Here is a 72,089-nt window from a genome sequence, read left to right on the forward strand (position 1 = left end):
TCAGAAGCAAATGATTCATGCTTCTTATTATATTAATGCACAGAGAAAGCAATAAAGAGTCCAAGAAGCCATAATATAGTCACAACACCATAACTTTCTCTCATTACCCAGAAGTCAATGCATCATTACTCCTGATGTGTATTGATCCAGGCCAACAGCACTGGAGCTTATCTTCACGATCAATCATATTCTTTAAGTCACAGAACTGTCATAACCACATAGCACATTCACCTATGGAGCCAGAGTGGACTCTGTAAACACTATACATTTTGTCCTGTGGTGATCCAGCTGAGAGTGGAGAAAAACAAGGCTGTTGTCTATAGCCAGAAATTTTCCACATACTGTGCTAAGTATCTCACAATTTCTCTATCATTTCTTCTTCGCAACCCTCTAAGTGCATCAGTATAAGCATTTTACAGATGATCACACTGTGGCCCTGTGGTGGTTGGAAACAGAATGCCCTCCTCCAAAGTCTTATACATTTGCATGGTTAGTCCCCAGTGGTATTGTTTGGAAAAATTAGGAGTTGTATCCTAGGAGTAGGTGTCTCCTTCTTAGACGAGGTGTGTCATTGATGTTTCAAAAACCCATGCCAGTCAAGTTTCTCTCTCTATCTCTGTCTCTCTCTGTCTCTGTCTCTCTGTCTCCCTGTCTGTCTCTATTCCTCCCTCCCTCCCTTCTTCTCTTCCTCTATCCCTCTCTACCTCGCTACCCCTCTCCTGTCTCCCCCTTAAACTCACAGCTCACTTAATTCCAGAGCTCTCCAAGTCCCCTTTAGGTTGGTCATCTCAGGCAACTCAAGGGTCCACATGCAAATGGTTTTGAAAAGTGAAACACAGATATTGACATGGGTCAAGGTCTGCACAGACATTGATAATATTCAGGTGTTTATGCTGGGGGAGAGGCTATACAATGAAAGTAAACATGACCCGTCTGCTCTGTTCTTTCTAAGCTGATTCATGTACTTGGGCTCATGGCCTTATACTCAGCCACCTGAAGGGACAAGCTGTTGCTAACCTAGTCTCATTACCCTCCCTCCACCTCTACTCTTCATTTCCGTGTGTTCATAGCTCTCCTATTCACCAAATAAAACTAGGTCACTTGGAGCGTCTCCATGCCTCATTTCTAAGCTTGCTTCTTCTATGACTGATCTTTCCTTGATCTATTTCCTGTCCTCCAGAATTCATGGATGGGTCAAATAACAGAAATCAGCTTGATCTTGTTCCACCCTACCCTAGCTCTGATCTTTTTAAGGACTCTGATCCCATGGTTACTAATGTTAAACGGCTCTTCTAGATCTTCACATATGTTGAACCTTTTGCAGTCTACTGACCTGGTTTCTCGTCCACTGTCCTGAAGTCACCACCATGCTCTTTAAGTCTTGCTATGTGGCTCTTTGCTATGAACTTGTCATTCTACCCCTGGAGTCTGCTATGTCCTACCCCTCATTTGGTCTTTTTCCACCGTGCTGGGCTACTTTTCATCCTTCCTGTAAAGTCTGTGTAACTGGCCTTCCCCTAATCCTCCCACTCTCGGTCCATAATATTCTTCTTGAGTACTATGCACCTAGCATTTCCTCTTGTATTTATGCCCAGTAGCAAATTGTCTTCCTCAGAGCATAAGCTTCTGTTGCAGGCTTTCATATTGGACATGGTGTTTCTGGTGAATGCAAGCAGTTGTGAATATGCCTTACCAAATATATGAAATGAAAACACTCAGTGCTTGTCTACCATGCTGAAGACCCTGGAGGAACGCTTTTTAAAAGGCCCCCAATTTGGAAACATTTCTAATAAAACATAATGCCCTGAGAGCAACTTCCACACCTGACCTTTTGTGATGAACCATATCACACAGGCACTGAAAATACGTTTGGGATTTGTATATAAGGTCTCGATGAAATCTTATGAAACAATGAATTTCATGTTTAGATGTGGGTTCCATTCCCAGTATAGCTCATTATGCATATTTAAATATTAATAGGTCCAAACTAAACTGAAATACTTCTGGTCCTAAGCAAGTCAAATAAGAAATACTCAACCTATAGTGTCTTTTAGGATTTGGTGTGGATTTACTGTTTCATAAAAACACACCTGTATGCAAGATGTTTTATGCTATCATAGGGATTTATTGTGAATAACCCAGTGTGCTGTGACTTGACAGGATTATTCACGTAAAATTCTCACATGAGTTTGAGCTCAATTGTTCAACAATAACAATAACAACAATAATAAATAATAATAATGACATCAATACAATTTTATATTACCTCAGCTTCTTGATTCAATATAAGGTGTTCCATTATGTAAATAGAAGAGAGGATATATCATTGATGACTTTAGAAATCCTCATGAACAAAATGAACATTATTTACACCACTTTTAACTACCTTTTTACTCTCTCTCTCTCTCTCTTTCTCTCTCTCCATTTCTTCCTCCTCCTTCTCCCTCCCTCATTCTTTTGATCTTTTTATTTTCTTTTATCACCTCTACAGTTTTTTTCTTTTGGTTTTTGTGAGATAGGCTTTACCTGTGTAGCTCTGGCTACCTGGAGTTCACTCTGTAGACCAAGCTGACCTTGAATTCAGTGACCCATCTGCCTCTGCCTCCTGAGGGCTGTGAGTAAAGATATGTGCCTCCACTTCCCGGCTTAAAAATATTTTTTACAGAGTATTTTAAATTCACTTTTATATTCCATTATTCATGTTGCATTTATATCGTTCACCCTCTTCCTTTTTCTCCTTCTTCCAACCCCCCTGTCCTACCCTGCTCGCTCTCTCTCTCTCTCTCTCTCTCTCTCTCTCTCTCTCTCTCTCTCTCTCTTTCTCTCTTTCTCTCTTTCTCTCTCTCTCAAATTCATGGCCCTTAAAAATTATTGTTACATATACACTAATGAAAAAATACACAGATACAACCTGTTTTGTTCATTTGTTGTTGTTCCTATGTGCACAATTTTAGCAATCATAACACCTGCTGACCAAAGTAGAAGAGGGAGATATCCCATGACCTCACTACTAGATGAAGAGGTATAGGCAACTGATGATTGTTGAGAAAGGGAAAAAAATAGTCTTCCCCAGGAGATAAACACCTGAATTGCTTGTCCAGTAACAACTGGTCAACCCCTTTGAAAGTTTAAGTGATAGTGCCTTTCTTTGTTATATTCATACAGTTAATATTTATTAATTCTTCCAAAATTGCATACATTTTTTATCATATTACCCTTCCAACTCATCCCAGATCCACCCTCACCTTCCTATCCGCTCAACTTTGGATTTTCATCTTTTTCAAAAACTTATCAAGTCCAATTTGTGTTATCCAACTACTCCTGGAAATGGGGCATGCCCCAAAGTGTGTTCAACTTACCAGAGGTCATACAATTAAAGAAGACTGACTCTCCCTCTCCCAGCAGTCATGAAATGCCAATGGCTCCTCAGCTAGTGGTGAGATTCCATGCCCAAATCCCCCATCCTTCACTATACAGTGATTTTTGTCTGGTTCCAGCTTGCACAAATCATCTATATATTCTCTGAATCATTGAGTTCATATGTGTCGCTGCTCTGTTGTATATAGAAAACCCTGTTCCCCTGAAATTATTTACTCTTACATAATTTCAAAGGTGGGTTAGTTCCATTGGATATTCCTTACCCAATATAGGGGCAAAGGGAAAGAGCATTCCCTAGTCCCCACCAGTCTCTAAGGCTAACTTAGTTAAGGTCTCTTTTAATGTTCCATTCATTCTTTCTTTGTGTCCTAAACTTTGGGGTCAGTATGCACAATGCAATCTCCAATCTGCCCCAGTGAATTTTGCTACATCCTGATTTACCTTGGACACAAATGACAGTTCATTATCTGACTCTGTCATATGAGAAAATCCTTGTATACCTGGGTAAGATATCCTCCAGCAATTCCTTTGCTGTCTTAGTTGGGAATGCCTCTGTACATCCAAAGAAAATATCCACAAAGACTAGCAGATACTTGTAGCTATACCTTCCTAACTTGACCTCTGTAAAATCAATTTGCCACCAGCCTTTTGATTTAATTTAGGTGGTTGAAAATCTCAAGACTGGCTATCACACAATCATCAAATCCCCCACTGGTCAATGATGGCAATGAGTCCTCATTATCAACAAATTAGCAGGAGCAATCCAGAACTCAAGGAGCCCAGGATCAGCCTCCAAAGCAAATAGTAGAAGGGGAAAGGAAGGGACTGAGGTAGCAGAATAAACTCCATTTTGTTTTTAAGACTCCATTCTTAGTTAACTTGCCCTTAGAGAAGCATGGCCCCCACCCTTGAGGTCTGAGAAAAAATCACAAAATGTCCCTGGAAATTGCAAAATAGACATAGCAACTGCAGCTAGCTAGTAACAACAGAATGGGGGAGAGAAAAAAAACAGCAGTTTCCAGGTTAAGATGCTCCTTTTTGATGTATGCACCCTCCTAAACAGGTGTAGTAAACCAATTAGCTTAAAGGCCAGCATTCCTTTACCCTCTCATGTAACACCAAGGTTTAGAAACCCCTGCTTGTGCTTTTTTCCTTTATAAACCCCCTTCCCATAGACCCCGGGGCACCTCTCCTATCCTCTTGCATCAGGAAGGTTTATGACCTTAGCTTCAGCCTGAATAAAGACTCTCATGTGCTTGCATCAGAGTTGTGGTTCCCAGTGGTCTCTTTGGGGTTTTCATGATCTGGGCACAATATTAGTTTGATCTATTTACCTAAAAATGCCATAACTTAATTTTTAACAGGCGAAACATATACCATAATGTAAATGTACAACATTTTCATTATCCATTCATCAGTTGATGGCCTTTTAGGCTGTTTCCATTACCTGGATATTGAGAATATGACAGTAATAACATGGAAAAGCAAGTATCTCTGTAGGAAGATAGAGTCCTTTAAGATACATGCTTAAGAGTGCTACAGCTGCATTGTATGATAGATATGTTCCAGCCTTTTGAAGAACCTCCACACTGACTTCCTTAGCGGTTGCTCAAATTTGTACTCCTACCAGCAGTGAGTAACTGTCCTCCCCACACCTTCAGCAGAATCTGCTGTATTTTTTTTTTCTTAATCTTGGCCATTCTGATTGGGGCCAGATAAAATCTCAGAGTGGTTTTAATTTACACTTACCTGATATAAAGGATGTTGAACATTTTAAAAAATGTTTACCAACTATTTGTATTTAGTCTTTTGTGAACTCTCTGTTTAGTTCCATATGCAATTTTTAAATTAGGTTGTTTTCTTTATCTTTAGTGTTCTGAGTTTTTAATATATTCTAGGTACTAAACCTCCATCAGACATGTAGGATGCTTATTCACTCAATGATGGTGTCTTGTGCTACTCATAGCCTGTTCAGAAATCCCTTTCCTGTGCCCATAAACTCAAGTATATACCCTACTCTCTTTCTGGTCAGATTAAGAATATCATGTCACACATTGAAGCTCTTGATACATTTGGAGTTGAGTTTTGTTCAGGATTAGAGATCAGAAATAGTTTCATTCTTTGACATCTATCTATGCAGCTTAACTAACACCATTTGATGAGATTATTTCTTTTCTTTAGTGCATATTTATGGCTTTTTGAAAATCAGGAGGCTATGAGAGTGTAGGTTTACATGTGGGTCATCAATTCTATTGATCAATGTGTCTGGGTCATCAATTCTATTCTGTTAATCAATGTGTCATTTTTGATGCTAGTTCCATGCTGTTTTTGTTTTTATGCTCCGTGGTATAACCTGAAATCAAGGATTGGATACCTCCAGAAGTTAAAATTTACATTCCACAAAAACTGGAAAATCCATCTACTAAGATTGAGATGAAGTTTTTTTTAAATAGACCCATAAAAATCAATGAAATAGAATCATTATTTAAAATCTCCCAACTCAACCCCCCCCCCCCAGGATTCTGTGGATAAAGTGTAGAGTTCTAACAGATCATCAAACAAGAAGTTGCTCAGAATTTTCTGAAACACAGAAAAGAGTACATGAAGACTCCACCCCCACTGTCTGAAGCTACCATCACTGATCCCTCTGCATCCCCAGAGACAACATAATTTATTAATTCCTAGGCCTCTTCCTGGATGACATGTGCACATGCAAAATGGTGTCTCCTCTAATGTCTTTCCTGACAACTTAGATTACATTGGAATAGCCATTTTCTTCTTCAAATATTAGAATACTTTGTACTTTCCCAGCCTCTATGCCTGACCCCAACCAAGCATAGCTCCTTAGTCTCTGCCTGCTAAACATTACTTCCCCATCCTCTTGCTCATCTGCTGGGACTTCCATGTTTTTGCTTCTGAGAGAAATCTCTTTGCATTATTTCCCTGTTTGATTTGTGAGTCAGCACCTGATACTGGCTTTGACTGTGGGTTTCTGACTTTTCTCTTCCTCACCTGCTTGCCCTGGGTTTAATGGGTAGTCAGGCCTTCTACATACTCAGCTGACTTCTCTCAGTGGTAAATGCTTCTTAGTCACTTCACCTAGAAATAAGACCCAGAGCACAAAGGCTGGTTTCAGCTGAGTTATGCTTCCGTGAAAATCAAATGTGAAGCCCCTACTCCCTGACCTGAAAGTATTTGAAAATTAGAACTTTGAAAGAAAATTTGGGTTAGGTGAGGTCCTAAGACTAATAAAAGTAAGGGTGTGTTGCTTAATCTACCCAGTCCACTCTATTAGATAGTGTGAGCAGCAAGGATGAGGACAAGTATTTGAATGCACTTAGAAATTATTCTGGTTTCATAAAGTGGTGGTAGTATCTGCCACCTCTCATCAGAGAAGTTTCTTTGTCGCAAACAGAGATCATTATAGGAAGCCACAACTGATCAAACTGCAGAGACAAAATGACTCTGAGATGTCCTGCCTGCTGAGCTGAGACATCTGCAAAACAATCCCTACATCCAATGTTCTAGGAAAAAAGTGCAGATATAAGGGCAGAAAAATTGTAAGAGCCAAAGGACCAGGAATACCCTGCTGTGATATGTCTTCTAAATATGACAGGGAAGCTATAGCCATGAAATGTCAACCATATAGCTTCCTAAATAAGGCCTGAAGAATGATACCACCAGTTGAGAGACCAATATGGATGGATAAAATCTCAAGGGCTCCCTATCCTTATATGAAGAACTACAAGTAATTAATGAGAGATGGAGAATTAGTCTTCCACAGTGATGAGGCCTTCAACATGGTTATCACAGTACCAAGTGATCAGTCCTAAAACATGTACATATAAGAAGCACTAAAGGATCTAGTAGGTTGCATTTATTCTCTCTCTCTCTCTCTCTCTCTCTCTCTCTCTCTCTCTCTCTCTCTCTCTCCCTCTCCTTTCCCTCTCCCTCTCCTTCTTCCCCCTCTCTCTCCCACAAACCACACAAACACTCCAATAATTAAAGAATCACGAGGCATGATGATACACACCTTTCATCCCAGCACTCGAAAGATGTTGGCAGATCTCTGTGAGTTCAAGGCCCACCTGGTCTACAGAACAAGTTCCAGGACAGCCAGGACTCTGTTACACAGAAAAACTCGGTCCAGAAAAACCAAAACAAACAAAACAAAACAAAACAAAACAAAACAAAACAAAACAAAACAAGAAATCCATGAATTTGAGAGAGAGTGTAGAGGTATGGGTTAGAGGGAAGAGATGCAGGAAATGTTGTAATTATATTTTAAATTAAAAAGTACACTGGTATCTAAGAAAAAATGACAACACCTCTCTGTACATGAATAAAAAGTACACTGGTAATTACAGTAACATTATTCATAGACAAACCATGAAGAAAATCTCATTTCTGTCAACTGATATGTAGACAAAATGCAATACAATACAATGAATTGTTATTCATCAAAGTAAGACTATAACATTGGTATGAGCTACAACACTAAGTTGAAAAAAGACTAATTAACTTTCCCAAGGTCATACCTCTAATACATGGCAGGGCCAGTCTGGGCTTCCAATTCAGACAGACCCCTGAAATCTGAGCTCTTAATTATCACACTATATCTGTCTCACTCAAGAAGCATTTTTAACTCTAAAATCATGTTTTGTTGGAGATATAAAGTATATGTATCATGTAGGAGAGATAATAATTCAATTAATATCCAGATTGAGTTCAAGTAACCTACATTTTAAAAGCATGTTTATCCTGTGATAGCTTTCAAATAAATTAACATACTTGATTTTTAAACAAATCTTTTCTTCAGATTCCACCAGGATTAAGGTTTATTTGCTCCCACAAAATAAGCTGCATCCTCAGCACTGCTTAATATGATGGGCATCACCCTTCTTTAGGACTGGAGCTTAGCACTGCTCAAAACAGCACAGCACTGGAGAATGTCACTTCAGTCCATGGCTAGGGTCTCAGAGCTCCCAGCGCGTCTCCTAAAGCTTATAGCTTATAGTATTTCTTCCTATAGCTTTTTCCCTTTGCTTCATGGCCCACCCTGTGGAATTATAATGGCTAGTGAGTATGCTGGGAAGGAGAGATTTCAGAACCAGGTAAGCAAAAATCACTGAGCTAAAACCCCAAGTAGAAAGAAAACAGTCCATAGGTCGAAATGTGGGAGATTTCACGATAAAGACAAGCAAATTCTAAGGGGACACAGCTTAGCTGAGAGAAAAAAAATTAACAGATCATAGTTCAGGGATGCTGGACCAAAACCTGAATTGATCCTAGGAAGAGAATCATTGGATGCAGACTTGATTTAGGTTCATGATGGCTAAATTTGTGTACTGATTGTCAGGCTGGACTTCCTTGATGTTTGGCCAAATGCCAGGCTAGGGATGCTAATAAAAGTATTGTGCAGACATGATTAACACATAAATAAGTATTCCTTGAGAAGGGCAGATTGCCTTCCATCAGGTAAGTGGTTTCCATTAAATCAGCTGAAGGCTTTATACAAATTTGCAGAGTTTATATACATTTGAATTTTTCAAAGAATTTTTTAAAACTTATTTATTTATTTTGTGGTAGGCCCACAGGTACCACAACAGGCTGGAAATAGTTGTCTTATTTCACCATGGGATTCCAGAAATTGAACTCAAGCCTTGGCCACAAGTCATTTTTCCCATTGAGTCATCTTGCTACCCCAAAAGAAGGAATTCTCCCTAAGACTGTCAAATTGAAGACCCTGCCTGAGTTGCCTAACTAGGCCTATTTCCCTATGGAATTTTGACTCAAGACCCCAGCAGCATGAAAGCAACTGGATTTCTAAGTCATCAGCTTGCCTATGAATCTCTATCCCACTTGCCTTCCCCTGCCAACACAAGAAATAATTCCTTTAATCGACCTCCCAATGTCTTTTTTTCCTTTCAACAAACTTATTCATAGAGATGCATGTAATAGTATGAAAGTTTTGGACTCCAAGGAACACCACCAAAGACCACCAGAGCCGAGATTTGATGCAATCAGCAAGAGGTTTATTAATTCCAGCCCGTCAGGGTTCCTTGGCCTTCAAGCGGAAGAAGAAGGTGAAGAACCCCGACCTATAGATACATGCTACTTTTAAGCACAAGAACCACAAAAGACACAGGAATGGGGATGGGTACATCGAGGCACACAAGGATTGGTTGGAACCATTTGCTCTTTAACTTCATTGGTCCATGTCGTAGTCACATTGTCCTTGGTGCCTGGAGGAATGCTGTGGTTTTGGGCAGTGGAAAGTCCCGGACCCTTCTGCCGGTCATGTGACTGCCATGAGGACAGGGTGTAACTAGGTCATAAAACCACAAATGGGTGGGGGAGGTTAACTGGTGGAATTTCCCTGCAGGGGAATTTTGCCTAGGGGAGGGGTGTAACTTGTGGAATTTTCCTTTGGTTCCACAAAAGCACATCTTCATTTCTTTTCCTGTCGCTGTGATAAAATAAGCTGACAAAAGTAAGGGACAAGGGTTTATTATGGCTCATAGATCAAAGCCATATAGTTCAGCATGGCAGGGAAATCACCTGGCAAGAACTTGGGGCAGCTGACCACCTTCCTTCAGTATTCCAGAAACAGAGAATGATTAATCTGAAAGTCAGCTCACTTTGCCTGTTTCTCTAGTCCAGGATCACTGATTAGAGGATGGTCCCACCCACAATTAGCACATCAAGTAACCTAATCTGAAGATCCCCTCGAGGGCTGGCCCTAAGGCACAGAAGTTGCTATACCCTGTCAGATGACAAATAAGAATAGTGGCGGTGGGAGGGGCCTAAAGGCGGAAGAAACGAGGGGGTGGAGGCTGTGATAGGGAGTAAAGTGAATAAATAAATTAATGGAAAGAATAAAAAATATCGCAGGGAAAAAAAGAAAGAAAAGAGAATAACAATCCTAGGCTCCAACTGCGTGTTTTTGTCTGCAGAACCCTGACAGAAACCACTGACCCCACAGGGCTTGTGGATACTATCAGACTTTTTTGACCCTGTTTCCTCACTTGACAGCAGGTGCAATAGTACATAGATTAGCAGGCTTGTAAAAAAGCCCCTATAATCCTCCTGGAAAAGGTGACAGTAGGTGACAGTTGTTATTGTAACTAAATCAGTGCTTTGGTGATTTATGCAGGTAAAGGCTTGTCCTCGGATACAATAGACCAATAATTTAAGTATCTTTAAACTATTTTGCTTCCTGCGGCATCTCTGTTATTTTCAGTTTCCCGTAACTTAGCAAACAATTCCAATGATTGTTTCTACTGTAGCAGACCAATAGTACCCAAATAGTGTTACTCTGGGCAGGTATCAACACAGACAGAGGTAAGGCAGAAATGGATGTCAACTAATGAATTGGCATTATATAGATAATCCTTTGCAGTGAAAAACAGAATGGTTCATACTCTGAGAGCTCAAAAGAAGAGGGAAGGAAGTGCCAGGAAAGGGGGAACAGAGGAAGCAAAATTTGTATTATTAATTTAGAGAGAGACTGAGAAAGAGAGAGAGAGACAGAGACAGAGACAGACAGAGAGTTACAGAGGGTTGAGTATGTGGGTTCAATGACAGGCATGTAAGGTTTTATTTGAAAGAAAACATTGCTATCACTCACTGTTAATAGAAAACCAGCTTTGACCAGCCCCTTAGTAGGAGGCTCCACTTTCTCCAAGCTCCCTAACAAAAGGTACCTTTGAGCACACTACAGGCCCTTGGATTGGAAGGAAAGAGAATTTAGTCACTTAAGGAATTCGTAAGAGAAAAGGAGCCTGCATCTCACTTTTTATTTGGGTAAATTTGTCAAGCTGACATGCCTAGAATATTAGACAAACCAGAGCCTGGGGCCCCAGTAATTGCTGAAATCCCCTTCTGTGGACTTTGGAAGTGACAGCAGGTACCCACATTGAAAAAGACCACAGAGAAGCTGGAAGAGTTATTAAACCTCCCCAAAAGGCATTTTGAAACAGTCTCACACATTTCAACGCCTCTAAAACAAAATAAAAATAAAGCGTGTTGTAATTTGAATGTTAATATCTCATCAAGTTTTATGTTAGTGTGTTGGGGGCGGCTCCATAGCCTGTTTCCCAGAAGCAGATAATGTAGCAATAAACAGCTGGCCGCCCTCCATGCAGACGTTTATGCTGCCTCTGTGATCCATCTTCCCCACCATGTGGTAGCATGAAGTGAGAAGAGGCAGGCTCAGGGGCTCTTTATTCTGAGGCCAGATCACAGCACGGGGAGAAGCATGGTCCTGAAAAACAATAGTGCTTCTCCAGTGCCCAGGGTGGCTCTGGCAAGAGAGAATGAGGGCACCTGGGTGTTTCCTGGCATTGTGTGGCACGAGGAAGCTGTTAGTGCAGATATAACAGTCCATCAGCATGGAGTCACTGAAGGCTCAGGTGTCCAATCAAGCTACTCTGGAGACAGGTCAGCTTGCTCCTCAAAGAGCAATTGAAGAAGAATCAATTATGTTAGAGCATTGGGTCTGAAAGAAGAAATCACTAATGAATGCATAGCACATGAGACTCCTGGCAGGATGTCAGTTCCGGTTACAGTGTCTGCAAAGGAAGAGGAATCATGATCACTGTTAGTGTGTTCTCCCTGTGTGTGTGGTTGTGTACACACATACATAGATGCCCCATTAGCTCTCACTGGGATTTCTACACTCTTAATTCTTTGTGAGGTTTTAGTTTAGGCTACTGTTGTTCTAAGCATTCTCCTTGAACGTGTCATGGAGTCATTGCTGGACTAGCATGTAAACCACATTGCAACTATTATTACCTACAGATGAAAAACATAATGCAGACATGTAGATACTGAGTTTGCCAAAGATGTGACAGCTAATGAACAGTAGAGTCAGAACAGAAACTCAGGACATCTGGCCTCAATAGTAATATCTAGCATCACTACGACCTTCTTTCTTTCCAGGCAGATCAGAAGCCCCACCTGTTATCCTCATGACAGACACGGGCAGCCTCTATACAGCACTCCCTCCAATGTTTTCTAGTTACTTTCCTGGTTTCTGAAGAGAATTTAAGGTAAATTCTGGCATCTAAACATTTAGGGCTAGGATCAACAAATAAAAATGAACACTCATGTTGGTTGTCTGTGTTACTTCACTCAATATAGTTTCTAGTTCCATCCGTTTACCTTCAAATTTCACTTTTCTTTACACCCAGAAGACGTCTGGTGATTTCCCTTTCCTAGCTATTGTGAATAGCACAGCAGTGAGCAGAGCTCAGCAAGTATCAATGGGCAGGGTTATGGCTCTACAGTCGTGAACGATACATGAGTAAAGAGATTGTAGAATCTTCCTTCAGGGTTAAGGGGAGTCAATAAGGTCGGGCATATGGCAGCTGAGTCACTGCTAGAGGTCCCATGAAGCCATTGCACAAAGCTGTAAAAATGAAGGCTGGATTCCATTGTGGGCCCCTAAGACGCAGACAGAGCCATGTGATGTCTGCCAAGAAGAGTTGCACACATGAAGTGGAACCAACCCAAGAGAGAGAAGTGTGTTGTGGGCAGCAAAGCTGAAAGGGAGGAGCCCTGGAAGCTCTTTAACATCAGAATACAGCTACAGGATTTAAAGTTTTCCTTCCTAGCTTTGGTCCATCTCTTCCTCACTGTGTCCCTAATGGTAATGTATCTTCTGTGTGATTATTTGTCGGAGCTATATAATTTTCTTTTTGATCTTACAGGGTGGCACACTCCAGTGATTCCCTAGAATCTCCGAAGACTTCAGACTATTAATCTGTCTTAAGATTGAAAGAATATGGAGACTTTTGAATTTGAACTAAATGTAATTTATATTATGATATGGCCACGAAGTTATGCAGGCCAGTGGGTAGAGTATGGTTGTTTCAATAAGAATGACCACAGGCTCATATGTTTGGGTACTTGGTCCCCAGTTCATGGAACTGTTTGGAAAGGATTAAAAGATGTGGTCTTATTGGACAAAGTGTGTCACAGGGGCAGGCTTTGAGGTTTCAAAGAAAATGTCAACAGTTTGGTCACTTAGGTGAGGCCTGCCAATGATAGCAGCAGTTGATGCCAACTAGAATGAGGAAAATATTACAAGGTGTCGCCCCTAGATGTAAAGCTACAGGTGATCAATGGCTGCTGTGAGAGGGAGAATCAGACTTGTCACTGATGAGCCTCTAATAGGCTAGCTAATCTTAATCCCAATTCTAAACACAGACACAGAGCAGCACTAAGTGGGCTCAATGGGTCGGTCTCTCTCTCTCTCTCTCTCTCTCTCTCTCACACACACACACACACACACACACACACACACACACATATGTTTATGTAATAATAATTAAAGAAGCAGAGGTTGTATTTGAGAGGGAGGAACAGGGTCGGGGAAGAATGAGAAGGAGAAAAGAGAGAGGGGAGAAATGATGCAACAGCAGTGTTCTTGTTAAATGAACAGCGAAAAGTAGAGGGAAAAGATGTGTACCCTCTTGGTTCCTCCAAATACTCAAATATGTTGTTTCTGGAAAGGGCAGAGTCTCCCATTCCATAAACAGAGGCATCTGCTTCTTGAATTTAGACATGTCAACAACCAATGGAAAAGTCAAAGCTGAAAGGTTTCTCAAGGATGCTGAACGGCCATGCTTGACAACACAGTGTACCACTATGCTGGAGTGAGCTGAGACAAACTTATTAGTCTGGGGTTGCATGGGCATGTCCAAGATTGTGGCCTCCTTTACCATGTGTATAATACTCTCAGACTTCAAGTATATTTTCACAAATGTCTTACTGAATGGAAACACCAGGACGGAGAGAAAACTGTGTATATTTTAGTTGCTTAAACCATGTTTTCAAAGAGTTATCTAACTGCTCTTACAGCTGTACTGTGAATGACACATGAATGCTGGTTTCTCCCAGGCATTTCCCATCTGTGTATTGCTGACAAGGCCATACTGATGAATCACTTTTATAAAGAAATCATGCATACTAAGTCATTTTCAACATATCAACTCTGCTATCCCAATGATTGCTCTTGCTCCTCTTTCCTCTCAGTCACCCGTGGCCTCAAATTATTGTTTTATGCTTACATGCCCTCTTCCTCATACAGTAGGTAGGAGTGTCAGTTACATTCTGAGATTCTTTTTCTCTGCTTAGGTGGAGTTCTATATCCACTGCTTTGATTCAATGAACACCTATCAAGATGATAGTCTCAAATTTCTTCTTAAATCTATTGAGAAATTCATCTGGTTTTCTTGAGCTGACCTCTTCCTGCATCCACAGGTTTATTTTGTGTCACAAGAAATAGACAATATATGTTTTCCATTCAATATGTCTTCCAAGCATCCACCAGTATGCAAGAAATGAATGCCACAGAGAACAAGCAGCACGCAGACAACTTTGCTGAGGTAAAGGGTTTGCTGAAGATGGGGAATTTGCACATCCAAACATTTCCAGGCTAGGCTACCTGGGAGGGGAAGTACTTGTTTTTCTGAGATAGGGTCTCACTATGTAGTTCCTACCTGGCCTGGAACTCACAGTTACTGCCATTACCTTCTAGTGCTGGGATAAGGGCTTGTGCTACCCCGAGGGGGATCTGGTCTTATCTTATTTTAATTCCAAGAAACAGGAATTTTGTTTTAATTTTGCTTTTCGTTAGAGCAAGAAGACTTGACTGAAGTCAGACTCTTTTGTACCACAGATACTGGGCCCACAGCCATTCCTTGATGCTTATGTTTCTGCAAAGAGCAATGTTGGACCTAAACAGATATGGGGCTTCTAAAGGGTGGGTTGTCTGCTTGCTTTGTCTTTTAAATTTTCCTGTGCTCCTGCTTTCCTAACCTTATGTGCATCACATAAGTACAGGAGATGGTGGAGGCCAGAAGAGGGGACTAGAGCCCCTGGAACTGGAGTCAGAGGTGGGTAATGAGCCACAGTGTGGGTGCTAGGAAATGAACTCAGATCCTCTAGGAAAAGCAAGAAGCTCTCTCAACCACTGGACCTGTTCTGTAGTCCTGTAAGAGATCTGTACAAATACATTTATTTGTCTGTAAAGGATACGTTTGCAAATAGAGTAAAGTTTTGTACAAAATAATGTGGCATCTTAACACTGAGGCAGCATTTACTGTTGTTCAAATATAGCCATTGTGTAGGTGTGGCGTTAACAAGGAAGAGCGAAGAAGGTGCCGTCAAAGATGGCAGGAACTCATTCTTTATGAGTCAAATTACTCTTTTGCACCATTGGTCCTGTGGTTCCAGAAGATTTGGTATTTAGCAGTTAGCATCACAAGTGTAACTCCTCATCTTCTAATTTCAATTTTACTACAAAATCATGTGGCTTGAATGGTTCATAAACATATAAAACATCAAAGTCTTAAAGTAAGACATGCTAATGTGTATTAGTCTCAAAGCATATTGTGGTTTGTGATCTGTCCCAGGCAGGACCGTTTCACAAGTAATACTTCAACAATACAGCAATCTGTCACTGGATAATTTCAGTCTTTAGATAGAGTAAAATCCATCAATTGAACAAATTACTTGAATGTCAAAGGATAGAGAAATCATTTAGATTGGCAATTTTTTAAAATAAAGCTCCTGTAGTTGGGAAGAAGTCTGTTTAATGAATAGTCAGCGAGAGCGAGGTTAAGGCTGTCTTGGTCAGTGGTCACTAAATATCATCATTTTAATGGACAAACTTAATTTCAAGAGTTACATGTTATTTGTTTAAGGTCTTTATTTTTCCCCTTTGTATAATGAGAAAATTTTAATTTTCTGTAAACTATCCACTTGCTTATTTGTTCTTTTAGAAAGAACTAGATATGCTTTTTCTAAGTAACAACACAAAGGTTTAACTATTTTAAAAAGATGTATGAGAAGGAGCTTTGTGTAATCCTTATAAATTAAGCCACTGCCCCAGAAAGAATGATGTGTGCATGTTTAACTGTATTCAGTAACTACTGGGTCCCGTGCTTTAAGATATCAACCTTAGCTTTCAATGTAACCATTTATTTTAAATTTCTCTTCATGTTTTGTCAGTCTAGCTTGTGGTGTGCGGATAATATATTCTAATGGAATTAATACATTCTAAACTCTTGGAAGAGAGATGAAAATCAGGCAGGTCTATAGGAATCTCTTTCCAAACATGTCATTTACTCCACTGGGGTACCAGAAATTTGCATTATATTTGTTCCTGAGAAACTGACAAATTTCATGGCTCCCAACGCCTCTGATGAAAGCATAAGAGAAGATGAAATCATTTAACCTGCGCTGGCATAGGGAAGCCGGCGCAGCAGTGCGCTCCCCATAACATGCAGCCAAATGACAGTGAGGACAGGGAAAACAAACAACAAAATAAAAATGAGTCTCCACACACATCTGAAGGTATTGCCATCAGGACAGTGGTTCATTTTCCTTGGTGTGGAATTGGCTGTGTGGCTCCTGGGAACTAGGAGGGTACTTGAAAGTGATCTTTAATTCTAAAGGACTTCATCAGGAAAACAAGTAGCAGCAGCTGGCCAGAGTACAGACCCCTCCCCATCCTCCAGCCATCATTCACTCAGCCCCATAGTCTTTGAGACTAGCAAGGGAAGAGTCAGAGAAAATAGCAATATTAACCCAGCTCAGATCTAGGCTGGAGATTACAACAAGGAAAAAGGCAAAGGTAAAATCATCTCGTCTATAGTCTGGAGAATCCCAAATAAAATAGGAAGAGAAGATGGACGGAAAGAGGTGGCAGAAAGACAGCAAAAATAGCAATCAAAGTGGAGGAAGAAATATCATGGCCAAAGGTCTTAGCTCCAATAAGAGCATGTCTGAGTAAGCAGAAAAAGAAACTTTTAAAAATGCATATTTAAACAGTGCAATGCCCTCCTGGATTTGTCCATTTGTAATGAAAACCTTCATATGTTATATGAAAGACTCAAGGCTAAAAGGAGCAGACAAATACAAGGCCTTCAGCATCCTGAGGGCCCACCTTATCCTGTGCTTTTCTGTATAACTTGAATGTTTGGTCAGTCCCGTTGTCATTATTCTGCCCCCCCTCAACCACACACACACACACACACACACACACACACACACACACACACACACACACTGCCATGGTGAGAAATCACTGGGCAACCAGCATGGCAGCAAAGCCAACATATCCCCGGTACTCAAATACATTTCAAATTTATCTCCCTGAATAAGTTATCAGAGTTACTTTGGAACTAGAAAGAAATGTACTGTCAGATGCCTGGACCACACACTTATTTTTTAATCCCTGAAGAAGAGTGTTGTCCTGCTCTCAGGGTTCCTTAGCTGTGTCTATCGGTGGGACACTATGTCATTACTCCCTTTCCATGTTAGCAGGTCTACTGGTATTGGATGGGGTCAAGTCTTGGGGAGACAGCCATGACATTGAAATATCAGGGGTAAGGTTCCCTGCCACTTCTAGGGACATTTACTTAATTTGGTGGAGGATTTACCTACATTCCTTCAATATTTTATAATATAATGTGATATTAGCACCGATAACTGTTCAGGTTCATCACAGGCATCATCTGTTTATTAAAAAGGACTTTACATGAAAAATAACATCTACAGAAAGCTGATAATAGATGGATTTTCTTCTGTTGTCTATTGGCTTTTTGGCTTTGGCAACAAGCATGACAATTATGTTAAACTATTGACTGATTAAAAAAAAAGAGAATACAAAGATTGATGTCTGTTAAGAATTTAACTCAGTTTTCAGGTGTGGAACTGCAGGACTGCTCAGGTAATCAGCATCTGAATATAGTGTGTGATAAAGAATTTTTAAAGGAGCTTTAAAATTTTTAAAGTTCTGTCAGGCTAATGTTATGAGCTTTTTGGATGAAAATGTCTTTTTCACATAGTGATATCTCAAATGGAAATCTCTTTATAGAAAATGAATTGCATTTTATTAAAAGTGGCATATGTGACAGAGATCGCAAACCACACTGGAAATGAGATGAACACGTATCTCTAATCTCTGGTCCTGTTTCTTCGGTATTTGTTTGTTTGTTTGATCCTATTCTGGTTTGTTTTAGTATTATTAGTGTTATTATTATTATTTATAGATACCTGTTTTCTAATGAGAGGAAAAGATGGATTTAGGTGGGCGAGAAGTGAAGAAAATCAGAGAGGAGCTGGGGAAGGGGAAACTGTAATCAGAATATATTACATGTAAACTATTCTCAATAAAAATACATACCAATTATTATGTAAAAATAAATCACCTAAGGGCCGGATATTGGCTCCAGTGGTTATGAACACTGATTACTCTTCCAGAGGTCCTGAGTTCAATTCCCAGCAACCTGACGGTGGCTCACGACCATATGGAGTGGAATCTGATCCCCTATTGCAGTATGTCTGAAGATGGCTATGATGTACTGATGTACTCATAGAAATAAAATGTTAAAAAAAAAAGAAAGAAAGAAAAGAGCCCTTCCATTCTGAACCAGTGCCCTAGCAGTACTTGGGCACTGGCTCTTCACCCAGTCCTACAACACCCAAAGGGAGCCTGAAACCCAGGTGCTCTCAAACATCCAGGACCACAGGAGAGGCCACATTTGCCCCAACACCCAAACCAACATCCAGAGTAACTAGGTTCCCTAGGATCCAGGGATTCAGGAACCCCAATTCGGTCAGAAGTATGAGTCCCTTCCAGTATGAACCAGTGCCTTGAGCAGACATTGGGTACTGTCTCCTCACCAAGCACCATAACACCCAGAGGAAACCGGACTCCCAGGTGCTCTAACACTCTCAGGATTACAGAATCACAGACTCACAGAATCATAAGATCACAGAGACAGCTGTATTCTGAGAAGTTCTAACAAAACCAGGATCAGAGAATGGACAGGCTACAGTCAGAGACAGCAAGAACAGATAACTAGAAGTAACCAGATGGCAAGAGAAAAACACAAGAATATAAGTAACAGAAGCCAAGACTACTTGGCATCATCAGAACCCATTCTCCCACCACAGAAATCCTGGCTACCCCATCACACCTGAAAAGCAAGATTTGGATTTAAAAATCACATCTCATGATTCCACCAGAGAACTCCTAAACCTGATAAACAACTTCAGCAAAGTAGCTAGATATAAAATTAACTCAAACAAATCAGTAGCCTTCCTCTATTCAAAGGAAAAACAGGCTGAGAAAGAAATTAGGGAAACAACACTTTCACAATAGTCACAAGTAATATAAAATACCTTGTTGTGTCTCTAACCAAGCAAGTGAAAGATCTGTATGACAAGAACTACAAGTCTCTGAAGAAAGAAATCAAAGAATATCTCAGAAGATGGATTGTTATCTGTTCTTGCTGTCTCAGAAGATGGATTGTCAGGATTAATATAGTAAAAATGGCCATTTTGCCAAAAGCAATCTACAGATTCAATGCAACTCCCATCAAAATTCCAACTCAATTCTTCACGGATTTAGAATGGTCAATTTGCAAATTCATTTAGAATAACAAAAAACTCAGGACAGCAAAAACTATCCTCAACAATAAAAGAACTTCTGGGAGAATTATCATCCCTGACCTCAAACTGTATTACATAGCAATAGTTTTTAAAAAAAAAAAAACATATGGTGTTGGTATAGAGACAGGTAGGCAGATCAATGGAATAGAATTGAAGATACAGAAATGAACCCACACACCTATGTTCACTTGATTTTTCACAAAGGAGCTAAAACCATCCAGTGGAAAAAAGACAACATTTTCAACAAATGCTGCTGGTTCAACTGGTGATCAGCATGTAGAAGAATGCAAATAGATCCATTCTTATTGCCTTGTACAAAGCTGAACTCCAAGTGGATCAAAGACTTCCATATAAACCAGCCACACTGAAACTAATAGAAGAGAAAGTGGAGAAAGTGCCTTGAACACACGGACACAGGGGAAATTTCCTGAACATCAATGGCTTATGCTCTAAGATCGAGAATCGACAGAAAACTACAAAGCTTCTGTAAGGCAAAGGACACTGTCAACCGGAGAAAACAGCAACCAATAGATTGGGAAAAGATCTTTACCAATCCTACATCTGATAGAGGGCTAATATCCAAAATATACAAAGAACTCAAGAAGTTAGACTCCAGAGAATTAAATAACCATATTTTAAAAATGAGGTACAGAGCTAAGCAAAGAATTCTCAACTGAGGAATATAGAATGGCTGAGAAGTACCTAAAGAAATGTTCAACATCCTTACTCATTAGGGAAATGCAAATCAAAACAACCCTGAGGTTCTACTTCATACCAGTCAGAATGGCTTAAAAGAACACACACACACACACACACACACACACACACACACACACACACACACCTGAAGTGACAGCAGATGCTGTTGGGGATGTGGAGAAAGTAGAACACTCTTCCATTGTTGGTGGGATTGCAAGCTGATACAACCACTCTGGAAATAAGTCTGGAGGTTCCTCAGAAAATTAGACATAGTACTACCTGAGGTCCCAACTCTACTACTCCTGGGAATATACCTGAAAGGTGCTCCAACATATAACAAGGACACATGCTCCACTATGTTCATAGCAGCCTTATTTATAATAGCCAGAAGCTAGAAAGAACCAGATGTCCTTCAACAGAGAAGTGGATACAGAAAGTGTGGTCCATTTATACAATGGAGTACTACTCAGCTATTAAAATCAGTGACTTCGTGAAATTCTTAGGAAAGTGGATGAAACTAGAAAATATCATCCTGAGTGAAGTAACCCAATCACAAAAGAACACACATGGTATGTACTCACTGGTAAGTGGATGTTAGCCCAAAAGCTCAGAATACCCAAAACACAATTTAGAGACCACATGAAGTTCAAGAAGAAGAAAGACAAAAGTGTGCATGCTTCAGTTCTTCTTAGAAGGGGGGACAAAATACTCCCAGGAGGAAATACGAAGACAAAGTGAAGCAGAGACTGAAGGAAAGGCCATCCAGAGACTGCCACACATGGAGATCCATCCCACATGCAGTCACCAAACCTAGTCATGATTGGTGATGACAAGAAGTATATGCTGACAGGAGCCTGATATAGCTGTCTCCCGAAAGGCTCTGCCAGAGCCTGAAAATACAGAGGCGGGTGATGCTCTCACCTAACCATTGGACTGAAAACGAGGTCCCCAATGGAAGAGTTCGACAAAGGACTGAGGTTGCTGAGGGGATTTGCAACCCATAGGAAGAACAACAATATCAATCAACCACACATCTCAGAGCTCCCAGGGACTAAACCACCAACCAAAAATTACACATGGAGCAACCCATGGCTCTAGCCTCATATGTAGCAGAGGATGGGCCTTGTTGGTCATCAGTGGGAAAAGAGTCCCTTGATCCTGTGAAGGCTAGATGCCACAGTGTAGGTGAATGCCAGGGCAGGGAGGTGGTAGGGAATGGTTGCTCGGGTAGGGGAACACCTTGATGAAGGCAGGGGGTAGGGGGAAGGATAGGGATTTTCTGGAGTGGAAATTGGGAAAGGGGATAACATTTGAAATGTAAATAAAGAAAATATTTAATAAAAGAAAAAAGTTGAATCACCTAGCCTTGTAATTAACTCAAAATTACAAGAGCAATAAATGTACTATTAAATTTAAAATTAAATTAATAAAGATTAATTGCAACGAATACATAACATTTACTTGTGGCTTGTAACATCTAGGATGAGAAGGGGAATCCGTTTGTACAGTGCTTACAAATAACTTCAAAGTCTTTGTGAAATTCGTGGTTCATCTTGTCAGTGGATGTCCTCTGCTTCTTGACATTTGGTTTACCAAATGTGGTTAACAAAGAAATCTTAACATGTTGCTGGGAGTATACTCGTTATCCGACTGATTTCCTGTTTCTAAAGAAAAGAAAAAAAATGATTTAATCATGAAACACAGAAGACTTTTCTATAGGTGGCTCATGTTAAAAATTACACCTTGGTCTTCCTGGTTGCTGCCGCCGCAGAGAGCCTGTGGGCAGCACCCCGCGAGCAAACTTGAGCCTGGGGACCACAGGTAAGACCAACTTGTCTGCTGCAAGAAAGCTGACTGGTGAAATCTGGACACACAGAGGCAGAATTCCTCTAGGACCAGGCACGTCCTGTGTTTACCGGAAGTCCCACACCCGCGGATCCCGGCCCGCAGCAGCTCTCTCCTTCCAGACCCCGTGGGAAAGAGACCTCACCGCCTGGTCAGGTGGGCACTCCTGAGGCTGCAGAGCGGAAGAGACCACCAACACTGCCCACCCCTGCCCACATCCCTGGCCCAAGAGGAAACTGTATAAGGCCTCTGGGCTCCCGTGGGGGAGGGCCTAGGAGCGGCAGGACCCCTGCCTGAGACACCACCGGAACCTGAAAGAAACAGACCAGATAAACAGTTCTCTGCACTCAAATCCCGTGGGAGGGAGAGCTAAAACTTCAGAGAGGCGGACAAGCCTGGGAAACCAGAAGAGACTGCTCTCTGCACACACATCTCAGGCGCCAGAGGAAAACACCAAAGGCCATCTGGAACCCTGGTGCACTGAAGCTCCCGGAAGGGGCGGCGCATATCTTCCTGGTTGCGGCCGCTGCAGAGAGCCCGTGGGCAGCACCCCACGAGCGAACTTGAGCCTCGGGACCACAGGTAAGACCAACTTTTCTGCTGCAAGAAAGCTGCCTGGTGAACTCAAGACACAGGCCCACAGGAACAGCTGAAGACCTGTAGAGAGAAAAAACTACATGCCCGAAAGCAGAACACTCTGTCCCCATAACTGACTGAAAGAGAGGAAAACAGGTCAACAGCACTCCTGACACACAGGCTTATAGGACAGTCTAGCCACTGTCAGAAATAGCAGAACAAAGTAACACTAGAGATAATCTGATGGCGAGAGGCAAGCACAGGAACCCAAGCAACAGAAACCAAGAATACATGGCATCATCGGAGCCCAATTCTCCCACCAAAATAAACATGGAATATCCAAACACACCAGAAAAGCAAGATCTAGTTTCAAAATCATATTTGATCATGATGCTGGAGGACTTCAAGAAAGACATGAAGAACTCCCTTAGGGAAACACAGGAAAACATTAATAAACAAGTAGAAGCCTACAGAGAGGAATCGCAAAAGTCCCTGAAAGAATCGCAAAAATCTCTGAAAGAATTCCAGGAAAACACAATCAAACAGTTGAAGGAATTAAAAATGGAAATAGAAGCAATCAAGAAAGAACAGATGGAAACAACCCTGGATATAGAAAACCAAAAGAAGAGACAAGGAGCTGTAGATACAAGCTTCACCAACAGAATACAAGAGACGGAAGAGAAAATCTCAGGAGCAGAAGATTCCATAGAAATCATTGACTCAACTGTCAAAGATAATGTAAAGTGGAAAAAGCTACTGGTCCAAAACATACAGGAAATCCAGGACTCAATGAGAAATCAAACCTAAGGATAATAAGTATAGAAGAGAGTGAAGACGCCCAGCTCAAAGGAACAGTAAATATCTTCAACAAAATCATAGAAGAAAACTTCCCTAACCTAAAAAAAGAGATACCCATAGGCATACAAGAAGCCTAAAGAACTCCAAATAGATTGGACCAGAAAAGAAACACCTCCCATCACATAATAGTCAAAACACCAAACGCACAAAATAAAGAAAGAATATTAAAAGCAGTAAGGGAAAAAGGTCAAGTAACATATAAAGGCAGACCAATCAGAATCACACCAGACTTCTCGCCAGAAACTATGAAGGCCAGAAGATCCTGGACTGATGTCATACAGACCCTAAGAGAACACAAATGCCAGCCCAGGTTACTGTATCCTGCAAAACTCTCAATTAACATAGATAGAGAAACCAAGATATTCCATTACAAAACCAAATTTACACAATATCTTTCTACAAATCCAGCACTACAAAGGATAATAAATGGTAAAGCCCAACATAAGGAGGCAAGCTATACCCTAGAAGAAGCAAGAAACTAATCGTCTTGGCAACAAAACAAAGAGAATGAAAGCACACAAACATAACCTCACATCCAAATATGAATATAACAGGAAGCAATAATCACTATTCCTTAATATCTCTCAACATCAATGGCCTCAACTCCCCAATAAAAAGACATAGATTAACAAACTGGATACACAACGAGGACCCTGCATTCTGCTGCCTACAGGAAACACACCTCAGAGACAAAGACAGACATTACCTCAGAGTGAAAGGCTGGAAAACAATTTTCCAAGCAAATGGTCAGAAGAAGCAAGCTGGAGTAGCCATTCTAATATCAAATAAAATCAATTTTCAACTAAAACTCATCAAAAAAGATAAGGAAGGACACTTCATATTCATCAAAGGAAAAATCCACCAAGATGAACTCTCAATCCTAAATATCTATGCCCCAAATACAAGGGCACCTACATATGTAAAAGAAACCTTACTAAAGCTCAAAACACACATTGCACCTCACACAATATTAGTGGGAGATTTCAACACCCCACTCTCATCAATGGACAGATCATGGAAACAGAAATTAAACAGAGATGTAGACAGACTAAGAGAAGTCATGAGCCAAATGGACTTAACGGATATTTATAGAACATTCTATCCTAAAGCAAAAGGATATACCTTCTTCTCAGCTCCTCATGGTACTTTCTCCAAAATTGACCATATAATTGGTCAAAAAACGGGCCTCAACAGGTACAGAAAGATAGAAATAATCCCATGCGTGCTATCGGACCATCACAGCCTAAAACTGGTCTTCAATAACAATCAAGGAAGAATGCCCACATATACTTGGAAATTGAACACTGCTCTACTCAATGATAACCTGGTCAAGGAAGAAATAAAGAAAGAAATTAAAAACTTTTTAGAATTTAATGAAAATGAAAGTACAACATACCAAACTTATGGGACACAATGAAAGCTGTGCTAAGAGGAAAACTCATAGCGCTGAGTGCCTGCAGAAAGAAACAGGAAAGAACATATGTCAGCAGCTTGACAGCACACCTAAAAGCTCTAGAACAAAAAGAAGCAAATACACCCAGGAGGAGTAGAAGGCAGGAAATAATCAAACTCAGAGCTGAAATCAACCAAGTAGAAACAAAAAGGACCATAGAAAGAGTCAACAGAACCAAAAGTTGGTTTTTTGAGAAAATCAACAAGATAGATAAACCCTTAGCCAGACTAATGAGAGGACACAGAGAGTGCGTCCAAATTAACAAAATCAGAAATGAAAAGGGAGACATAACAACAGATTCAGAGGAAGTTCAAAAAATCATCAGATCTTACTATAAAAAACTATATTCAACAAAACTTGAAAATCTTCAGGAAATGAACAATTTCCTAGACAGATACCAGGTAACGAAGTTAAATCAGGAACAGATAAACCAGTTAAACAACCCCATAACTCCTAAGGAAATAGAAGCAGTCATTAAATTCTCCCAACCAAAAAGAGCCCAGGTCCAGATGGGTTTAGTGCAGAATTCTATCAAAGCTTCATAGAAGACCTCATACCAATATTATCCAAACTATTCCACAAAATTGAAACAGATGGATCACTACCGAATACCTTCTATGAAGCCACAATTACTCTTATACCTGAACCACACAAAGACACAACAAAGAAAGAGAACTTCAGACCAATTTCCCTTATGAATATCGACGCAAAAATACTCAACAAAATTCTGGCAAACCGAATCCAAGAGCACATCAAAACAATCATCCACCATGACCAAGTAGGCTTCATCCCAGGCATGCAGGGATGGTTTAATATACGGAAAACCATCAACGTGATCCATTATATAAACAAACTGAAAGAACAAAACCACATGATCATTTCATTAGACGCTGAGAAAGTATTTGACAAAATTCAACACCCCTTCATGATAAAAGTCCTGGAAAGAATAGGAATTCAAGGCCCATACCTAAACATAGTAAAAGCCATATACAGCAAACTAGTTGCTAACATTAAACTAAATGGAGAGAAACTTGAAGCAATCCCACTAAAATCAGGGACTAGACAAGGCTGCCCACTCTCTCCCTACGTATTCAATATAGTTCTTGAAGTTCTAGCCAGAGCAATCAGACAACAAAAGGAGGTCAAGGGGATACAGATCGGAAAAGAAGAGGTCAAAATATCACTATTTGCAGATGATAGGATAGTATATTTAAGTGATCCCAAAAGTTCCACCAGAGAACTACTAAAGCTGATAAACAACTTCAGCAAAGTGACTGGGTATAAAATTAACTCAAATAAATCAGTTGCCTTCCTCTACACAAAAGAGAAACAAGACGAGAAAGAAACTAGGGAAACGACACCCTTCATAATAGTCCCAAATAATATAAAGTACCTCGGTGTGACTTTAACAAAGCAAGTAAAAGATCTGTACAATAAGAACTTCAAGACACTGAAGAAGGAAATTGAAGAAGACCTCAGAAGATGGAAAGATCTCCCATGCTCATGGATTGGCAGGATTAATATAGTAAAAATGGCCATTTTACCAAAAGCAATCTACAGATTCAATGCAATCCCCATCAAAATACCAATCCAATTCTTCAAAGAGTTAGACAGAACAATTTGCAAATTCATCTGGAATAACAAAAAACCCAGGATAGCTAAAGCTATCCTCAACAATAAAAGGACTTCAGGGGGAATCACTATCCCTGAACTCAAGCAGTATTACAGAGCAATAGTGATAAAAACTGCATGGTATTGGTACAGAGACAGACAGATAGACCAATGGAATAGAATTGAAGACCCAGAAATGAACCCACATACCTATGGTCACTTGATTTTTGACAAAGGAGCCAAAACCATCAAATGGAAAAAAGATAGCATTTTCAGCAAATGGTGCTGGTTCAACTGGAGGTCAACATGTAGAAGAATGCAGATCGATCCATGCTTATCACCCTGTACAATGCTTAAGTCCAAGTGGATCAAGGACCTCCACATCAAACCAGACACACTCAAACTAATAGAAGAAAAGCTAGGGAAGCATCTGGAACACATGGGCACTGGAAAAAATTTCCTAAACAAAACACCAATGGCTTACGCTCTAAGATCAAGAATCGACAAATGGGATCTCATAAAACTGCAAAGCTTCTGTAAGGCAAAGGACACTGTGGTTAGGACAAAACAGCAACCAACAGATTGGGAAAAGATCTTTACCAATCCTACAACAGATAGAGGCCTTATATCCAAAATATACAAAGAACTTAAGAAGTTAGACCGCAGGGAAACAAATAACCCTATTAAAAAATGGGGTTCAGAGCTAAACAAAGAATTCACAGCTGAGGAATGCCGAATGGCTGAGAAACACCAAAAGAAATGTTCAACATCTTTAGTCATAAGGGAAATGCAAATCAAAACAACCCTGAGATTTCACCTCACACCAGTGAGAATGGCTAAGATCAAAAACTCAGGGGACAACAGATGCTGGCGAGGATGTGGAGAAAGAGGAACACTCCTCCATTGTTGGTGGGATTGCAAACTGGTACAACCATTCTGGAAATCAGTCTGGAGGTTCCTCAGAAAATTGGACATTGAACTGCCTGAGGATCCAGCTATACCTCTCTTGGGCATATACCCAAAAGATGCCCCAACATATAAAAAAGACACGTGCTCCACTATGTTCATTGCAGCCTTATTTATAATAGCCAGAAGCTGGAAAGAACCCAGATGCCCTTCAACAGAGGAATGGATACAGAAAATGTGGTACATCTACACAATGGAATATTACTCAGCTATCAAAACAACGACTTTATGAAATTCGTAGGCAAATGGTTGGAACTGGAAAATATCATCCTGAGTGAGCTAACCCAATCACAGAAAGACATACATGGTATGCACTCATTGATAAGTGGCTATTAGCCCAAATGCTTGAATTACCCTAGATGCCTAGAACAAATGAAACTCAAGACGGATGATCAAAGTATGAATGCTTCACTCCTTCTTTAAAAGGGGAACAAGAATACCCTTGGCAGGGAAGAGAGAGGCAAAGATTAAAACAGAGACTGAAGGAACACCCATTCAGAGCCTGCCCCACATGTGGCCCATACACATATAGCCACCCAATTATACAAGATGGATGAAGCAAAGAAGTGCAGACCGACAGGAGCCGGATGTAGATCGCTCCTGAGAGACACAGCCAGAATACTGCAAATACAGAGGCGAATGCCAGCAGCAAACCACTGAACTGAGAATAGGACCCCCGTTGAAGGAATCAGAGAAAGAACTGGAAGAGCTTGAAGGGGCTTGAGACCCCATATATACAACAATGCCAAGCAACCAGAGCTTCCAGGGACTAAGCCACTACCTAAAGACTATACATGGACTGACCCTGGAGTCTGACCTCATAGGTAGCAATGAATATCCTAGTAAGAGCACCAGTGGAAGGGGAAGCCCTGGGTCCTGCTAAGACTGAACCCCCAGTGAACTAGACTGGTGGGGGGAGGGCGGCAATGGGGGGAGGGTTGAGAGGGGAACACCCATAAGGAAGGGGAAGGAGGAGGGGGATGTTTGCCCGGATACCGGGAAAGGGAATAACACTCGAAATGTATATAAGAAATACTCAAGTTAATAAAAAAAATGAAAAAAAAAAGAAAAGAAAAAAAATTACACCTTGATGCACAAATGTAAACCAGATTCCATGACCCAGGAATCCATCTGTTTACTCAACTGTTACCCAATTGGGAATTTTAAGGCCATAATTTCACCTATAAAATCAGTAAGGAAGTACACAGGGAGAAAATAAGAAGGTAAGTAAAGGCAATGTGCATAGTATATTAGATATTATCCTGAAGGATATTCCAAAAAGCCATTGATAGATACTAAGAAATGAAAATAATGCTAGTGTGCATAACTATCCTGATTTAAAGAAAAACCACCTACTGGTGTGGAGCGCTGGAAACCAGCAGCAGAGAAAGGTAACCCTGTATCTGTTGTCAAGTGATACAGGCAAGGGTAGGAATGGCCTAGATACAAAGAAATTTTATCAGGAAAGGGAAATTCAGAGGACCTGGTAAGCGCTGTGGTCTGAGGCATTGCCTAAGAGTCACAAAGAGGTTAAGAAGTTTACATGGGAGGAGACACACTTCTCCCAGTGCAGCAGGGAAAATGCAGGAGACATTTCCATGGAAACAAGTATAGCTTTAATATAAACACGTAAAGAAAGTCTTGGTTACTCCAGTTACACGTATGTAATAGAGTTAAGGTCTCTGAGGAATGGGGTGGGTAAAATTAAGAATTAAAAGATAGCCAGGAACCAGGCATAGTGGTTCACTTTCAATCCCCCGCATTCAGGAGGCAAAGGCTGGTGGATCTCAGTGATTTGGACAGATGAGTCTACAGAGTGAATTCTAGGACAGCCAGGGCTTCACAGAGAGATCCTGTTTCAAGGGGCGGGGCAGAGTGGTGGTTATACATAGCTTTAGTTTGGCTGTTTGTGAGGCTGAGCCCAAAGTTTGAGTTCAACCTATTCAAACATGATGAAATGTGGCCTCGAAAAATAAAGAGGATATAATTACAGAAAACTGGTGCATCACTCAAGTTTCCACAGAGCAACATCTCAATCGAACAAATACCCAATTAGTAAAGAGGGTTATCGGATGCTATAAAGCTTCCGAGGATAACCATCTCACAATTGCTACCTGCAACCAGTCCACGAGGCTAGAAATTGCCTGGAAGCTGCCCGGAGAGTCGCTGGTGCAAGTCCACTTCTAATGACTAAAGACTAAATAGTCTGACAGCCCTGAGTGATAGCTTCAGGGAAAATTCCACCAGCTCAGACGAAGAGACTAACTTGTGTGTTTGTGGCTTCTGTGTCACGTGCAGCCCCAGCTCCTGGATTGTGCCATTTACATTCAAGGATAGCGATATTGGTTAGACGCTTCATCACTGTAAGAGTAAGTGAGGGAAATGTTTTGACTCAAAGTTTCAGAGATTTTGAGCCAAGGTTTGCTGAACCCATTGCTTTGGCTTCAAGAGAAAATGTAATGGAGACTGCTCACTTCCAAGGGTCTGAAAAACAGAGTAACAAGGTAAAATGGACAGAGCTAGACTCTTCAGCAGTGCATCCTGAAGGAACATGTTTCCTCCAAAAAGGTCTTACTTCCTGATTCCCTCCTATGCCCCTGTTTTCTAAGATCCTATTCAAGTTTTGAACTTATCAAGGGATTAAGGCATTGATTAGGTCTGAGACTTCTCTAGGCAAATCTTCACAGACACAGCCAGAGGGTGTGCTTGACCAGTTACCAGTGTGTATCTCAGTCTAATCCAGATCAAGATTAATCATTGCAATGTGTCCCCACTCGGTTCACTGAGCCACTTACCAGGCCTCTCTAGAAACACCCTCTCAGGCACACCTAGAAGAATGTTCCAGCAGTCTATTCCTGTGTTGATTCCACTGAGAAGACAACCAAGGTTATATACCACAGCTAGAAAGATCACTGGTTTTCCCAAGTGATCAATTGGAGGTTAATGAAAAAAAACCAAAATACTGAAACACAAAAGAGCTAAAAGAAGTAAAATAAGAACAATAAGTAGGTGACTTATGCCTATCATATGTTAGAGCATCATTACCTGCAATATCCCAGGTTTCAGTGAGTGGGTAAGCAGATCAGCAACACAAAGCTGGTAATACAATGGATATTATTCAACATTTTAGACAGAAAAAATCCTGGAGATTCTAGGTGTGTGAGAACAACCCAATAATAGCAACTCAGAGACTCAGCCAGGAGGAGGATGACTTCCTGTCCAGCCTGGGCTTTGTAGTAAGTATAAAAACAGGCCTGATTGCATAGAAGAAACTGTCTCATAAAAAAGAAAAGAAAAAGAAAGAAAGAAAAAAGAAAAGAGACAAGAAAGAAAGAAAGAAAGAAAGAAAGAAAGAAAGGAAGGAAGAAAGAAGGAAAGAAAGAAAGAAAGAAAGAAAGAAAGAAAGAAAGAAAGAAAGAAAGGAAGGAAGGAAGGAAGAAAGAAAGGAAGGAAGAAAGAAGAAAAGATGTTTGCAAAAGTAAATTGTGACATTTCCTTCAACCTGAATTAATGTTGAGGACATTATGCTGAGTGAAATAAGCATACAAAACCAGTCAGACATACGGTACTTAATTATGTGATGCGCTTAGAGTAGTCAAAATCATAAACTCAAAAAGAAAAAGAAAATCGTGGCTCCCCAAGCCTGTGAGGAGAGAAAAATTATTTATCATTAATTATTTAATGAATGTGTAATCTCAGCTTCACAAGATTAAAAACAGCCCTAGAGGTGACAGTTGTGATGGTTCAAAACGAAGACTTTCTTATGAACACACTTCCTGCCACTTAACTGTACACACGTAAAAATGGTAAAGATTTACAGATTTTATGCTGTGTATATTTTACCAAAATAAAAGAATAAAACACCCAAAATAACTAGGGCAAAGATATGCATTATGAATGCAAAGGAGAAGGAAGGAAGGGAGAGTGTATTGATATCAAATGACATAGAGCTACATTAAAATTTGAAACTTGGGAAAGACAGCTCTTTTAAATTTATGAATAAACATTACCATTTATAATCTCAAAACATAACAAACCTTTGGGTATACTTTCCCAAGGTGCCGGTAGGAATCCTTTCCATGCCGCACGCAAGCCAGCAAAATCACTGGGCCTACTACACTCTATTATTTTATGCACCCTGACTCCAATACACGATGTTTGTAAACCTGGACACGTTTCCATAATGTGACCCTTAAAGTTTAAGCAGTATTAACTGCCAACTCTTGAATGAGAAGACATACTTATGAAGCAAGCAGGTATCCCTCAGAATTAGCAAGAGGCTCACTGACACCGAGATGGCTGTCTACCGTCGTGAATGTGGGGGGAAAGAAAACCAATAAATAACACCACTAAGCTGCCACCTTCTGCAAGCAAGAATAAGACTTTAAGACTCGTGTGGTCCAAATGGCTCTCCACAAAGTTAACATAAAAAAGTTGGTGCGCAGATGAAACGCAGACTAGTTTCTTGACTTAACAAGGAGCACAGCCAAGATGTATCCAACTGAATTGGAAATCCCTGTCTCCGGAGCCAGAACTAGAAGCTAGATGAATCTAGGTTCATTGAAAGGGATGAGCACAAAGTCATTTAAACTTTAATGCAGAATTTTAATATGCGAAGTGTTCTAATTATTGTGTTGGCAGAGCATGAGAAAGCAGGATGAGATCCTGCCGTGCCACTTGATCCGAACACGGAGCCCTTTCTCGTCAGACGCCCATGCCCCATCTGATGACACAGATCTACCTTTATATGCGTCTTCCCAAGAAGGTACCTGGCCTTTACTCTACTGGCAATTGTAGCTTCTGGCTGTTGACAGACTTCAGTCGTACTTTCCTACAACATGCATTTATACATGTAAACTTTCATGTTTGCTTTAAAAATAGGACTTTGGATTCATCGGGTGTTTCTTCTGAGTAAAATAAAATTTTACCTGGATTGATAGTTAAATACATACATAAATATGCAATTTAAAAAAAAAAAGAGACATGATTCCTCAGTCTAAACCAGATGTGTCTGTTGCGCCTGGCATGTATGGTGCTCACATTAGCATTTGTAAATGTTAGTTGCATGGAGCCATATTGGATTTGGGCCTAGCCGCTTTTTGACTGCATGGTTCAAAGTGACTCTGGGCTGTTTGGCCACAGAGACTCACCCCGAAGATGACTGCCATAAATCTTAAGATTGTTGGATAAAGCCTCTCCCATGAATTTATGGCACAGGAGTATAACATTCAAGGGATGCCTCAGCTCGAGCAGATACCAGTTATCTCCTCAGTCAACACCCAGTGTCTCCACCACCTGACCTCATCGCCTGACTTCTTTGCCTCCAGCTATCACTGCCTATACCCTCATCTCCCCCTCCTTCATATTTCACAAAGGTCACTCCCCCTACCTGAAAGCCTTAAAAGCTGCAATGTTCATCCCAATAAACGAGACCTTGACAACAGAACTTTTGCTTGGTCTCCTTCTTCTCTTCACCCCCATTTTGGCCCACAGGTAGAAAACCTCTTCGGGACCCTGAATAACTGGGTCCCCGCTGGCGGGGACAAGTGGCGCCCGAACAGGGACCCCGAAGCAAGGCCGACTACAGGACGACGGAGATAAGAGAGCTGCAGCGGGAATCGAGGACTCTTCAGGCCGTATAGCTCGTGCGTCGCTGGAGAGGGAGGTAAGGACCAGTCGAATAATTGTCGTCTAATTGCCATGGGGAAGGTATTGTCTAAGGAGGCTTGTTTCATAAGAGAAATCAAGCGTTTACTCAGGGAGAAAGGAATAAGAGTTAAGAAAAAGGATTTAATCAAATTTTTTTGTTTCATAGATGAAAAATGTCCTTGGTTAATTTTAAGTGGCCCCGATATTCACCCCCATACTTGGAATAAGGTTGGTCAGGAGATTAATAGGCTTTTGAAAGCCAGTGACCCAGTGTCCGCGCCTTTTTCCAGTTACTGGGGTATCATTAGAGACATTATAATAGTTGCTGAGGAAGGAGGCGAGAGTGCCCGCCTCCTAGCTGTCGCAGAGGACTTCTTACAAGCCTCCCGGCCGGCTGGCTTCACCTAACAATGAAAAAGAAAACGGGGAGCCGCATTCTCCCTGCCCTTCCATTGTTATTGATATGCCTGGGGGTGAGGGAAATCCCTCATCCAAAGCCTTATGCTCTCTAGAAGACCCCAAGATGTCCAAAAATTCAAAGACCATTTATCCTTCTCTTAAAGAATTTTCTGGGAAAAACAAATGCTCTGAGTCAAGTCTAGATCCCGCCTCCAAGGCCGAATTAGAGGAGGAAGCTGCCAGGTATGAGAAAGAGAGATATGGTCCCGAGCCACAGGAGACTCAGATCTTCTTCACTCGGAGGTCTGGACCTGTCTGCCTCCCACCTTATCTACCCCCTATATCGTCAGCCCCACCTGCACCTCTACCGGTCGCAGTAGTGGAGGAACTGACTCAGACTAAGACTGCACTTCAAGCACAAATTACTAGGCTTAAACAGATCTTACACCTACAGCAAGAATTGGGGGATCTTACACTAGAAATCCAGGATTTACAAGAGACCATGACTAAGGGACAGTATGCCCAAAAAGGGCCAGCTAAAGCCAGTAGAAAACCCCAACCAAAACTAACTTTCCCAGTTATGACTAGGGCACGCGCCAGACAGGCCAGGGATGAGTCTGAGTTAAACAGTACTAGAACACTAAATAGGTTGGCCAGAGACGAGCGCGAGCCAGACAGTACTAATCGTAACCGTAATGAGGAACAAGAAAGTGAAGAAGAAAATGACTATGAGGAGGGACCCTCAGATTCGGAAAGCCCTGATCAGGATGAGGGTGGGACCTCGTGTCCCGTATACAAGAAACTTAAACTCAAACACATAAAGGAATTACATTCAGCTGTTAAAAATTATGGTATGAATGCCCCCTTTACCTTGGCTATCCTAGAAGGACTTTCGGGGTCTGGGTATTTGACCCCTAGTGAATGGACCAAGGTAGTACAATCTGTCCTCACTAGAGGACAATATTTGACTTGGAAATCTGAATTTATTGATAAAGCAGAGAGCCTTGCTGCTAGAAACAGAAACAATCCCTTAAGTAAATCTGCTTCCTGGACGGCAGATAAGCTATGTGGGAGGGGCTCATTTGCCTCTGAGGAAAAACAGCTGGGGCTGTCTCCCGGCGTACTCGCACAAACGGCGCAGGCGGCTTTGTCCGCTTGGAGAGCAGTCCCCGCTACAGGGGCGCTCACCACCCCCTTAACTAAAATAATCCAGGGGGCACAAGAGCCCTATGCTCAATTTGTAGGGAGACTACAAGAAGCAGCTGAAAGAATCCTAGGTCAAAATGAAAGTGAAGGGCTTCTCGTTAGACAGCTTGCTCTCGAAAATGCTAACTCAGCGTGTAGAGCCGCACTTCCAGGCAAGACCAAAGACCTTGATATCCCAGGCATGGTTAAACTTTGCAAGGATGTCGACTCTTTTTCTCACCAAGTATCTAAATCTATCAGCCTGGCAATTGGGGCTGTGTTCCAAAGAGCTGGAGATTCTGGTCACCCTAGAGGCAGAACATGTTTCAAATGTGGACAACCCGGTCATTTTGCTAGAGAATGCAACATCCCAAAACCTAGCCAGTCCCCCAGCCCTGCTGGATGGCCCACTGCCCCGAGGGTTTGTCCCCGATGCAGGAAAGGCCGTCACTGGGCCAGGGAATGTCAGTCTAAGACTGACATTAGTGAACAAACCCCCCCTGCGGTCCAGGGAAACGAGCGGGGGGCCCCACAATGGGGCCCCTATCCACGGGTGACCACCCGCCCCCAAGTGCAGCATCAAGCTCCTGCAACGCCAACTTATCCCGGGCAACAGCAGGAAGTGCAGGAGTGGACCTGTGTTCCTCCACCACCAGGATTATAACCCCTGAGGAAGGGACTGTTATCATAGAATCTGGAAAGTTGGGCCCCCGCCGCCTGCCATGTTTTTCTTAATAATTGGGCGAGCCTCGAGTGCTCTTCAAGGACTTGTCATCCTTCCCTCTGTAATAGATGCTGATTATTCTGGAGAAATAAAATTTCTAGCCACTGCCACGCAGGGCCCCTTAACGCTTAGAGCCGGACAACACATTGCACAGGCCTTACCGCTTCCCTTCATGGGGCAGTTCCCTCATAAAGTAAAGGGGCGTGGTTCTTCCTCCCCTGGCTCTTCAGATGTTTATTGGGTGCAAAAATTAACTGATGAAAGACCCATGATGTCTCTTTGGCTTGATGGCAAACAATTTCAGGGCCTTTTAGATACAGGGGCGGATACAACAGTGCTCTCCTCTAGACACTGGCCCTCAACCTGGCCCCTTTAAGGCTACTGCCACACATTTAAAAGGGATAGGTCAAATACAGGATACACTCCAAAGTTCAAAGCTCCTGACCTGGAAAGATAAAGAGAATAATACAGGCACAGTTAGGCCATTTGTAGTTTCTGGACTCCCTGTTAACCTCTGGGGAAGGGATATTCTTTCCCAGATGGGGGTGATGATGTGTAGTCCCAATGAGGTCGTTACTAACCAAATGTTAAGGACAGGATTCCTCCCTGGAAAAGGATTAGGTAGAAATGAACAGGGAATCACAGAACCCTTGACTCCCACGCCCAAAACAGATAGAGGAGGTTTAGGAGCAGACCTTTTTTCATAGAGACCGCTGTTCCTCCTGCACTCCAGGCTGATAAAATATCTTGGAAGTCAAATGATCCAGTCTGGATCGATCAGTGGTCCATGCCTCAAGAAAATGTTCAAGCGGCCCTACAGTTGGTGCAGGAACAATTATTACAAGGGCACCTTGAACAGTCCACTTCGCCTTGGAACACCCCTATTTTTGTCATAAAAAAGAAAAATGGTTCTTGGAGATTGTTACAAGACCTTAGAGAGGTTAATAAAACTATGGTCCCTATGGGGGCCCTACAACCTGGCTTGCCTTCTCCAATAGTTATTCCTAGAGACTTTTATAAAATAGTCATTGATATAAAAGATTGTTTCTTTTCTATTCCCCTTCATCCGGAGGATTGTGCCCGCTTTGCCTTTTCTATCCCTGTCATTAACCATGTGGGTCCTAATCCCCACTTTCAGTGGCGAGTGTTACCACAGGGGATGGCTAATAGCCCCACCCTATGTCAAAGGTATGTGGCCCAAACTATAGATCCAATAAGGCTGCGTTTCCCCTCTGCTTACATCATTCATTACATAGATGATATCTTGGTTTCCTCTGCTTGTTTACAGGAAACTCAAAAACTAGCCCAAATTATTGTTCTGGCCTTACAAAACAGGGGTTTCACCATTGCCCCTGAAAAAATTCAGATGCAATATCCCTTTTTGTTTCTTGGATTCCAATTAGAACCTACATCCATTTATTCTCAAAAGCTAACAATTAGAAGATCGCAGCTACATACCTTAAATGATTTTCAAAAACTTTTGGGTGATATTAATTGGCTTAGACCTTACCTTAAGCTAACCACCGGTGATTTAAAACCTCTATTTGCAATTCTGAAGGGTAGCCCTGATCCTAATTCCATTAGGGTTCTGACTCCGGAGGCTGAAAAGTCCCTACTAAAGGTTGAACAGGCTATCAGCCAACAATTCATAGGTTATTTCAGCCCCTCCAAGACACTGTATCTGATCCTTTTCGCTACAAGGTTTACACCCACAGGCCTCCTATGGCAAGATAATCATCCACTAATGTGGATCTACCTGCCCGCAACCCCCCCTAAAATACTTCCTACTTATCCCTCCTTAATTTGCCAGACCATTTTCTTGGGGCTTAAGCTGGCTACTCGCCATTTTGGCTGCGATCCCGATATTATTGTTTCTCCATATTCACAGGAGCAGCTTGCTTGGCTGCATCAAAGACATGATGACTGGACAGTCCTGCTGTCTATTTATCAGGGAACATTTGATACTCATTTACCAGGAGATAAATTATTACAGTTCCTCCATGTTACCCCCTTTGTCTTCCCAAAGGTTACACAGCTGAAACCTATACCAAATGCCTTAACTGTCTTCATAGATGGATCTAAGAATGGAAAGGCCTCCTTTGTTGTTAAAGATCAAGTTTTTTTTGTCCATACCCCATATGCTTCTGCCCAATTAGTAGAACTTTATAGTGCTTTAGAAATATTTAAATTAATAAATCAATCATTTAACCTTTTTTCTGATAGCCATTATGTAGTCAGAGCTCTCCGAGTCTTGGAGACTGTCTCTACTATACAACCCTCAACACCTACCTTTAAACTATTTTCAGAAATACAAAACACATAAGGGCCCGGCCAAACCCATTCTTTGTGGGCCATATCAGAGCCCACTCGAATCTGCCCGGTCCTTTAACCAAAGGTAATGATTTAGCTGACAGGGCCACTAGACTGACAATGATTGCTTCTCTTAGTGATTCCTTACAAGAAGCACAGATGGCACATTCACTCCATCACCTTAATGCTCAAACATTGCGGCTTAAGTACAAAATTACTAGAGAACAAGCCAGACAAATTGTCAAAAATTGTAAAAACTGCCTGACCCTACTTCCTGAGCCACACATTGGGGTTAATCCCAGGGGCCTTATCCCGGGAGAAATATGGCAAATGGATGTCACCCATGTCCCATCTTTTGGAAAACTAAAATTTGTACATGTTACCATTGATACCTTTAGTGGGTTCATATGTGCCTCTGCACACACAGGAGAGGCCACAAAAGATGTTATTGCTCATATGCTCTACACATTTTCTGTTATGGGACAACCCAAAATGCTAAAAACGGATAATGGGCCTGGCTATGTTAGTCATAAATTTAAACAATTTTGCTCCCAATTTCAAATAAAACATATTACAGGCATACCTTATAACCCTCAGGGACAAGGAATTGTGGAACGAGCACATCAAACCCTTAAGAATACACTGTTAAAGCTTACTGCCCAAGAAATTCTTTATTCTCTTAAAGGCAAAATTTTTATTATCCCATGCCCTTTTTGTTTTGAATTTCTTAACTTTGGATAATCAAGGGCGTTCAGCCGCCGATCGCTTATGGCACCCCTCAACCAAGATGGATCACGCTCACGTTCTTTGGAAGGACCCCCTAACTGGACAGTGGCAGGGTCCTGACCCTGTGATAGTCTGGGGAAAAGGGTCCGCCTGTATTTATAACTCTAAAGAGGGGGGAGCCAGATGGCTCCCTGAAAGATTAATAAAGCTTTACAATAAATTTCAAACAAATTCCAAGATTGATAAAGCCTTATAACAAATTCCAGGGTGGCGCCTGAGAAAAATGCATGTTTTCTTTTTCAGAGCAATGAAGCTCTACTGGATTCTACTGAAACTTCTCTTTCTAATTGTGCTGACATCTGGAACGTCAAGCCCCTATCAGATTTGGAATTACACCTGGGTAATTATAAATGAGGCTGGAGATACCGCCTTTACCACCTCCCACACTGGCCCTAACCCCACCTGGCCACAATTAACTCCAGATTTTTGTAAACTAGCTGCAGGAGGAAATTCTTACTGGGGCCTCGAAGACAAATACTTACCCCTAATTGAAACCCCTCATGGGTCTAGTTTTAATGAAAGATATGTCGGTTGTGACACTGTCCATTGATGCACCAACATTAGGGAAACTGACTTTTATGTCTGTCCCGGATCCCACAGAGATCGCTCCCTAAACTATAAGTGTGGATACAGGGATCAATTCTATTGTGCCTCCTGGGGGTGTGAAACCACAGGAGACGCATACTGGAAACCTACCTCCTCTTGGGATTATATCACAGTAAAAAAGGGGTGGCACAATTCTAACAGAAACAATACTCTAACCCAGGAATGCTGGAACACTGAGCCTTCCAAGGGCTGGTGCAACCCTCTTACAATAACTTTTACTGATGCTGGGAAAAAGATCACCCCAGAAAACTGGCATAGGGGGTTTGAGTGGGGTCTCCGGATGTATGTTGCCAATAGAGACCCCGGAGTAACCTTCAAAATTAGATTATTTAAAACCACCCCCAACTTACATAAGGCCTCCATTGGGCCTAACCCTCAATTGCATAGCCAGGGTTCCTTGCCGCCCAGGGTGGTGACTCAGCCCCCCTTTAACACCTCTAGTCCTCCAACTACCCTTTTTCAGCCCACCATATCTGTTGGGCCAATGTCCCCCACAACCCTGATTTTATCTGTTCTTAACGCCTCAGCTCTTGCCTTGGTATATCATGAACAGGAAACAAATACCTCTATTTATGAGGAATGCTGGATGTGTTTTTCAGCTAACCCTCCTTTCTATGAGGGTATAGCCACTTTTGGCAACATCACATATACTAATAACACTGGTGGTCTCTCTTGGAACACCATAGAACTCACTATCACAGAAGTCTCAGGGATAGGAAGCTGCCTCCTTGGGAAGAACATGCTCCTCCCTAAACAATTATTAGAAATATGTAATCATACCATAATCGTTGACAATCAAAATACATATTTACAAGCCCCCAAGTATACTTATCTAGCATGTTCCACTGGTCTAACCACATATGTTATAACATCTCAATTTTTAAAGACTAAAGATTACTGTGTGCTGGTTCAATTATTTCCCAGACTCAGCATACATGAGCCAGAGACTTTTCTTAAATCCTGGGAAAAGGGCTCGGATATGCCTCACAAGGTAAAAAGAGAACCAGTAACTGCCATCACTCTCGCCGTTCTCCTAGGTCTAGGGGCCGCGGGTGCAGGCACTGGCATCGCTTCCCTCGTTACTTCCCATCAATACTATAACCAGCTTAGTGAAGCCATAGATAAGGATATTGCTGAATTAAGAGATGGATTAGCTAACTTAAAAGACTCAGTTGCCTCGTTGTCTGAAGTAGTCTTACAAAATAGAAGAGGCCTAGACTTAATCTTCCTACAACAAGGAGGACTTTGTGCAGCCTTAAAAGAGGAATGCTGTGTTTATGTAGATAAGACTGGACTTGTAGAAGACAGTCTAAAAAAGGTGAGAGATAGCCTAGAAAAACGAAGGAGAGAGAGAGAACAACAAGAGTCTTGGTACCAAAACTGGTTTTCTACATCCCCATGGCTCTCTACCTTGTTGCCCTCAATTTTGGGACCCCTTGTGGGCCTACTTTTGTTGATTTCCTTTGGTCCTTGGGCCTTCCAACGACTTACATGCTTTATTAAATCACAAATAGATTCTGCTTTGCCTAGAAATTCTGTTTCAGTACATTATCATCGCTTGGAGACCGGAACAGCTGAGGAGAACCAGAGAGACAACGAACAAGATGAGGTGCCTACAACTTATCGGGAGAGGCTCAATTTCCACAATCTCTTATATTAATGCCATCTGGCCTTTGCTCTTTCGCCCCTGGGCTCAAGTGAGAGGAATGAGAAGATGACCTGATGTAGCTATCCTCAGGGACGGGCAACTTCCTCTGACCCTTGACCAATCTAAGACAGGAACCTTGGGGGCGACAAGGTGATCCTATGACAGATAAGGCTGGGGTTTGAGAGGTCGATCCTAAGACAGAGGTGGCTACACCCCGTTTAAACGTGCAGGCCGGTCAAATGCTCCTCTGCCCAGTTTCTCCCCCAATAACACACACGTATAGCCCAGAACGGTGTGTTACAGCATAAGTTCATTCCTAGCCATTGGGGTGCAGTCCTAACTGCAAGAGTGGCTTGCCATGGCTGAGCTGGGCACTCTGTGAGGCATGTCTGATCTCTCTCAGACCACTACTTCCACCTAATGGTTTTTTTTTTAAAAGAAAAATGGGGGAGATGCACGGAGCCATATTGGATTTGGGCCTAGCCGCTTTTTGACTGCATGGTTCAAAGTGACTCTGGGCTGTTTGGCCACAGAGACTCACCCCGAAGATGACTGCCATAAATCTTAAGATTGTTGGATAAAGCCTCTCCCATGAATTTATGGCACAGGAGTATAACATTCAAGGGATGCCTCAGCTCGAGCAGATACCAGTTATCTCCTCAGTCAACACCCAGTGTCTCCACCACCTGACCTCATCGCCTGACTTCTTTGCCTCCAGCTATCACTGCCTATACCCTCATCTCCCCCTCCTTCATATTTCACAAAGGTCACTCCCCCTACCTGAAAGCCTTAAAAGCTGCAATGTTCATCCCAATAAACGAGACCTTGACAACAGAACTTTTGCTTGGTCTCCTTCTCTTCACCCCCATTTTGGCCCACAGGTAGAAAGCCTCTTCGGGACCCTGAATAACTGGGTCCCCGCTGGCGGGGACAGTTAGTATGCCAGGAAAGAGAATGTCACGCCATAAGCTTAGGTTCTATTAATGATGCAAGTACAAATGATACAGGAATGCTGGCTTGGCAATATCTTTCTCAGAAGACACAGGCGAGTATAGAAACATTGGTTTCTACTGTTGTGTACTCTATGTTTCCACTCTATGTATGGTGCAGTCAGCCCTGCTCATTAGTGACCACGGAGTCATTTCTCTGTTGGTGCAATAATTTCCAGTTAGGGCAATGAGTAATTATTGACTCGTGAAATAAGTTAAGAAGCATCCACCCCTTTCGATTCTCTATGAGAAATGTGTGAAACTAATATTAACCCCCATGCAAATGGGAAGTAGGGTGCCCCAGTAAAAGCACATGTACCAACTCACGTACTCTTTTTTTTTTTAAATTAACTTGAGTATTTCTTATTTACATTTCGAGTGTTATTCCCTTTCCCGGTTTCCGGGCAAACATCCCCCTAATCCCTCCCCCTCCCCTTCTTTCTGGATGTTCCCCTCCCCATCCTCCCCCCATTGCCGCCCTCCCCCCAACAATCTAGTTCACTGGGGGTTCAGTCTTAGCAGGACCCAGGGCTTCCCCTTCCACTGGTGCTCTTACTAGGATATTCATTGCTACCTATGAGGTCAGAGTCCAGGCCTAGTTATTCAATTTTTCTTGGTTTGAGTGTGTGTAGTTTATAGAGTTCCATGAACTGGTCCATTTGTTTCAAGTTGACAAATTTAAGAACAGTAAGCTCTCTCCATGCAAGTTCCCCTCATTGTCCTGATGGTCCTGGCATCCTCTGGTTCATTCCTTTCATGGTGGCTGTGCTTTCGTAATTTCTAACATCATTACTCTTATTAGAGGAGTATCTGTAGGTTGATGTCATTATGTAGGTGAAGGTGGGTACAGGATAGAATGAGTGAGGCCTGTCATTGGACAAGAAAGAAGGATGGGCAGGAGAAAAGTTTTAGAAGAGGAGGAGACTGGAGAAGAGAGCAGCTGAGAGAACATGGAGGCAGATGTTAAGATTTCTCTCTGCACATTTACAGGTTGTTATGACTTTTCTTAAGGGGTGGATGTGTACAGGATTTCGTGTATCTAGATGAGCAAACTGTATCTTATCTGGGTGGGCAGTTTATATCCTTACCAATTGGTTGCAAGTTAACCGAGTGGATGTATTGTACATTGAGTATTTAACACATAAATCTGGTTGTTGGGTTCCAGTTTGCTCAGTAGTGATTCCACCGGGTGTTGGGAGTGTGAACAGAGTGTGACAGGAAGCCATGCTAAGCTATAGAATGCTTGGGATTCTATAACTTAGGTTATAGCATGGCATGGGGCCATGCTAACATGGCCCATGGAATGCAGTGTGAGTCTCAGGTGTGGTAACAACCGCCAAGGGGACAGTGTGTGAAAGTGGTAACAGAGAAAGAGCAAGAGCACGCAGATCCTGCTCGGAGTAGGAACCCACAGGAACCAGGTCTCATGCCTTTTTTAATTTTACTGCAACAGGTATCCAAATTACAAATTACTGGGATTTTCATGTTTTTCCCCCCCGTATGGAAAAACAGTTTGATTTCAGCTTCTCTACTGTCCATTTCATTTTCATTATTTCTATTCTGATTGCCATTCTCTTTTAACAGACTGTTTTGGACTCATTTTACTTTGTTTTAAGGTCTCTTTTTTGTTTGTTTTCTTGCTTTCTTGCTTTTTTTTTTCAGAAATTGTTTTTCTATGTAGTTCTGGCTGTCCTGGAAATCACAAGGTAGACCAGACTGGCCTTGGAGTCACATAGATCCACCTGCCTCTGCCTCCAGAGTGGTAGGATTAAAGGTGTGTGCCACTCTGCCACCAGCGATTTCTTAATGTAGAACTTAGGGTTATTAATTTAAAGACTTCCCTCTTCCAATGTGACCATTTAATACTATGGACTGCCATCAGGACAGCTTTCATTGCCTGTCACAAATTGTGTGTGTGTGTGTGTGTGTGTGCGTGTGTGTGTGTGTGTAAGTATTTAAAATATTTTAAGAATTTCTGTTTGAATCATGGGTTGTTATAAAGGGTCCTTTTTGTTTGTTTGTTTTCTGTTATTGATCTCAGGTTATGCTAAAAAAAGTTCAGAGTAAAATCTGTGTATGATAAAAGCCACTCCTTGGAATGAACATAACACATCTAATGTATTTGTGGACCTATAAAAAACATTGGGGAAGAGAGTGACAGTGTTATACATTGGGTAAAAATTGCTGTCCTTTACAAAGAAGTTAAAAGAGAAAGAGTTTGAAGGAAAAAAAAACATATGTCTCATTTAGAGGGAAGAAAGCCGCACCACATATGGGGAGGTTGGAGAGTTATAGGTTCAGGTCCTAAATACAGATTATCTTGGGTTATTTGGGCTCTTTTAACTTCACCTCTGTGTGTAAGCTAACATCTTTGTAACAATTAGGTAAATCTTTTAATGCAGAAACAAACCACTAGCTCCCACCAACCATGTGACTAACAATGTCAGGAGATAGCAAGGGCTACCAGCTGGGATGTCCTGCTCTTCTGTAATCTGCCTCCCTGGTATTTCAATGATTGGATTTGAACAGTGTATTGATTTATTATTTCCTTTGTTCTATGTTCTTCGTTCTTGCTGAAACTGTTACCTAGTTGAAACATGGAATTCTGGGTAACCTGAATCTGCACCTGAATCTGTCACTCATATTTGGTTACAGAGAGTAAACAATGCATTATCCCCTTTGAGGAGAGAGTATTGTTTTTGCACTGACTTTGCTAGCAGAAATGAGACTCAAAACTCAGAAATGTTTTCTATCCCTCATTGGTAAAAGCTAACAGTGAGCAGGCATATGGGCGACAAAGACTCATTACTATTCTGCCTTGAGGCATGAATGCACTCAACAATGAGGCCAGCATATCTGTTGTCAGAATCTCTAAGCTGATTAAGTTGTCAAAGAGAAAGAAAGCAATTAAAGTTTTGGCTCTATAAGTCCTTCTAACTGGACAAAGTAGCCTCGTATACATGACAGATCCCAGAAATAAATCACGGGACTTTTCCCCAGAGAACCCCAAGCATTTGAACACGCTTGTTTGTACAGCAAAGCCAGCATTGCTTGTTGGTCTTGCCTGTCATTAGTCTCTGCCTCCCACATTCTCTGGTTGGTTGTAAACCTTTTCAGCCTCACAGCTTCTCCACACACAGTGTTCCACTGGTTGACCCAAGAGCAATGAAGCAAAAATTCTGAAACATTCTAAATTTTGCTACAGGAGTTAGGAGGCAACAGAAAACACATAAGGAAGTCACAACTATTGGTGGAAACAATAAAAGACCATCACATATTTCTAACTATATACTGAAACTTTGACCTAAACCCCATTGTGGACTGCCAGACTATTAACTCCAATCAGTCAAAAGCAGCAATTACTTCTTATGTTCAGTCATCAGATCCAAAGTCCCATGTTTAGATCACTCCAATATGTCTTGTCTGGCCAATGCAAGTTCAGTAGAAACAGTTTGTTTTCTTTTCCTGATTCTTTATTATAAAAATGTTCTTCTTCAGAATGGACATGTAACTCAGTGGCTGAGTGCTTGCCTAACAGTTATGAGACACTAGGGTTAGTCCTCAGCGCTGCCAAACAAAACCAAACCAAAGAAAACACCAAGAATGTTCTCACTTTAGACCCAGCATTTTCCAACCTAGCCTTGCTTTTGAGAATTTCTGCCAGGTCCTTGTGCTTCTATGTATAACATCTTCAATGGCTCATAAGCCTTCCATGTCAGAGATCTCTCAGTTTCTATAGCTTTCACAAGGAGATGGAAAGGAATTGGGTGACATTCACTGCAAAGAGAGAAGCCTTATAGCAGGTCTGTGAAAGTGAAGTTGTACCAGCTGTGAAGGAGAGAGAAGGCCCTGCATGGAGATGGCACGCATCTTCCACCAAAGACATCGATTACCGTGATGGTTACTTTTAAATGTCAACTTGTCACAGCCTAACATCAACTGGACAGAGACCCTCCTTGAAGAATTATCCAGAATAGTTTGGCCTGTGGACAGGAGATTGGTCACGATTGCTAATTGAAGCAGGAAGGGCAAACCCACTGTACTCGGCATGCTTCTCTGGCAGAGGCCCTGAATTGTGGGGGAATGGAGAAAGCTAACTGAGCACGAGCAACTGAGTACACAGAATCAACAAGTTTATTCTTTCTGATCTTGTGGATGAATGGAATGCCTGCATTCCTGCCTTCACTTCTTCAAAGTAATGGACTATCACCTGGAATTGGGAGCCAAGTGACCTTTTCCTCCTTATTTTGCTTTTGATACGAGTATTTAATCACAGAAGAAAGAAACAACTGGTAAATGGGATGTCTTTTAAAGAGACTTTAAAAATCTTTTAGGAAGTTTTGCTGAGAACATACAAAGGTGAGCTGGCAGGAAGAAAGAAATGTATCAAGGGCTGGATGGGAGAGGAAGGGGTGTGAGGCAACGCACCAATGAAAGGACCCAGCTATGCTGCTTGGGTGTTTGGGTGATTCTCCTCCAGAGTTGATCACACGTACACAGCCCTGAAGCCATCTATCATGAACATTTTAACATCTGAGTGGTCCATGGTACTTAATTGTGGGGTAATTATCACAGGAAGGGAACGTCAAGTTCAAAAGAAACGCCATCGATGGCTATCGATGGTGCCTATTAACATACCCAGTGCATGCTAGCCACTAATTTCAGCATCCCTCCCATCCCCCCAAAAATACCTGTTACAGAGTCTATACTGGAATCCTGGCTCTTCTCAGTATTTCTCATCCCACCTCCTACCATAAACTTTTCCAGCTCATGGACTTCCTTCCCTCAGCTTTTCATTACCATATAACTCTGCCATTTCAGCCCTGTGCGCTCTCTCTCTCTCTCTCTCTCTCTCTCTCTCTCTCTCTCTCTCTCTCTGTGTGTGTGTGTGTGTCTGTCTGTCTGTCTGTCTGTGTGTCTCTGTCTTTTTATCTGTATCTCTGTCTCCGTGTGTGTCTTTCTCTGTCTCTCTCTGTCTCTGTCTCTCTATGTCTGTCTCTCTGTGTCTCTGTCTCTCCTCTCTCTCTCTCTCTCTCTCTCTCTCTCTCTCTCTCTCTCTCTCATCTTCCTTGGTGACCTTTGCCTACACTGCACTTTCTTTGCCTTTTCTCTCACTGCCCCCCTCCCCCTCATGGCCAAGTCCAGTCTGATGGCCATGTTCAGTATACTACTCTCTCTCCCTGTTCTTGACTCTTTCAAATGCCTCTGGCTGTACTCTCCCCCATATCTGCAATAAAAAACTTCCCTTTAATCAAACCTAGGAGCAGTAATGTCCTCAATTTATAAAGAAAAGAGGGAAAAAAGATGGATGTAAGAAAAGGAAGGGGTTGAAATCCCTAGAGTAAGCAAGCATTCTCTTAATAGAAGTTGGGAGGTAGAGTAAACACAGTGCCACCCCACAGAAAAGAACAAAGGCATAAACTAACAAATACTTAAGTACTACTACAGCTCAGCTACCAATCTTTGTCCTTAGGAACCAAGAGACATTGCACAATTTGTGGAATTATCATGAGCATTTACTGCATTGAGGAGCAGCATAAACAACAGGAGAAACATGAAGCATCACCAAATGTGATGATCTTACCCCATGGTGAGAGCAAAGCAAAACTGAACCATCTAGAAGTATATAAAGAAGACATTGATCTCATAGGTAGGGAGAGCTCTAGGGGTCATCCCAAAAGCAGCAGTCTCCCAGAAAACTGGAAACACAAGAAATTTGCCTGGGGTGCACATCTAAGTCATTTAAGAAAGAACATTAAGAGTGCAGCTATTTCTGGGCATACTCAGGTTGTGATCATGGTTAAGGGAAGCACATGCTTATCTTACAATGATAAAGCACAAATTCAGAGGGGAAAGTGAGACGTTTCTTCTAGGATCCCTGAGTGAATGAGTCCACACTGCTTGATGCCTCACTGGTGCCTCAGAAAGATTTTAGCTGAAATGAAGAATAGCAAAGTGTGGTGGTTCATGCCTGTAAGCCCAACACTGAGGAAGTTGAGGCAGAAGGATTGCTGTAAGTTGAAAGGCTACCCATACTACAAAAAGTAACCCTGCCTATCAAACAAAAACAAACCTCCCAGCCTGCCAACGGGCCAACCTAATCTAGATAGTTCCTCAATGAAGTTCTCTGTCCAGTTGATGTTAGGTTGTGACAAGTTGACATTTAAAATTAACCATCACAGCAATCATTGTCTCCTGTGGAAGATGTGTGCCATCTCCATGCAAGGTCTTCTCTATTCCCAACAAAAATAAAACAGCTGTGAAAGGTCTTTTAAAAAATTAGTTAAGGAAAAACAAAATGCAGTGGGGTTTACATGAAAGGACGTTTAGGAGAGAATTGAAAACTCTCCTGGTTCAAAGAAATCCCACAGTGATGAATAAAGAGCATGGAACCAAAGATCAGAGTAAACCTTATGTGTAAACAGTGAATATGGAGAAAGTAGGAGGACGAACAGAAGCCCCAGGTTAGCTCCCTATTATAAGTCATCAAAGGACCTGTGTGTTCACTCTTCCCAAAGAAGATGTGTAAGAGCCAAGAGTACAAAGAAATGTTATTTGACAGATCTAACCATAAGAAAAATAAAAATCAGATCTGTAATCAAGTTAACCTTAATCCTTGATAGGATGATAACTATCAAAAAGATAAGCTATAAGTGTTGGCAAGGAGACTGAGGAAAGGGAGCACTTATGTACTGTTAACAGAAATGTAAATTCAAACTAAAGACACATATGGAACATTCCAGAAAGACAATTTTCACCGAAATTTCTACAAGTAGTGTGTTAACATTAATCTCTTTAAAACAGTAAAAATGTGACATGATATTTAATTTATCATCTTTACTAATTTTATTTTATTATGATGATATTAATCCTGTAAAAAAAAGGCAAAATTTGACATATTTAATTTTAGTCTTTACTAATATTATTTTATTGTCTTGAATTTTTGTGGTGCTGGAATGTATCCCAGGGCCTTGTGCACGCTATTTAAAATGCTCTGCAGCTCTCTGCTCCTCCCTGTTCCAGAGATAGCCGCATCTTCTTGTGCAGTGCCATCCTCATCTCATAGACAAGATGGTGAAGGTCAGTGTGAACAGATTTGGCCATATTGGGCGCCTGGTTACCAGGGCTGCCTTCTCTTCTGACAAAGTGCAGATTGTTGCCATCAACAACCCCTTCATTGACCTCAAATACATGGTCTACATGTTCCAGTATGACTCCATCCATGGCAAGTTCAACGCCACAGTCAAGGCTGACAATGGGAAGCTTGTCATCAACGGGAAGCCCATCACCATCTTCCAGGAGCGAGATCCCGCTAACATCAAATGGGGTGACTGACGCTGGTGCTCAGTATGTCGTGGAGTCTACTGGCGTCTTCACCACCAAGGAGAAGGCTGGGGCTCACCTGACGGGTGGGGCCAAAAGGGTCATCATCTCTGCCCCTTCCGCTGATACCCCCATGTTTGTGATGGGTGTGAACCACGAGAAATATGACAACTCCCTCAAGATTGTCAGCAATGCATCCTGCACCACCAACTGCTTAGCCCCCCTGGCCAAGGTCATCCATGACAACTTTGGCATCGTGGAAGGGCTCATGACCACAGTCCATGCCATCGCTGCCACTCAGAAGACTGTGAATGGCCCCTCTGGAAAGCTGTGGCGTGATGGCCGTGGGGCAGCCCAGAACATCATCCCTGCATCCACTGGTGCTGCCAAGGCTGTAGGCAAGGTCATCCCAGAACTGAATGGGAAGCTCACTGGCATGGCCTTCCGTGTTCCTACCCCCAATGTATCCGTTGTGGATCTGACATGCCGCCTGGAGAAACCTGCCAAGTATGATGACATCAAGAAGGTGGTGAAGCAGGCGTCTGAGGGCCCACTAAAGGGCATCCTGGGCTACACTGAGGACCAGGTTGTCTCCTGTGACTTCAACAGCAACTCCCACTCTTCCACCTTTGATGCTAGGGCTGGCATTGCTCTCAACGACAACTTTGTAAAGCTCATTTCCTGGTATGACAATGAATACGGCTACAGCAACAGGGTGGTGGACCTCATGGCCTACGTGGCCTCCAAGGAGTAAGAAACCCTGGACCACCCAGCCCAGCAAGGACACTGAGAGCAAGAGAGAGGCCCTCAGTTGCTGAGGAGTCCCCATCCCAACTCAGCCCCCAACACTGAGCATCTCCTTCACAATTCCATCCCAGACCCCATAATAACAGGAAGGGCCTAGGGAGCCCTCCCTTCTCTCTTGAATACCTTCAATAAAGTTCCGCTGCACCCTCTCAAAAAAAAAAAAAAAAAAGCTCTGCCACTGAATCACTTCCCAACCCCTGAAATTACAAACTTCAACAACAGAAATATAAACTCATCTTAGTTTAAATTAACTTTATTAAGAAACTGGCCTGACAAAGATTAAAACAGAGACTGAAGGAACACCCATTCAGAGTCTGCCCCACATGTGGCCCATACATATACAGCCACCCAATTAGACAAGATGGATGAAGCAAAGAAGTGCAGACCGACAGGAGCCGGATGTAGATCGCTCCTGAGAGACACAGCCAGAATACAGCAAATACAGAGGCGAATGCCAGCAGCAAACCACTGAACTGAGAATAGGTCCCCCGTTGAAGGAATCAGAGAAAGGACTAGAAGAGCTTGAAGGGGCTCGAGACCCCATATGTACAACAATGCCAAGCAACCAGAGCTTCCAGGGACTAAGCCCCTACCCAAAGACTATACATGGACTGACCCTGGACTCTGACCCCATAGGTAGCAATGAATATCCTAGTAAGAGCACCAGTGGAAGGGGAAGCCCTGGGTCCTGCTAAGACTGAACCCCCAGTGAACTAGACTGTTGGGGGGAGGGCGGCAATGGGGGGAGGGTTGGGAGGGGAACACCCATAAGGAAGGGGAGGGGGGAGGGGGATGTTTGCCCGGATACCGGGAAAGGGAATAACACTTGAAATGTATATAAGAAATACTCAAGTTAATAAAAAAAATAAAATGTAAAAAAATAAAAAAAATAAAAAAAATAAAAATAAAAATAAAAATAAAAGTTCAAAAAGCTTGAGAAACACATACAGACACAGATACATTCACTCTTGTTGGGATCCTATAAAAAACACAAAACCGGAAGTCAGAGTATCTGCTGGAGGACCTATAAAATGAAAAAAAAAAAAAAAAAAAAAAAAAAAGCTCTGTCACAATGTAATGAGACAAAGATCCTCTGAAGTTGCCACTGGATTCTTTTGTTTTCATCTTCTCTGAGCATAGGGCCTACCTTTAGTTTCTTCCCCAAGTTCAACTGTCTTGGAGAGAACTAATTTTCCACCTGCAAGCGGTTAACAATTGAAACTACCTTTTTAGGCATGTAGAAGTTTGACCATGTCTCCCTTCAGATTAAGAAACACATGGTGTATTGTTAAACTGGTTTTAAGTATGACTTTCCATTTTATTGATGTCAGAAGTTAGGGGTCTTAAGAAGTGTCATTTTTCTCACTCTATTCTACATAGTTTAATGAGGAAAAATAAAGAAATAAGCTTTGGGTTTGATAGAGAAAAAAAAAAAAAAAAAAAAGAAACACATGGTGTGCAGGCCTTGGGCATGCTGCCACAGTCTCAGTAAGTTCATATGTGTGTTGGTTACACTGTCCTTAGAAGGCCGTGCTCCCTTGGTGTCCTCCATCCCTCTGGCTCTTACCATCTTCCTCTCTCCTTTTCTGCAGGATTCCCTGAGCCCTGAGAGGAAGGGATTTGATAGAGACATCCCATTGACAGCCAAGCATTCCAAGGTCTCTCACAGTCTGAATAGTGTGTGGCTGTGGGTCTCAGTATTTGTTCCCATCTACTGCAGGTAAGAGTTTCTCTGATGAGAGCTGAACAAGACACAGATTATCTACTTATTTATGTATTTATTTATTGCTATATTTCTTTAGCAAAACATTAGTATTTGATTTTCCTCTTGGTCTCTGACCTACTAGTGTCAGGTTCTTTGCCACCCAACCAGTGATGGGTATGGTTCCATAACACAGACTGAGTTGTAAATCCAATTAGATACTGGTTTGCACCATTATATCTTTCAGGCAGGTCACCAACTAAAACGAAATCACTAATGAAAGAATAAATAAATGTATAATGAGGAGTATAACCATCAAAGTAATTTGATTAGCGTTTTCCTGATGACTAGGTCTATTGGACGAAAGTGCTTCTCAGCCATTTATGTTTATTTTCTTTCTTTTGAGAACTCTACGTTTAGATCTATAGCCCAACTTAAAATTGGGTTATTTGTTTTCTTGATATCCAGTTGTTTTTTTTTTTTTTGAGTTCTCTATATACTTTGAGATTGGAGATGGTGATACCTCTTAAAGTTCTTTGATTATGCAAAATTGTGTTTGCTGGTGTGTGTGTGTGTGTGTGTGTGTGTGTGTGTGTGTGTGTGTGTGTGAATACATATGAAACTAAATTTTCTATTAAGATCGTGAAGAATTGTGTTGTAATTTCCATAGGAGTTGTCTTGGATTTGTAGATTGTTTTTGGTAGAATGGGTATTTTTAAATATTAGTTCTACTGATACATGAACATGGGAGATCTTTGTGTCATCTAATATCTTCTTAAATTTCTTTCTTCAATGTCTTAAATTTTTTATTATACAAGCCTTTCACTTGCTTGGCTAGAAGGCCATTGTGAAAGGTGTTGTCTCCTTGATTTCTATATCAGTACATTTATCATTTGTATATAGGAAGTTTACAATAAAATACTTTTTCATTTTAAAATGAAAAATTTTAATGCCCTGAAATAATTTATGCAGAGGGGTAAGAACATATAAGAATAATACTTATTTATAATACTCAAAGTTCATGTATTTCAAATGCTATATGTCGTGTGTGTGTGTATGTGTTATAATTTTGTTGTCCAAGTTAGGGTTTCTATTGGTATGATAAAATGCCATGACCAAAAGCAAAATGAGATGGCAAGGATTTAATTTAGCTTGCAGTTAAACTTCACAATTCATCATTAAAGGAAGTCAGAGCAGGAACCCAAGCAGGGTGGGTACCTGGAGGCAGGATCTGATACAGATGTCTGGAGGGGTGCTGCTTACTGACTCACTCATAACAGCTTGCTCAGCCTGCTTTCTCATAGAACTCAGAACCACTAGTCCTGGAGGTGTCATTATGGTCAGTATCTGGGCCCTCACACATCAATCATGCATCCAGTAAATGTGTTACCAACTTCCCCACAGGCCAATCTGGTAGGAGAATTTACTGAGTTGAGGTTTCCCTTTCCAAGATGACTTTAGCTTGTGTCAAATTAACAAAAGACTGACTCCACACCAACTAAAATGAAATCATTAATGAAAGGGTAAATAAGTGTATAATGAGAATTATAATCATCTCCCTGCATGAGTCATTTATATGATCATATTATTATCGAAACATTCTTATTACTGTTGAATATTTTCTATAATGATAGTAATTTATAGATGTTAGAAGCTGAGAAAATCAGTATCCCTTCATCTTAGATGTGATACAAGATTACATAAAACTTCCCTTAAACTACTAAAGCTCCTGCATTTCCAAAATGTATCAACTTTAAAGAAGAAATATAAATGAATAAATCGAGCTCTCAGCATTAAGAATTATGAATGGATGAACAAAGAACACCATGTTAAATTGATCAAATTTCTGTCATCCCTTATTAATGTAGTTCCATTCCATCTATTTACATATTATAGCATGCAATATACTATTTTTAAAATTTATTTATTTATTCTTCTATCATATATTACATCCTGACTGCACTTTCTTCTCCCTCTACTCCTCCAAGCTACCCCCTCCACTGCCCTGTAGCCAGATCTACTCCTCTTCTTTTCCTGTCAGAAAATAGCAGGCCTCCTAGAATATCAGTCAAATACTGTATAACAAGTTACAATAATGTTGACACATACTCATACCTTCGTATCAAGGCTGAATGAGATAATTCGGTAGGAGAAAAGGGATCACAACAGCAGGCAAGAGTGTCAGGGACACCCTCACTCCCACTGTTAGGACTCCCACACAGAGCCACACACCCATAACCTATATGCACAGGACCTAACTCAGACCCATACTGGCTCTCTGATTATCATTTCAGTCTCTGTGAGCCTCTATGAGCCTTATTTAGTCAATTCTGTGGGCTGTGTTCTTATGGTATCCTTGAGTCCTCTGATTCCTACAATCCTTCTTCCCCCTCTCTCATGGGGGTTACCCAAGCTCTGCCTGAAGTTTGTCTATGGGTCACTGTATCTGTTCCCATCAGTTTCTGCATGAACCCTCTCTGGTGAAGATTAGGCTAAGCTCCAGTCATTAAGTGTAGCAGAATCATTGTGTTGACTTTTTTTCTGCCAGTTGTGTTTGGTTCTATCCTAGGTCTCTAGGCTATCCAGCCTCTGATTCCTGGTCACCCATGCAGTGTCAGTAGTGGGCTCTCTGTCATGGCATTGGACTCAAATTGGATGAGTCATTGGTTGGCCACTCCCACAACTTCTGCATCACCATTACCCCAGCTCATTTTGCAGGCAGGACAAATTGTACGTTGAAGGTTTTGTGCCTCGGTTGACATCCCAGTCCCTCCACTGGAAGCCTTGCCAGGTTACAGAAGATGTCTGGTTCACACTCCATAGTTGCCATTGATAGCAGTCTTTGCTACTATCACCCTCATAGATTCCAGGGAGCTTCCATTGCACTAGGTTTCCACATAACCCTCAAAATACCCCCCACACATGCACACAATTCTATTCATCTCTCCAGTACTCTCACTCTTCACTGTGCCTCCCAGCCTAATCTCTTCTTTTCCCATCCTCACTCACCCCCAGTTCATCTGCAACATCTATTCTATTTTCTCTGCACCCCTACCCTTTCAGCCTTCTTAGTTACTTAGACTCTCTGGGTCTAAAATCCACAGGTATTGTAGCATGATTATCCTTTAGTTGATAGCCAATATCCACTTATAAGTAAGTACATATTGTGCTTGTCTTTCCGGGAATACATTAATATCATGTAACACATATATAATGCATATTTTAATATTGCCTGTATAATATATAACACATTTTCCTTTTATTGAAAACAAATTTCTTTCTCATATAATATATCCTGATTACAGCTTCCCCTCCTTCTCGTCTGCCGGTTCCTCCCCCACTTTCCCTGCCATTCAGATCCATTCCCTTTCTGTTTCTCATTTGAAAAGAACAGGCTTCTAAAGGATAGTATGAAAATATGACAAAATAAAGTATAATGAAACAAAGTGAAAATTCCCACATGGGAATTGAATAAGATAAGGGGAAAACCAAAAGCCCCACCCCCAAAAGGCATAAGAATCAGAGCCCCACTCATTCTCATACTCATGAATCCTACTAAAACACTAAACAGGAAGCTATAACATATTCACAGAAGACCTTGTGCTTGCTGCCTCAGTATCTGTGCTTTCTTATGACCTTTGCTCAGCAGAGGTGTTCTCCATCTGGTCTGACTCTTACACTTTTTCCTCCTCCTCTTTTGCAACGTTCAATAAGCCTGAGATCAGAGGTTTCATGGAGATAGCCCATTTAGGGCTGAGTGTCCCAAGGTTTCTCACTCTGCATAATGTCTGACTGGGAGTCTCTGTATTTGTTCCCATCTGCCACAGGAGGAAGCTTTTCTGATGATGGCCGTGCAAGGCACTGAACCATGAGTATAGCAGAATCTCATTAGAAGTCATTTTATCACTAAATTTTTACCAGTAGTATTTGGTTTTATCCTAGGTCCATGTGCTATCTAGTCTCTAATTCTAGGTCACCCAAGCAGTGCCAGATACGGGTTCTATCTCATGGAGTGAGCTTTAAGTACCATCAGATATTGGTTGGTAGCTCAACAAGCATTGTGCTACAGTTCCCCTAGCTTATCTTGCAGACAGAACACCACTGTAAATCAAAGGGTATGCTGCTGGGTTGACTTCTCTTTTGGTTGCACGCAGAGTACATCCCTGTACAACGTTAGACTGTAGGTGTGATGGCTTCATGTAGGCACCAGCTTGAATTCTCCAAATTCAGTGAGTTGTAAGGTGTTGTTTTCAGTTATGTGTCAGTTTGTAGGCAGCAATCTATCATCTTGGCAACAGCCTGGGTTGTTTGTGGATTCCTGTAGGCTCCCTTTGGCCAACACTCAATTAAATGTAACCTAATCCTGATACTGAATCTTCATGTAATGACAATAAGTGATGAGTTGGGACTCTGTCTCCCCCATTAATTGGTAACTTCATTTAGATCACCTTTATGCGTGTAATTATTTTAGGAAATGCTACAGCATTGGGTTTTGATATTACCTCTCAAATGGCCCTTAATTTTAGCTGTCTCTCCCATATACCTACCTTATCCCCTTTCCCACCCCATTTGTTCCTCCCATTCCATTTTCCATCCATCCATAAGTTTTCCCCACCCATCCATTCAATTTCCTTTTCCTAACATCTATTTTTATCCTCCAGTCCTTTACTGTATACTTACCCTCTGTGGTTCTATGGATGGTAGAATGGTTACCGTTTACTTAATGGCTAATATCCACCTACAAGCAAATGCATACCAATTTGTCTTTCTGGATCCAGGTTATCTCACCTGGGTCTCAGAGATTTTTTTTCTAGTTCCATCTATTTGCCTGCATTTTTATTTATCTATTTACTTTCTTTCATTATTTTCTTTTATGTTTTTTATTTTTTTACACAGATCCTCCCTCATCCACCTCTCCCTTTCTTTTCTAAAATGGGAAAGCTCCCTCTGTGTGTTGTCCCCCAACACCATTTTGCATACCAAGTCACTACAGGACTATTAACTGCAAATTTCATTATTTTTAATGGCTGAATAATATTCCATTGTATCAATGTACCATGTTTTCTTTATCCACTGTTTTGTTGAGGGACATCTGGCTTGTTTCTCTCAACAATTTCTGGCTGTTATGAACATACAGCAGCAGTGAACATGGTTGAGAAAGTGTCTTTGTGATAGGATGAAACATCCTTTTCGTATATTCCCGAGAGTGGTATAGCTGGATCTTGTGTTAGATGGATCCCCATCTTCCTGATTAACAGCCATACTGATTTCCATAGTGGCTGTACAAGTTTACCCTCCCAACAGCAATGGATGAGTGTTCCCCTTAGTCCACCTCCTCGCTATAGTATTCAATATATCTTACTATACTCGTTATATAATACATTAGTATAAATATACAGACATATATGCACAATATATATTTCAATATTACTCATAAGTGTATCGCTTTTACATACCCTCCTTTTCTTATTCATTTATTTTGTGAGGGGGGCCCAATATACATGGAAATGTCAGAGTATAACTTGCAGGAGTTGGTTTCCTCTTCCTACCATGAGATTCTTGGTATCAAACCTAGGTCATCAAGCCTGACAATTCCCATTTTTACCCACCGAGTCATATAGCACAGGGTTCTATAAACTCCTTAGTATAATCAAAGTCAAAGTAAAAATGCTTATTAACTCTTGGATACAGATAAAATTATTTGATACAACATGAAAATTGAATACTTTCAACTTAGAAATAAGAATGTTATTAAAAGGATAGTGTGTTTGTCAGTTTAATTTCCTTTAACTCAAACTATACCTGTAAAATGTAAACTGACTCACATCATGTCTTTTCTAGGATAAATCACAGTAAACAACAAGTTCTCACTCAAAAAACCATACAAACAAGACAGCCCAGCTGATAGGATATAACCATAACATGAAAGAAAATCATCCTCCATAGAATGAGCGTTGCTAAATGGCTTTTCTGAATATAGAAGAAAACATGCCAAAGATTTACATATTCAGATGGATAATTGAATTTCCACATGTTTACATTACCTTTAAAGGGAAAAGGATTAGCTTGACTTCTAGAAAAGAAAATTGATTGATCATCAATGCACTTTGGTGTTCAGAAGGCAACACAGATAAAAGAAAGATGTGTTGGTTTCTGGTTGATACTGTAGCTCATTATCATAAATGCAGGGACTTAAAATAGCACAAATTTCATTTGTTCTTGTTGTTAGCCCCACTCATATGCACAGGGCTCTTATCATTTAAAAGTGCATTGCAGGCAAGTTGTTAAAAATACTTTCCCTATTGTCTAGATCTTGGCTGAAGCCCCAGTGTATTGAGGGCATATGTGTTCAAAGGAACTTGGCATGATTTCCTGAACCTTGATTCAGTGGAAACAATTGTAGTTTGGAAGATATGTAGTTGTTCTTTTTAATAAGATATAGGTAGTAAAATTCTACAGGGCTAATTTGCAGCCTCCAGCCAGCTATAACTCCAAAATATATACCTACAAAAAATAAATTTTGTATAAATTTAATCAGTAGTTTTTAAAAGAGTAGCTACTGGATCAAAGTTGCTGCACACTAAGAATCAGACAGATGGGCCCACGGTAAAAATTACTTGTCCTGTAAGCCTGATAACCTAGGTTTCAGTGCCAGGATGCCTGAAAGCTGGAGCCCATGACACCTGGGATTACAAGTATCTGTAACTCTGGCACTCCTGTGACAAATGGGAGGTAAAGACACAAGAATGGGGTGGGAGAAATTCAGGGTCCATGGGATTGTAAAGTACAGCAGCAAAACAAGAGAGACTCTGTCTCAAAACAAAGGTGGGAGTTGAGATCTCACTCCTAAGGTTGTTCTCTGATCTCTACACACATGGCATATCTGAACCTACACACACATAAATAAGTAAAAATTTAAAGTTTGTCCACAACTGTGGTGTCTCTCTCTAGGTTTTTAACTTGCTTATTAATAATAAAGATGTTCAGGAATTCCTAGATAGGACAACATTATCCAGTCAGTGAACAAGTTTCCTTAGGAAGTATCTAGGTGGTATCACTATAAAAAAGGCTAAATAGAAATTAGGTAAACATTGTAAGTTAGCTTTATAGGATTATTGAAATCTGTGTTCTTATGTTGAAAATTGCAAAGCAACAGAAAAGTAGCCAGGCAGTACAGTGAACTTTTTCACACACTAGATTCCCAATTTTAGTGTTTTACTACATTTTCTTTGTGTCTTAATCTCCACATATGTATATGTGACTTGTATACACACATACATATGTGTGTGTATTTACTGAACTATTGAAATGAATGTAAAACCCTGAAAAAAAAATACAAATTCACCAGAGAGAAAGAACTACTTTCATAAACCTACATATTAATGTGCCATGCCACGTTCATTATTTACTGTGCCTTGGTTTGTAAACCTTCCCTTTCTACTCTTTCTGCCCACTTATTCTTACTTCTCTGAGCTCCTTTTCTTTCTCTAACATAGCCTCTCACATCTATTCTTCGAAAATTAGGGAAATATAAGTTAAATCAGTGACACGGAAGATTTTATGGTACTTACATACATAATATTGCATGATAATTATGGTGGGTTTAGCCCAGCATATTTACATAGATGAATATCTCATTACAACCCTGTAATTTTATAGGTAACATTGAGTAGTACAGTGCTATAAAATAAATATTCATGTCTAATAATAATTCATCATGACAAGAACTTTGAATAAATGACAGAAGAGGTGGCATGTGATTCTAAAAAAGTTGTTAATTCAAAAAAGGACTGACTGAGATTAGAAATACTTTCTGTGTGCAATTGTTAAAGATGACATACTATTTTCATCATGAGAATCACCAAATGCCATTATGATTTTTTCAGAGGATTTATCTCATGCTCTGCTGGATCCACCACCTTTAAACCTATGACAAGACAAACATCAAATCAGAAAACCATAGGACAGAAAGCCTGCACAGTGCATTGAATATGGTAAACACAGCAAAAGAGAGAGGAATTAGGACAAGGTACATCCTCCAAGGACATGCTCCTACTGTCCCACTTCAACTAGGCCCACTTCCTGGTTTCTATCAACCATCAATACTGCCAGCAAGTTATGGAATTAGTAAACAGATTAGTCCACTAATTACTCCATAGCCTTCATCATATAGTCAACTATGACAGCCTTTTAGGAGGAGATTTCATATCTAAGCCATAAGAAATATGAAACAAAAATATAAGAACATAAAAAGAAATTGTCCTGTATAATACAGTTTGGACCTACGAACACCAGTCCTTCTTTCATTAAACAGTGACTTCTGACATCCTGCCATTTTGCTGAAAGTGTGGATGATTTCCACAAACTTTCTGTTGGAATGCATGTCATCTCTTATATACAATATACTTTGCAAATAAAAATAATTTGGTATTTTTCTTATTATGTTCCTTTAATCTCCTTGCTTATTGCTCTGGAACTTGCCTAGAAGCCTCTTTCCTGGAGGCCAACTCTCATGTTATCCAAAGTTGTGATGCAAGCATCCAAGGGAGAAAAATCAACCAATAATCCTATAGCATAAAGCTTACAAACTACAGAAATGACTGCACTGGTAAGATATCCCCCATAGTACAATAGTGGCACTGTTATCTTAGGGGCAATCAACAGCTTTCTGGCTAAACTTAAGGCTTCTTCAATAGAAAAGAATTTTGCCTATTATTATAAACCTAGCTGACTACCCTGGGCTGGAGAGTTCATAGATCCCAGAAGAGAACATACTACTATAAAAGTAATTTTATTCAGATATAATTGCTCTCTTGGAGGCTTACCGCTTAATAAGCTCATTCTTTCTAGTTCTTTCTGAACTCTGGCTGGCTGATTCAACTCAGCTGTTCTGGCTCAAACTCCTCTTCAAGCTGACTGATTCAAAATGGCTTCTCCAGCTTCTCACTGAATTGCTCTGCTTTGCCTCAAACTAATTACAGTAAGGTTCCTTTTCGTTCTCTGGCTTCAACTGCCTCTGCTGACCTGTACTGGGCTGCATGAATTCAACTTCTCTGCACTGTACTCACTGCGCTAACTCCCAACTCCTGACTGAACTGCTCCAAACTGAACTGAACTGCACTGCTTCCCTGCACTACCAACTGCTTCTCTCTCCTTGTACTGTTTTTAAGTAGCTTCTACTAAAATTTTGGAGATGGATGGGTGGCCCCATCCTTCAACCAGGGTCCATGCCTAACCTCTGGATATGGTCTCTACAGGAGAAGTATAGCTGGGTCCTCAGGTAGTTCAATGTCCAATTTTCCGAGGAACCTCCAGATTGATTGTCCTATTTCTCCACATTCTTGACAGCATCTGTTGTCACCTGAGTTTTTGATCTTAGCCATTTTGACTGGTGTGAGGTGGAATCTCAGGGTCATTTTGATTTGTATTTCTCTGATGACTAAAGATTTTGAATATTTCTTTTTGTGCTTCTCAGCTATTCAATATTCTTCAGTTGAGAATTCTTTGCTTAGCTCTGTACCCCATTTTTAGTAGAGTAATTTGGTTCTCTGGAGTCTAACATCTTGAATTTTTTGTATATATTAGATATTAGCACTCTATCAGGTATAGGATTGGGAAAGATCTTTTCCCAATCTCTTGGTTGCCATTTTGTCCTAATGACAGTGTCCTTTGCCTTAGAGAAGTTTTGCATTTTTAAGAGGTCCCATTTGTCAATTATTGATCATAAAGCATAAGCCATTGGTTTTCTGTTTAGGAAATTTTCCCCTGAGCCCATGTGTTCAGGGCTCTTCCCCACTTTCTCTTCTATTAGATACAGTGTATCTGGTTTTATGTGGAGGTCCTTGATCTACTTGGTCTTGAGCTTTGTACAAGGAGATAAGAATGGATCAATTTGCATTCTTCTACATGCTGACCACCAGCTGAAACAACACCATTTGTTGAAAATACTCTTTGTTCCACTGAATGGTTTTAGCTTCTTTGTCAAAGATCAAGTGGGTACATTTCTAGTCTTCAATTCTATTCTATTGATCTACCTGCCTGTCTCTGTCTCAATGCCATGTAGTTTTTAATCACTATTGCTCTGCAGTACAGCTTGAGGTCAGGGATGGCGATTTCCCCAGACGTTCTCCCGTTTAAAGGAAATACAGGGATAAAGAGTGGAGCAGAGACTGAAGGAAAGGCCATCCAGAAACTGTTCCATGGGGATCTGTTCCATATACAGACACTAAACCCAGACACTATTGCTTGTGCCAAGAATTGCTTGCTAACAGGAGCCTGATATATCTATCCTGAGAGGCTCTGCCAGAGCCTGACCAATATAGATACAGATGCTCATAGCCAACCATCAGATGGAGCACAGGAACCCCAATAGAGGAGTTAGGGGAAGAACTGAAGGAGCTAAAAGGTTTTGCAACCCCACAGGAAGAACAACAATATCAACCAACCAGAACCCCCAGAGCTCCCAGGGACTAAACTACCAACCAAAAAGTACACATGGAGTGACCCATGGCTTCAGCTGCAAATGTAGCAGATGATGGCGCTATGTGGCATCAAGTGGAGGGGATGCCCTTGGTCCAGTGAGGGCTCATGCCACAGTGTAGGGGTGTAGGATGATGTCACAGGTGAGGCAGGTACAGGATAGAAGGAGGCCTGTCATTGGAGGAGAAGGAAGGATGGGCAGGAGAGAAGTTTGAAGGAAGAGGAGGAGACTAGGGGAGAGAGGAGGAGACAGGGAGGAGGAGAGGGACTGAGAAGCCGTGGCAGGACAAGATGGCAGATGATGTTAAGATTCTGCTCTGTGTATTTACAGGTTGTTATTAATGTTCTCAAGGGATGGATAGTACCGGGCATTGTATGTTTAAGTGGGCAATTATATCTTACCAATTAGATCTAAAATTATTGTGTTGTGTGTTCTTTTGTGTGAGGGTTTGAGTGTAGGAAAGTGTGCGGCTGGGATGTGTTTCCACCAAGATAATCTAGCAGATATCTGGGCACCACGGTACATAGCTAGCAGGATAAAAGACACTGTTACTTTTTATTATTTTTATATTTTTACAACAACATAGGAGGATGCTAGGTTGGTGTAGCAGGAGTGGGTAAGTGGGTGGAGAAGCACCCTCATAGAAGCAGAGGGAGAAGGATGCGATGGGTGGTTTATGGAGAGGAAACTGTGAAAGGAGATAACATTTGAAATGAAAGTAAATAAAATAACCAATACATTTAAAAAATAATAATACAGAATGGCTGGAATGAAATTTAAAAAAAATCTTCTGTTTCCTGTGCTGTTCTCTTGAGAGTTAGGCACATGCTATCTCTGATTCATTCTGTCAAATCTTTCTCTGATTTGTCACTTTGTCTGCCTCTCAATGGGTATCAAACATGGCTTCTTCCTTCTACAAATTAATTTTACCTCAAAGGTGTGTACTAAGTGTATGTCTGTATTCCAGCCAGAGGGATTAAAAGTGCATGGCATGTCTTCATTCCAGCTGGATCTCACAAACCTAGCTCTTTGGATGTGATCCCTTGCCAAAGCAGCCATGTTGCTGGATTAAAATTCCTCTAAATACTACTGCCATTTTCCTAAACCAATATAAGTTCTAACTGTATTCTAGAGACATATCTCTACACCTACAGATAAATATAATTATTACCTCTCATCAAAGAAGTTTGTTTTTTCAACAGAAATCCTTATAGAAACCCACAACTGCCCAAACTATGGAGTATGAGTGCCCATGGTGCTGGCCACAATGAATACATCTTCAGTACAATTACTACACATAAGGATCGGGGAACACTACAGAGGGCAGAAAGATTGCAAAAACTAGAGGACTAAGTCACCTGCTTCTAGATAGACTCGTGTATACATAGCAGGAAGACTGCAGCCATGAAATCTGGTTGACTACACGTGACCTGCATAATAATGCCAGTCTACTTGCTAATAAGGATAGGAAAAATCTCAAAATGCCCCAATTCTAGATGAAAAGCTTCAGCCACTCCATGGCCGCTGAGAGAGAAGCAGTCTTCTCCAAAGAGCCCTTGACAGGTTATCCAATCCCAAGTGTTCAACCCTAATGAAGTCTATACAGGGGCAACACTAAATAGACTCAGGGGGTTTTAGATGTCTGTGTGCACAAATAAAGATTATAAGAGAGGTCATCAACTTGAGAAAATGTGAAGAAGAAACATGGGAAGCAATGGAGGGGTGTCCGGGAAGATATATAAATGCAGTTCTCGTGTGCAAAATTCCTAACTAAAACACAAACATTAAATTAAAAGAATACTAAAATGAATGGAAATGAATGTAAGTTGACTGTTCTTTGCCACCTTTTTAATTTTAAAGCAAACTCTAGTCCATTAAGATAAAAGTATGATATTGCTTTCTTTCTACCTGTCAACTCTTAGTATGATTAATGTTTTTGCTCAAATGCCTTCGGTGATGAAATAATAACCATGCTTGCATTGAAGAGATAAAACCAAGAGAATGTTGTTTTCTCTACTTAGAATGAAGTAATACAAGACAGAGTTACCCAAAAGGTTTCTAAAATAATATATGTGTGTATATAGAAAGAGAGAGAGAGAGAGAGAGAGAGAGAGAGAGAGAGAAACAGAGAGAGAGAGAGATTGATTTATCCTGAGTCTAGCTTACCTCACTATTATCATCTCTGGTTGCATCCATCTCTAGAAAAATGATGCAGTTTTGTTCTTCTTTGAGGCCGAGAAGTCCCCATTGGGCAGGTAGAGAACACTTGATATTCAGCCACCTTTGGCAGAGGCATAGCCTGCTTCCACACCTCAGCTTTGTTTTTGTTCTGAGAACTGATTTCTCTATGTGCACCGCAGTGCTGTGATCCCACCAGAGCTTACACTGAGTGGGTGCTTGTGTCCTGTTCGTTGGCGAGCTGTTCCTGAGCACCGTCTACTAGCTAACCACAACACAAACACCATCCAAACTGTAAATCCTGATTTCATAGTTCGCTAGACATTATAGATTCTCTTCCTACTGAAATATCAGTATATCAGAAATGCTTTTATTTTCCAAAATCCATCCTCATTAAAATGGGACTTTTAACCATCTTTTTATAAGCCCTTTCTAAGAACGTTACTTAATATCCTGTTACAAGTTTGGGGCTCCTTTCTTTGCAATGACTTCCTTCCATTTTATTTGTCTTCATTTCTGCATTAATTCCTGAGGAGCAGCTTTCACTGTATTCGTAGTCTAGAGATGTAGATTGTTGTTACCTTTGGCTCATTCACTAGAGCCGTTCTCATTTGCTTTGTTGGAAATGATATTAAATTTGGAGGTTAGACTCTTTGCTCAGTAATAAATCCTCTGTGGTGGTTAATTCCCACTGACAACCAGATTGGATTAAGGAACACCTCCTACATTAATAGGGCGCACCTTCTAGCGTTACCTATGAGAAGATCTCTGAGCAGGCCACCAAAGAGGGAAGATGCAGCCTGAATGTGGGTAGCACCATTTTACAGGCTAAGATCATGGACTGAATTAAAAGAAAAAAAAGAAGGAGGCAGCTGAGGCCTCGTGTTCTCTTTACTCTGCTTCCATATTCACCCACACACCAGCATGACATATGCTCCCTCCCTCAAGTGCTTCTGGTCCAGTGTTTGATCACAGAAGGAGAACAATGACATTTTCCCATTAGATTGATACACTCTTCCTTGGAATTGCTTCCTGAGTACCCCATCCTTACAATGCAGCAACTTCTCCTAATTCTTCAATAAAGAGTTTTATTTGTCCATTGAGGCTTTTTTGTCGATCAGAAAAATTAAAGCTAAATGCCACACAGGTTACAATTTATTTTTTTGGACTTAACTTTATCATGTTTTCCATCTGTTTCATAAGCTGGAACTTAGCTACACTGCCTAGCTTCAGTCTGCCTGAAATTAATTTGAAATTAAAAGTAAGGACCAGCGACTTGAGGTCAGACGTGTTCTCTGACAGGTGAGTGCTTTTGAGGTGCATTTATTTCAACATTAAAGTGAATTAATATTAATTTTGCTTCAAAAATTGGAAACATTTAATGACCCTCGTTGAAATAACTTAAAGACACTCCAGGGAGCTGCAAAACCACCGCTCTAAGCAGTATTTGAGGAGAAACTTGGAAAATTAAAAAAAAATTGATTTTTTAAAAAATGATAGCTTTTCAATCAGACACATAAAATTGCAGAAGTACGCTATGTAGTGAGAAACATCATTGATAAAGAAAAATGAGATTCCTAACTTTAAAGAAACGGGGGGTGGGGGAGGGAAGGGGGGTTCACCATTTGATCATGATCTCCATACAGAAGAAAAGAAAACGTGAACTGTACAAAGCCATTGCAAGAGTCCAGACAATGATTTATTAGACAAGATGAGGCTATATCCCAGAACAAGAACACTCTAGAATGACTGCAAACCCTTATCTTTGGGGTCTTTCCACAGATCCAGTGAAAGAATTTGATGAAAGGTTAGCTGGCTTAGGAACAAATTCCAACAAACACTTAGAGCAATGCAAGGAGAAAGTGAGGAGAGGCCTGAAATTAAGGTTAAAAGGTGTGATGGTGCATCACTCAGCGTCAAACTCCTCCCTCTACCTGCTCTCTGGGTGGGCATCTTTCCCACTGAGCATCAGTGCTAGAGAGACCTGGTCACAGTGTCTGCCTCCTGAAGCATAGTAATGGCTTCCATTTGCCTCCCTCTCCTCCTACTCTTAGGCTTCCCTTGCTCAGTGCCACAGAAAGCAGAGATGTGAGGACCCTGGCCTCATTAGGACTTGGATTGACCTAGAAAGCCCATGCTGCAAATAAGACTGCCTGTGATTTATGACCTCTGGACAGACTCAGGCCTCATGTTTATGAACTGCACCTGTACTTCTCACCAACAAAATATCAAAAACATGAGTGAAACTGTGAGCAGCGCAGCTCAGCTAGTGATACCTCATTTCACAAAGGAAACAAAAGAAAGCATGGCTTCAATGATTGATTCAGACATCACCTTCTCAGTGACAAGTCCTAGAGACAAGGTCACACAAGTGCTCATTGGTAGATTTCATTTATAAAGCAGCCTTCTGCATTGTATAACCAGGCGACACCAGCAATTCCAGGCAGCCCTTTATCAGTGTAAGCCTTTGGACATAAGCAGGGCCAGTCTAATAAATATGAATGAAAGGCAAAACAGAATGTTAAAAATATACTGTTATATATAAAATATGACACTTATTTTAAAATTCTTATTCAATGTCCCCATATGTAATTAAGTTGCAGTTAAAGAACACATACGTTCTTGAAATGGATACAGAATGACAAAGAGTATTTCCACTCCATTTGCCTTACAGCCTTATCTTAATTTGAATAAAATGTAATTCATTTCAGTGGTTTCTTTAAAGATGGGAGATGATGCTGGAAGCAACCTAATGCTCAGGGGGAAGGGGGATGGGGAAAGCAGGACAACTCATGGAGCTTGCTGGCCAACCAGTGTGGCCCAATAGGTAAGCTTCAGGGTCACTGGGACATCCTGTCTCAAAACAATAGAGGGGGAGTGATGTAAGGAAGACACACAGCATCAGCCTTGGCATCCACACATGTACAAGCATACATGTACACTCACATAAGGATATACCTCATACCCAGAGTGAAGGGAGGCTATATCAGGCAAATAAGAAACTTAACAGGAGTCAAGCTGTATTTCTTTACTGAAAATAAAGAGATTTCTTGATGATTCAGGGACATATTATTCTAAAAGCAGTCTTAAAAGCTGTAAGTTGGTAAGCAACAAATACCACATCTTCCAAATAACCAATGTAAAAACTAACAGAATAAAAAAAGAAGAAACAGACAATAGCGTCAATGATGAAAAAATACCTTAAACAAAAGATAAAAGTCTTTGGTCTAAGTCCAAAATAATCAAATGGTTATATTTGATTTATAATAATGTATATGTATAGTATAGATATATGAATCAAACTAACATATTTTATTATCTACCCGTTTCAGTCTCTAAAAGAATTATCTTTTTCTAATTAACATTTGATCATAAAGAACCTACAAATAAAAACATAATCCATACACTAAAATTAAACAGACAAAATCTACACATCTCAGTGGACTTCTTAGACAGTTAGAACAGCCATTCTGAGGATGTGGAGCATTGCGTTAAATTTTACAGTGCTGCTCTCAAATACATCCTTACACACATATCAACCAGATATTGTGACAGAGTTGAATCTGGAAAAGCAATTAGCTTTTAATCTTCTTTTATGGTTTGAGGGTCCTGTACCTGTGTTCAGTCCTTCTCCATCACTCAGTTCCTTTTATACCACCTAGTATTTATCTTTTCTTGTTATCCTTTCTAAATGTTATATGGCACCCACATATATGTTTTTGTGTCTGTGTATCTGAATACACACACACACACACACACACACATATATACATATATATGGCTAGAATCTACATGTGAAAGAACATGTGGTTTTTTTCCATCTGAGACATTGTAACCTCACAAATATATATATATATATATATATATATATATATATATATATATTACATTTTCTACATTTTATTCCATTTTTCATTATGGCTAAACAGCATTCCATTTTATATATGTAATAAACTATCATTGTGCATTCATTTATTTATAGAAAGCTAGTTTGTTCCAGTCCTCTGCTATAGTGCACAAAGCAGCAATAAACATAGAGGTATAAATATCTCTATGGGAGAGAATCAAGTTGTCTGGGGCTATGTCCAAGACTGAAATAGCTGGGTCATGTGGAAATTGTAGTTTTAATGTTTGAAGATCTCAGAAGATGGAAAGATCTCCCATGCTCATGGATTGGCAGGATTAATATAGTAAAAATGGCCATCTTGCCTAAAGCAATCTACAGATTCAATGCAATCCCCATCAAAATTCCAACTCAGTTCTTCATAGAGTTAGAAAGAGAAATTTGCAAATTTGTTCAAATAACAAAAAAACAAACAAACAGGATAATGGAAACTATTCTCAACAATAAAAGAACTTCTGGAGGAATCCCCATCCCTAACCTCAAGAAGTATTACAGAGAAATAGTGAGAAGAACTGTGTGGTATTGGTACAGAGACAGGCAGTTAGATCAATGGAATAGAATTGAAGACCCAGAAATGAACCCATACATCTATGATCACTTGATTTTGGACAAAGGAGCTAAAATTATCCAGTGGAAACAAGACAGCATTTTTTTTTCTCTCATAAACTGTGGAGTCTAAATATTTTATTTATCTTTCTTACTTTTAAATTTATTTTTTACACTCCAGTTTTTATTCCCCTCCTGGTCCTGACTCCTGCCAGTTCCACATCCCAACATCCCCCACCCACCTCACCCACATGCCTTCACAAGGATGTCCCCACCTCACCCACCCCATCAGACCTCTAAAGTTCCTGGGGCCTCCAGTCTCTTAAGGGTTAGGTGCATCTTCTCTTACTGAATCCAGATACTCTGGAAGTACTCTGTTGTATATGTGTTAGAGGCCCTCATCTCAGCTGTGTATGCTGCCTGGTTGGTGAACCAGTGTCTGAGAGATCCAGGGATCCAGGATAACTGAGACTGCTGGTCCTCCTACAGGGTTGCCCTCCTCCTCAGCTTCCTCCAGCTTTTCCCTAATTCAACCAGAGGGGTCAGCAGCTTCTGTTCATTGGTTGGGTGCACATATCTGCATCTGACTCTTTCAGCTGCTTATTGGGTCTTTGGAGGGCAGTCATCATAAGTCCCTTTTTGTGAATGCCCCATAGCCTCAGTAATGGTGTCAGGTCTTGGGGCCTCCCCTTGAGCTGGATCCCACTTTGGGTTCCTGTCACTGAACCTTGTTTTTCTCAGGCTTTTCTCCATTTCTTTTCTCCATTCTCCCTGAATTTCTTTCAGTCAGGAACAATTATGGGTCAGAGCTTTGACTACGGGTTATAACCTCATCCCTTACTTGATGTTCATGATGTTCTTCTGCTAGAGGTGGATTCAATAAGTTCCCTCTCCCCACTGTAGGGCATTTCATCTAGGTTTCCCCCCTTTGAGTTCTGAGAGTCATTCAATTCCCAGGTCTCTGGTACATTCTGGACGGTCCTCGCTACCTCCTTCCTCCCAAAGTTGCCTGTTTCCGTTCTTTCTGCTGATACTCAGGGCTTCAGACCTTTACCTCCACCTAATACCAGATGATGTTGGCCTCTCGCCCAAGCCCCATCCTCTTTTCCTTCCATTTCTCCCTCCCTCCCCACTTGTGGTTGCTTTCTTCTCCCTCCTAAGTGGGACTGAGGCGTCCTCACTTGGGCCTATCAGCTTGTTGACCTTTTGAATTCTGGGGACTGTATCTTGGGTATTCTGTAGTTTTTTGGCTAATATCCACTTATCAGTGAAAACATACTGTGCCTGTCCTTTTGGATCTGAGTTATGTCACTCAGGATGATATTTTCTAGTTCCATCCATTTGCCTGCAAATTGCAGGATGTCTTTGTTTTTAATAGCTGAGTAGTATTCCACTGAGTAAATGTACCACATTTTCTTCATCCATTCTTCTGGGTTGTTTCCTATTTCTGCCTATTACAAATAAAGCTGCTATGAACATAGTTGAGCAAGTGTCCTTGTGGTATGGTGGAGCATCCTTTGGGTAATATGCCCTAGACCCAAGCTGGGTCTTGAGGTCTCAGAAAACACCAACTTGATTTCCAAAGTGTGGTACAAGTTTGCATTCCCACCAGCAATGGAGGGAGGTGTTTTTCCCTTGATCCACATCCTCCACAGCATGTGCTGTCTCTTGAGTTTGTGATGGATATAAGATAGAATCTCAGAGTCATTTTGACTTGCATTTACATGATGACTAAGGATGCTGAACATTTCTTTAAGTGCTTCTCAAATTCATTAAAGATTTCTCTGTTGAGAATTCTCTGATTAGCCTTGTACCCCATTTTTAATTGGATTGTTTGGTTTGTTGGTGTTGAATTTCTTGAGTTATTTATACATTTTGGATCTTAGCCTTCTGTTGGATGTAGGATTAGTGAAGATCTTTTCCCATTTAGGGCTTCCCATAGGGTGCCTCTTTTGTACTATTGTCAATATCCTTTGCCTTACAAAAAGCTTTTCAGTTTCATGAGGTCCTATTTATTGATAGTTGATCTTAGTGCTTGAGCTGTTGTTCTGTTCAGGAAGCTGTCTCCTGTGCCAATGTGCTCAAAGCTATTGGCCACTTTCTCTTCTACTAGATTTAATGTGTTTGGTTTTATATTCAGGCCTTTGATCCACTTATTTACCTTTCAATAAGGTAAATTTTACATAGACTTTGAATGACAGAACATGTAGGGCCAGATACAGCCATTTTAAGATTGAATCGGTGTGCAATGTAACATCATGGGATCCTGATCTAACTTTGGGTGCAGTTGATGTCTTTGACTTCTGTAAAACTAAATATTATTATGTTTAAATTATAAATGTGGTAAAACAATACCACCTAATTACTGGAAATCTGAACTAGACCTTGAGATATCTTCAACTTACCCATTCTATATCTCTACTTCCAGATTTGTCCAATGAAACAATTGGAAGCTCCAAAAGAATAGACACTTGGCTGATAAGTGAAATTTTTAATTTATATGTAAAGTATTTCTTAATATTTATTGTCATTATAAACAATTATTTTATGACATAAAATGATCTTCTCCAGACACTAACATACCAAGTACACACAGTGGAAAGTTCATTAACTACACTCCCTCAGGCCTTTGTGCACCCTTCATATATTAAAGCTCTTCAAATTTAACTGTCTGTCTAGACTGCCAGCTATTTTCATTCTGCAGAGTCTATCCCAGTTCCTAGAACTTTAAAGGCAGTCACTAAGTGATAAGCAAATGAATAATAGTGTAGAGGAGGTGGCGAATTGTTTAAAACACGAAGAATCAATGTGTTCTAGTGCTATCCATTTTGGCTAAAAGACCAGGTTGTTGTAGAGGGAAAATTGAAAGAGAAAGAGCAGTTGAATAAGACCTGGGTGACTTCCTCTGGGTCTGTGCACACCGTATTCTTAGCAGCTCACTCAGGTTATTTACAAGAGCTTTATCCACTAGGAGAAAAAGACTGTGGGGTTAATCTT

At 41.0% G+C, this 72,089-nt stretch overlaps 1 protein-coding gene and 1 long non-coding RNA gene across 3 annotated transcripts; one reads left to right on the forward strand and one right to left on the reverse strand.

The window, feature by feature from the left end:
- Positions 1-21,988: 21,988 nt before the first annotated feature.
- On the reverse strand, positions 21,989-41,017 carry LOC134478959 (uncharacterized). 2 transcript variants are annotated; one of them, XR_015620191.1, is made up of 4 exons: positions 40,926-41,007; positions 36,509-36,694; positions 35,975-36,258; positions 21,989-22,211 (listed from the first exon to the last, which is right to left on the reverse strand). It is a non-coding gene; the product is annotated as an uncharacterized LOC134478959 (long non-coding RNA). The 2 variants fall into 2 exon arrangements; XR_015620190.1 differs by lacking the exon at positions 35,975-36,258 and having other exon boundaries at positions 40,926-41,017.
- Positions 41,018-49,621: 8,604 nt separating this feature from the next.
- On the forward strand, positions 49,622-50,359 carry LOC134486928 (glyceraldehyde-3-phosphate dehydrogenase-like). The gene has a single exon (XM_087551505.1). It carries the CDS (start codon positions 49,744-49,746, stop codon positions 50,227-50,229), a length of 486 nt encoding a protein of 161 aa, XP_087407631.1. The 5' UTR covers positions 49,622-49,743; the 3' UTR covers positions 50,230-50,359.
- The last annotated feature ends 21,730 nt before the right edge of the window (positions 50,360-72,089 follow it).

Source organism: Rattus norvegicus, chromosome 5 (genome assembly GCF_021556685.1).
Source record: "Rattus norvegicus strain SHRSP/BbbUtx chromosome 5, alternate assembly SHRSP_T2T, whole genome shotgun sequence".
NCBI lineage: Eukaryota > Metazoa > Chordata > Mammalia > Rodentia > Muridae > Rattus > Rattus norvegicus.

What these genes read in the sequence shown, in the direction of transcription:
- LOC134486928 (XM_087551505.1), top strand. Translation starts at nt 49,744, where the DNA reads ATGACCACAGTCCATGCCATCGCTGCCACTCAGAAGACTGTGAATGGC.